Source organism: Adiantum capillus-veneris, chromosome 30, assembly GCF_014529385.1.
Source record: "Adiantum capillus-veneris isolate H3 chromosome 30, ASM1452938v2, whole genome shotgun sequence".
In the NCBI taxonomy this organism is placed as follows: Eukaryota; Viridiplantae; Streptophyta; class Polypodiopsida; order Polypodiales; family Pteridaceae; genus Adiantum; species Adiantum capillus-veneris.
Window position 1 is genome coordinate 52,877,709 of NC_140960.1, and position 72,089 is coordinate 52,949,797.

The 72,089-nt window shown below is 43.5% G+C and overlaps 1 protein-coding gene across 3 annotated transcripts; it reads left to right on the forward strand.

Moving 5' to 3' along the window:
* Positions 1-5,588: 5,588 nt before the first annotated feature.
* Positions 5,589-55,554, forward strand: LOC147417960 (uncharacterized). Of its 3 annotated transcripts, none has more exons than XM_086506681.1 (5): positions 5,589-5,877; positions 6,106-7,244; positions 53,837-54,666; positions 54,755-55,091; positions 55,174-55,554. In XM_086506681.1, exons 2-5 carry the CDS (start codon positions 6,277-6,279, stop codon positions 55,346-55,348), a joined length of 2,310 nt encoding a protein of 769 aa, XP_086362807.1. In that variant the 5' UTR covers positions 5,589-5,877; positions 6,106-6,276; the 3' UTR covers positions 55,349-55,554. The 3 variants fall into 3 exon arrangements, with proteins under 3 accessions (XP_086362807.1, XP_086362808.1, XP_086362809.1); XM_086506682.1 differs by having other exon boundaries at positions 5,589-5,810; XM_086506683.1 differs by having other exon boundaries at positions 5,589-5,732.
* Positions 55,555-72,089: the final 16,535 nt, after the last annotated feature.

Consider the following 72,089-nt stretch of genomic DNA (forward strand, 5'->3'; position numbering starts at 1 on the left):
CTTAGTGCTTGAAGTTTCCATCTTCATTGCACTAGCTAGTATTGAAGGAACTTAAAGGATTGTATTGTAAAATGTCTCTCTTGATGGGAGAAACCATAATACAAAGCCTTTTGGAGGGGGGACCGGCTCCATGAAAATCCGGTCCTCAACTGTTGTCAATAGCTTAATTTCTCTCTCTTTTGAAGTATTGTTCATGCTATCTAACTAGGTGTTATGCTTTTTGTTGCTCTCTCCACCCAAGCACTCTTGTTATTCTCATTAGGAATCTATTCTAATGACATGCTCACTATATTCATGCTATTTTCCGCTATACACAAGTTACTAGGCCATTAAATGTTACATCAGTTAACTAATCCTGAACTTTAGTTTCAGTTTTATCCAACATTAGAGTATCACTCTGAGTATGTAATTGTTCAGGTTGATGATGTTTTGCTGCTCCAACTCCTTCTGCAATTCCTCATTTTGTTGTTTCAGTTCATCATACTGCTTTTGCAATAACAAATTCTCCTCTTTGGCTTCTTCCTCTACGTCAATACTTACTTCCATCTCAGCTGCAACCTCATCCATTGTATTTACTGCAATGTTCATAGCCAACACTTCTTCGACAGTGTTCAATAATGCCTCCCCAACATGCAAATGCTTTGCCTCATTCTCATGTCCATGATTGCAACTGTATCTTCAATTAACTGCTCTTGAACTTCCTGATCTGCATTATCCATTAGTATCACTTCACATTCAATACCTTCTAGTTCAGGTTGGTGATGAACATGTTGTTCCCCCTTATACTTCAACTATATGAAATGATCTTTCCGTTCAGTGAACTTCTTCTGCAACAACATATTTTCTTCCTTAGACTCTTCTTCAGCAAAGGCTTGGTATGGCTTACTAAAACACATTAGCAGGTTCAGGTTCAAGTTCAGGGTCAGGTTCAGGTTTCTCTTTAAAAAGATTCAAGAAAAATTCAAGGTAGGATGCAAACTTTGCAACCATTAGACATTGCCTCTTGAACATATCCAATATCTCTACATGTAGATGAAACACTGGGAGACCTGATTTAGACTCTGTATGCCAAAACAATTGATTATCTTGAAAATTCTGATTCAAGTTACACCAAAATTGACCTGGTTCAAGGCTTAAAAATAACAGGTTGAACTCTTCTTCACACATAAAAAACACCACCAAGATGGCTTGCTCACATCCCCTCTCAAAATCATAATGAAACCCACTTTGTAGCTGCAAATCTCTCGAATCGGTGATATCTCCCTGAAATTGAGAACTTTTGACTTCTGCTCCCTGAGAAACTTCCCTTATGTCATCAAGCACGAAGACATAAAACCAATGAGATATAAGAATATTAACATCATCTCCTCCATTGGCAACATCACATAGAAATGTAGAATCATCTTCAGGAAAACCCACTTCACCATCATCAAGAACTTGCAAATGGCTTGCATAATCATCAGTCAAAACCATGTCCTCAGCATCAACAAAACCATTGCCAACAGGAGTTTGGTATGAATCATCAAGAATATCATCAGGAAACTGAACTTCATTGAAAAAAGGTGGACTTCCAATATCCATGATTGAATTTGTAAAAACACCAACATCATCAATGATCAATGATGACATCATCATTCAAGACACCTTATGTAACATCAAAGTTTGAAGAAGACTCCATATTGTTGATTTGAGTAAGTTAAAGATTCAAATCCTCAATTTGATTAATATTGTCCAAAATAACTTTCTTAAGAGCATCATGAACTTCATAACAGTAAGAAATATGCAAGTCAAATTCAGCTCCAACGTAAGAAATCTCCACCATCAATGATACCTTCTCTTCTTGAAGTTGAATGATTTTGAAAACCGCTTCATTTGTGGCAACCATATTTAAATACCTCTCATTATCCAACTCCAAAGAAAGATTATGGATCATCTCTGCTTGAGAAATAACAAGACTTTGTAGTTCAACAAATTTAGGTACATAACTTCTTTGAAAATTAGTAATCTCATGATCAAGAACCTGTATTGTCAAACTCTGTAATTCAGGGACCTTCGGCATCGAAACTTGCAATTCAGGGACGTGAAATTCAAGATCCTAGTCTTTGCAACCTGAATAACTCATATACACTCATGAAAATTGGCTTTCAGTCTTCAAAACTCCAAAAAAGACTTCTCCATCTACACAAACACCCTCCTGACTGTCACTTGCAGGATAATCCTCATCAAGATACATCAAAAACTGATTCATCACATCATCCTCATCATCAAAACACATTATGTATTCAACTATAGTCATCTCTTTCCGTTCAGTACACTGTAATCTGATCTATTCCTGAATTTCAACCTCTTCAAGATTGATGTCCAAGGCTGTCATCCACAAGTTAATATAATAATCAACTCCATCGTGCATCACACTGACTAAATACCAACACATCCCCACTAACGTCATCTTGGTCAGATAGCAAAGCAACATTTCTCCCCTCATGCATTTGACATACACACACAAAAAGAAACAGCAAAGAGAGCTACCCTCATCACAGAATGTACCTTGTTCCCTTGTTCCATTGATGGGATCGTTACATAGTTGCCTTTCTTGCCCCTTGCTTGAGAAGCCTTGCAGCCTGAATGATTACTCCATGGACATCCTATGTTGCGTCAAGTTGCCCAACATACCCACTCGCTCGTCCCCTCCCTCCCGATTCATCGATGTCTTACCCGCCAATTCAAATACCCTCGAGCCACTCACCCGAAGGGCAATTTCAAAATTCCTCGCCACTCACACTCCACCTCATTACATTTTTTCCAGCGTGGCCCATCTCCCCCACCCGACAGCTCCATGTAGGCCCAACATCCATGTTTATTGTTTATGCCCATGTTTACTTTTTTTGCTTGTGTGGATGGCCGAGATCGCTCTGGAATCCACACCTGACTTCCCATCCATTGATCCCACCGCCTGGGCTTCCTTTAATATACTGTGTCATATAGTGTTGAGGCTCGATGACCCTTGGTTTGTCAACCAACGCCCTCTGTGTGGAGGTCCCCTAATTGTGCATAGTAAAGCTGTCGGCAAGAGTTTCTCCCAGGAGAAGTAGGCGACGTAGGCTATTATGTTGCATTGGTATTATTTAGCCCCATGAGATAGCGTGCCATCCTTTTTGTCACTAAATGGTGTTATTGCAAGGTGCATGTTAAACTCTTCTCCTACCTCAAGACGAGATTGATTGATCAAAGCAATCTCTCTCTCTCTCTCTCTCTCTCTCTCTCTCTCTCTCTCTCTCTCATGGTACCAAATAAGTAGGCCCAACCTTGATGTATATCACCTTGATACCGAAGACCTTTTTGAAAGAGCACACATGCACCATTAGGTAGTTAATTGCACTACCAAGACTCAATTTCATAGCTTCATCGAGATTATGACTCTCTCTCCTCCCTTTAACCACCATTAGGGTAGGAGGTCCAGTAAGGGAGCGTCTAAGAAGACACGATGCGCCTAAACTTTGTGTTGCTCCATTTCAAGTGCAAAGAGGTGCAATTGATAGCCCATCACGAGGCACATGTGCATGAAAAGTTTCGACCCAGACGATAGTGAAGCGACGGAGATTGACACCATTCTCATAACTAAAAAGGGTACTAGTAGAGACACCATGAGGGGGGGATAATGTGTCGATGCAGCAAGTAAGGCTTGAATTGAAGATCGAACGGAGAGAGAGAGAGAGAGAGAGAGAGAGAGAGAGAGAGAGAGAGAGAGAGAGAGAGAGAGAGAGAGAGAGAGAGTTCTAATCGACATGGGGAGAGAGAGAATCACTCCAGGCATCAACGATTTTTATTTTTATTTTTTGTTGTGGTGCACGCTATACAAGTGCCTACTGGGAGTTCTTCTAAAAAATTCATTTACTAGAAAGATGCCCCAGCCATCCCGAAGGCTATTAGTCCTGCCTAAGGCCAAGCAGCGACATCGTGCGGGAGAGACGAAGGAGGCTGAGCCTCTGCTCTTGCGAGCGCTCTTCTGAGGCAACCTCAAGTAAGCCCCAACCCTTACGAGAGAGGATTCTCTCCTCTGTCGCATCTCTATGACAACACACACACACACACACACACACACACACACACACACACACACACACACACACACACACACACACACACACACACACACACACACACACACACACACACACACACACACACAGAGAGAGAGAGAGAGAGAGAGAGAGAGAGAGAGAGAGAGAGAGAGAGAGAGAGAGAGAGAGAGAGAGAGATGAAAAGGGAAAGTAAGCACATGGCCTCCAAGTGACACCCCCCCCCCCCCCCCCCCCCTGCGGCCCCTCCTTTTTCCTTTGGTTTGTAAACCCTTCCTCTTTCCTTCCCAAACTAATACCATCATTTGTGGGTTCAATTTTGAAAGCCTACTCGGTCGAAATTCACAATTCCCATTAATTTCCCTCAAAGATTCTCATTCAATATGTGAATTCGGATGTAAAACTCGACGACTTGTCACTGTCATGCAGGCCCACGTCCCGCGATCGTTGTCTTCTTGCCCCCTTTCCCTTCGTTCGCCATGGCAGCGGGGTCATCTTGCTCTCATCGAGGGCATGGCAGGATTTGGACATGGCCGGACTCTCTCTCTTCTCCCGACTGCTACTCCGTCTATTGCATTCGTGCTCTGCCTCTGCCTTCACACCATCAACTTCAGCAGCTTGGACGCTCAGAGCAACCGCCTAGGATTGCAATGAAATTTGTCTTTCGGTGCTCTCTCTCTCTCTCTCTCTCTCTCTCTCTCCAGTTAACCCCCGCAAGACCTCCATTAAGAGTTGCAAAACGAAAATATCGTTCTTTGTCTCCACCTTTGCTCTCTCTCTCTCTCTCTCTCTCTCTCTCTAAAACTTAAGAGACGTATACTCAGACACCATCTCCCTCTCTCTCTCTTTGCGAGACCATTGCATCTCTGTCTCTGCCTGGCCATCTCCCTACATGACTATAGCCCTGGACTTAACCCTCCAATTAATAGATCCACCTTCCTTACCTGCCCCACTGCAACCCTCTTGTCTGGCAGCCTGGACTATTGCAGCGTGCATGCACCATGGCCATCCCGTGTTGCGACCTTGCACGGAGGGCCTCCCATAAAGCATCACAAGGTACATCGAAAAGAAAAAAAATCTCTCTCTCCTGCGTGTCCTGCCCTTATGGTACCTGCAACGGCACGATCACCACATGATCCTACAACAAAACATTTCCACTATCATGCAGATTCATGCTTTCAGTGTGACGAGCCGCTTCATCCCACAGGCATGAAAATCTCCGTCGTGGTTCTAACACATGCCATGACACATTCTCTCTCTCTCTCTTCCACGTTGCTCCATCTCTATTCTTCTTTTCCCCTCAAAGCGTTTTGCTTGTATTCAACCAAAAAGCAACTAGGGAGATACCATCTAATTAACCCACTTTCGAAAATTGGCAGCCCGTACGGGTACTCGACCTTTTTCTGAGGCCAAACTTATCGAGGAATTATGCCAAAACTTACGAGACCTTGGAAATTAGGGTCCAACGAAGGATTTCGTTTTCGGAAATTTACACTACACTGGTTTACCACCTGTTGTAGTACTATGCCGTCTAACGTTGTTTCTCCCGTCCACTCTAGTAAGCATTTCGGTTGGACTGCCTTTCTGCTTCCAGTCTCTCTGACGCGAAGAGAAAAAGCTCGATCGTCCTTCGAAGCGCCGACGAACTTGCAGGCAGTTCTACACTCTGCTTTACCATAGCCACGACCCTTTACATCGCTTCTTGATCATTCACCTTCTTCCTTTCTGCTTGTAAAGTTCTGCGCCAGTTTCTTCCAATTACGGAATTAGGGTTTGCGATTTTCGTGAATGAAGAAAGGCAATCTATCTAGTCCGCCCTCTTATCAGAACGTGTCCTTTCTCAATATTTTCACGCTGCATTGACATAGTACATCGTGTCAGCACATCATGCATTCGCTTTGGTGTCATCTGTGTGTTTGTTCTAGCTCAACTTTCATTTAGTCTACTGAGTATTGAAGTCTTTTGTGAATTCTTGGTAATCGTTTGCAAGGATAAGGATCCAATTGTCTTGTAATTATCATTTCAGGTGTTGTGCTGGAGACTTTATTGCTCGATCTTTGAGAGCCACATAATCTTCTACGGTTCGAGTTTTTCTCATTAGCTCTGCTTGTTGGCAACTGCTGGAATTGAAAGTTTCTGGCTGCCGATCCACACATGAGACATTTCACTCTTTGACTGTGTTTTGGCGATTTAAACAATGGGGGACCTTGATTTTGCTGGAGAAGGGAGCATCACGATGAGGAACATCAACTCCACCTTGCAGAAAACAGAGGAACGTGTGTCTCCTTGTGAAGGTGAAAAAGATGCACCCAATGACACTCTGGAGAGGGATGCGGCAAGAGGGCTGGATGGAGTTGATGCTACGCATCCTCCAAAAGCGTTTGAAAGGGATTATGAGCTAGAAACCTGTGAAAATTTACGGCATCGGAAGAGAAAGCAAGAGACTATCAGCATACACAGGGCGAGCTCTGAGTGTGCGCCCAACAAGAAACCTCTTTTAACTCAGCAAGACACGAGTGATGTACGACTTCAACAGGATCTAGAAAAAGCAGCAGGGGATTTACTGGCTTGTGCTTGTCCTGAGATTTCAAGGAGCCGTAAGAGGAAACGAGAAACCAACAAGGTACATGAAGTGGGCTTGGACATTAGTCTTCGTACAGACGGCACTCATAGTCTCCAGGCTTTGGGTTTTGACATCAGCGTCAGCTCTTCTGTTGCGGTAGGCATAAAGCATGCATCCTGTAGCATATTGCCTGATAAGGATATAGAGCGTGCTATGGCAGCAAGACTGGCTATTGGTGTGGTCAATAACAACATTAAAAAAAGGGGAGAAAGTGTAGAAAATATGTCTGAGGAGATAAGAGGGACCACAGTGAAAGCTTCCGGGGTGTCCAACAAGGATGTATGTTCAATGTCTACCACAGAGAAACCAGAACGGAAAAAGCTGGGGGCATTGGAAAGGTCTGAACCAGTTTCATTTTCAGATAATTGCAGACAAATGGATGAGCTTGGAGCAGCCATGACTTCTAATAGGCGACAGGGCCTTGCAAGATTGGAAAAGGATTGCATAGAGGATCAAGCAGAGAGTCAAAAGCTGCGGATGGCTGTGACAGCTTTGCATAGTCAGTTTGAGTCTCTTTCTAATCTTGCAGAAAGTGGAAGCAAGTAAGGCGACTTGCTTGAGCTGTTTTTGCATGTTGTTTATTCCCCACTTTGGTTTTGTTTTTTACCTTTGACAATATCGGTCATGCTATAGTCTTTCATATCCCTTAGACCATGATTTTGATGGCGTTGAGACATTTACAAGTTTTCCCAAATACCAGTTAAAATATCTTTTCCGGGGTTGCAAGCAAATCCAGGTTTCGATATGCTTCAGCAGTTTGGATTTGTTTTTGGCACATCTTTTGCTAGTTCAGTAAAACAAGGCAAATGTGTTTCTGCCACCGTGCAAGATCGGGTCAAATAGTGGTAGTCAGGAAGTCAACTACCATCTCACCCATTTGGGAACCCATTCTATAGCAAACAATGTTGCATCAGGCAGTTCATCTCTCACTCCGATGGGTTCTTTTCCTCTAGTACTCCTTGACAAATGATTGGATGATCGGCATTTTGGTGTTGTCCCTTGTTGGATTGCTATCACAAACTAGCGCACAGTCCTTCTTGTAGCACTTGGCTTGTTGACTAGATGTAGGAGAGCTTGGTGATATACATAAGAGATAAAACTTATTCGCCAATTAGTAGTGAACGAAATTTTTTCACCACATAGATCAGTGATAAGCCCTCTCTTTCCGTGGTGGTGTAGTTCTTCTTTGCTTGCTTCATTTGGTGGCTCACATAAGCGGTTTGATGGTGGCACCCTCCATACTTTGCATAGTGCATTTCTTATGAAAGAATTTGCACTCAGCAGATCTCGGTCACAAGCAAGCCAAATGAATGCTTGCGATGTAACATGATGGGTCACCTTGTGAAAGATTGTAAGAGGGTGCCTTGGAGATAGTTTGGCCCTAGAGTGACTAGAGCCTTGACAGGTGGATGGCGGCATATATAGAGGATCCGGTGAGAGCAAGCATGTTAAGAGTTTTAGAGGTCCTCTCCCGGGTTTCTTCGACTAGATCTTTTGAGTGAGGGCTTCTTTGTGGCTGTGCCCGGTCTTGTGAGGCTTTTCTAGGTTCTACTATCTAGGCATGTGGGCCCTGGGGGAGTTTTTTTCAGATTTTACCTGGTCTGCCACTTTTGGCCTCTTTGCTGGGCGCCCTTTTTATTTGCAGTGACCCTCCAGATTCCCACATTGTATGGGTTGTTCAGTTTAGGATGTGGGCCTGACATTTATGTTCGGTTCCTATATAGGGAGAGGGGGCACAAATTGTTGAGAGTTTGCAGATGTAGGGCTTGAGCACTCTGTGTTTGTGTGTCACAAGACGGGCACCACGTGCCAATAGAAAAGAACAGATTGAACAGACTTTGAGCACTTCAATAACAACTGAACTGAGAGAGAGACGACACAATATGGAGTGGCGGAATTTCACCCCAGAGAGTATTGGCCCCAAACCTTGGCGCCCCTTTCGGTATTTCTTTATATTGCATCAACACAGTACAAGCCGGTACTCCAGATTCTGCACCTTCTCCAGGAAGCATGCTAGAGAATGAGCCCTTAGCACATATTTAAATGCCCTTGGCCTATGAAAAGCAGTTTACATGAAAAGCCTTCAAACTAAAAAGCTTCTGGTCCAAAAGCAATGCCAAAAAGCTGCCAGCGTAAATCACGAAATTTCGTACAACTGCCACATCAGCACTATTAGCGTGTTTTGCGGAAATCTGCCACGTCAGCACTGTTAGCATGAAACGTGGAAATCGGTACAGTTTTGCCACGTCATCATGTTAGCGCAATTTCCAGATTTGTGTGTGTGTGGGTCTTGCTTTAGTTTAATCCTTTATGTCACTTGGGGCCCCATCGGACGGGGTCCCCATAAGTTGGTAGGACTTCTTCTTCTGTTACTTGTTCTTCTTAGGGTTTAGGCCCCTCCGCCGGCATCTGCAAGTTGGCTCCATTCTTCAAGGCTTTGACACGTCAGCAGTTTGTGACATCTCCCCTTCTTGAAAGAGAGTAATCGTCCGCGATTACAGCATATCTGCAAAACAACTCAAGTTAGCTTAAAAATTTCCGAGAGACAATCAGTTGGCTCTTTTTGTTAAGGAGTTAGCTTCTCCTTTCAGCTCTTTTGATCAAGGAGTTGGCTTCTCCTTTTGTTCAGATTGGAACTCTTGATATTCCGGCGTAGTAAAATTAGTCAATCACACCCCGATCGCACTGATCTTCCAGGGTGTCTTGATGCACTAATATTACATACCCAAGCAATCTCATCCAATTAGGAATATTCAATGGTTGGCACATCACACTGCAACTCAAATGCTCACATATGCATGTTACAAGACATAGAAACATAAAGTCGTCGATGAACACTCCTCCCGCATAACCTAACAAGGTCCGGGCCAGGAGATATTCAATGACTCCCTCATCACTCCTCCCGCATAACCTAAAAAGGTCCGGGCCGGGAGATATAGAGGCCTTTTACAACCAAACGTCCCCAAACCGCAGCCTGCGTCGTTTGGAGGTGCTGAGAGTAACCACTGCTCAGACTTCTTAATACTCCATCCAGATCCAGGCCAGGAGTCACAAGAACACTTTTCAATCATTCAATACTCCCCCTGCAAATAACCACAGGGGTCCGGGCCATGAGTATGAACAAGCATTCTCAAACATCATTTCTCACTAGTAAAATCACCAATCATTTAAACCACTATTAAAACCAAAGTCAAACAATTCAAATCGGCATCAAGACAAGTTCAAAACAAATACCATCCATTTTAAACAAATTTTCAAACAATACTTTCTAGCTATAAAGAAAAACAAGTAATGGTTCGGTTCGGAACCTTGGAGAGTCGCATCATTCTTGTCGTGCCAAGGCATGCACAAGAGAACGTCGCAATTGCCCAACTTCATGATGTGGAAATCAGCTTTTCCATGATAATCTTGAATAATCATTGGAAGAGCACCAATGAGCGGTACCGCTTTCTGAGTTTGCCCCGTGGCTAGCTCAGCTTCAATTTCTCCACCCTCTACATCATAATCAAAGTGCATCTGCTTTAAGAATTCTGGATAGATGAAGTTCTCTGTAGCTCCGAGGTCAAAGAAAATAAGGGCTTTGAAGCCATTGACTTTGCCATATGCTCGACACAATTCATTTGTACTCTCAAGGCGTTTGCCATAAATATCAGGAACTAGTCCAATAGTGGGTCTAGCTCTCTTAGCAGGAGGTGGCGCTAGGGTTCCGTCGACCGTTGGTGCGTGCGCCGGCTCCTCTGGTCTATCAGTGTGTTTAGGACAACTAGAATGATTATGCCCTGTTTGAAAGCATCGAAAGCATTAGCCTTCTTGTAGTAAGGTGTCTCGTTGTTGAGGCATCAAACGAGGCCTTTGTGGTTGATTTTCACGAGACTCTCGAGAATTTGTTCGTTGTTGCCGAGAGTTGTGGTTAGTGGCCGGAGATTGTTCTGTGGTAAACTCTAGCTTGCATGGTAGAGACTTGCTTGGATAGAAAATATTCCTGTAATGGTGATGGTAGTTCAATGGTGTATCGCTCGCATTGGGCCTTCAAGGGAACAAATCTAAAGGACACCGAAAGGTACACGTCGAGAAACCTTTGGTTATATTCGTCCATGGTTTCGGTGGCAAGCATTTTCAAGTTGCCCCACTCTGCCAAAATCCGTACTTCAAACATAGAAGTCATGTAACTACGTGCAAAAACTGTCTTGAAAGCTTGCCAGGTCCTTGGAGCATGCGGTTGTGTTGCGATTGAACTCCACCATCGCATAGCATTATCTTTAAGAAACCCCGCTGCTCAAGAAATCTTGGATTCTTTTGTATAGTTCCCCAAAGCATAGATGTTGTCGAATTGCTGTAGAAACTGCAATGCTTTCTTGCGATCTTTCACCCTAGAAAAAGTGAAAAATTTGACTGTCGAGCCGCCATCTTTGAAATCTTTGGGTTGGTTAGGTGCATATCCCGGGTATGGATAATAAGGGTATCCATATGGGCTCCAACCATTGTAGCCTGGTGGCAATGGCGGTGGCACTGGATCAGGGTCAGGATCAGGGTCAGATGGTTGCACCATATTTCTGAAAACTCCCCCGATCGGAAAAGATGGCTAAGAAAGTTGCCAGTTGGAAGCTCTCATACTTTCTGATGCCGGAGGAGGAGGTACCACCTGATGTAACAGACTTGGACACTCCAAGTCAAGAATCAACCGCGACAGCACCAAATAACCACTTCAAAACAATTCACAGATCACAATAGATTTGCACTGGCCCGGCGGAGTTCCGTGCCTAGAGATATTGGCCCCAAAGACTGGCGCCCCTTTCGGTATTTCTTTTTATATTAATCAGATCAAAGTACAAGAGAGTGGCTAGGGTTTCACTCTCAGACTCTGTGTCCAGATGCTCTGAGAAGTGAAGCCCTCACCACTTATTTAAAGGTTACAAGGGATTCCTAAAAGCAGAGCCCCAAAAGCTTGAAAACAAAAGCAGATTCTCTCTCTCTCAATGAGAGTTAGTAAAAAGCAAGTTCTCTTTTTCTCTTTCTTTCTCCCAAATCAAAGCGAAAAGCTGAGATTTGCGTCGCTAAAAATTTCCCCAATTTCCCCCTTTTTTTCGTGTAAATAATCCGCCTCCGTGATTTCCAGAAATTAGGGTTTTTGGCAAAAATTAGGGTTTGCAAGAATTTTAGGGTTTCTTGCGAAAATTAGGGTTTTTGCTATCCGCCACGTCATCACTTTGTGACATACCCCCCTCTTGAAAGCATTGTAATCGACCGTGATTACGCCTGCAAAACCGACAAAAGCCATAAACCGTCTTAGCAGACGCTGACTGTTAGTACCTACGTACTAGGAACACACATCTAGCACATGTACAAAATCGACAGTCACATCACACGACATCACAGGACATCACATGACATTCAACATTCATTCGGATCTTAGACCATGATTTATCGGCAATGTAGCTAGCAATCACATCTAGGTCCAATCGGGACCTCATCGATGTCCGATTGACTAACCCCTATTGCAACAATGTCTATTCGAGATCAATCAGACCAAAATGCTGCAGTCATTTCGTCTATCAGTTCCTGCACTCACAAGAAGTCAAGAACAAATCAGTATCATAATCAGGAATTCCATTTCATAAAGTCATCCAGCTGAATACTGTCAGCTCTCAGTATCCCTGAAGCTCAAAGAGACATCAGTGACTTTAGTATCAAAATCGAGGCATCTGTTGACAAAGGAGCGGAGTAACTCCCCTCTTGTGCATCCCACTGCACCAGATCTTCGGCCAAGATGAGTTTCTGGGTTCCGTTTGGAGTAGACTATGCTAAACCAAAACATCGAGGTAAAGTTTCACAATCTGAGGAGTATCTGCTAGGTCCTCCTCCTCCATCCACTTCGCATCAAGTGCAGGATAATTCTTGAACATAACCAAGAACCGCCTTCGGACTTTACCCTTATTCTTCGTATCCTTATGTGCCAAAATCTGTTCAGGAACAAGGATCTCCTCGTTTTCTTCCACTTCAGGTTGCTCATCAGGCTCCCCATCATCAGGCACATCACCTTTAAAAGGTTTCAAGAGATTCACATGAAATTCATTGTGAATCCTCCAAGTATCTGGCAGTTTCAGTCGGAAGGAGACTTCATTTATCTTTTCAGTAATCTGGAAAGGGCCGTAGTATCGCATACTAAGCTTTGGAAAAAGCCTCTCCTTTCCCTTTTTCTTTCGTAGGCGTGCCTTCTCAAAACGTAAGAGCACCCAATCATCCTCCTTCAATTTCATGTCGCGACGATGGCGATCCGCTGCCTTTTTCTGTCGTTCTTGAGACTTCTACAAAGTCTCGCGAACCTTGGCAAAAGCCGTATCCAGATCTCGCGTATATTCATCCGCTTCAAAGATCTTATCGTTCGTGCTCAGGAAGGGTGGAACCTTCGCAGCACCTTCAACAATCTCAAATGGCGCCTTCCCCGTCGACGAGTGTATCGTGTTATTGTAGGCAAATTCCACCAAAGGTAAATATCTTTCCCATTGAGTCTTCTGATCTGAGATATAAGACTTCAATAAATCTAGAACCACTGAATTGGCAATCTTGGATTGCCCGTCAGTCTGCGGGTGGAACGATGACGAGAACTGCAACCGTGTGCCAATGTTCTCCAAAATTGCCTTCCAAAACAAACACGTAAATCTGGAGTCTCTGTCGGAGACAATCGTCTCAGACGTGCCATGTAATCGGAAAATCATCGTGATCTTTCTGTGTTCTCGGGAGATCAAAAATGAAATCCATTGCAATACTTTCCCAGGGGTGGGTGGGTATGGGTAAAGGCTGTAACAATCCCTGTGCCTTATGCCTGTCAAACTTGACCTTCTGGCATACCAAGCAACTGCGCACAAACTCTTCCACATCCTTTTTGAGTCTCGGCCCAAAGAAATATCTCTCTACCCCTTTCATGGTGGTAGCAATGCCGCAGTGACCCGTAAAAGGTGGACAATGGCATTCAGTCATAACCTTTTCCGTCAATGGCTGTGTAACGCACAACATAGTTTTTTTCATCAAGTAGCCTTCCCGAAGGGAGTATCCAGCTACCGTCTCCCCATCCCGTATCCGTGTGAAAATATCTGCAAAATCTGTATCTGTGGCATACTGATCGACCATATCCTCGAAGCTCCTATGATGTATCGCGGAAACAGCCAGAAACAACAGTTTCCGAGACAAAGCATCTGCCACCACATTCTTCTGTCCCTGCACATGGACAATCTGAAAGTGGAACTGTGACAAGATGTTCGCCCACCGCATCTGCTTTTCCGAAAGCTGCTTCTGTGACAAGAAGTAGCGCAAACTCTGATGGTCTGTAAAGACAGTAAAATCCGCTTTGAGTAGGTAATTCCGCCACTGAGTAAGAGCATGGATAGCCACCAAAAGCTCTTTCTCATAAATCTGTGCTGTCATCTCCGGCCTAGAGAACAAACGGCTCTCGTAAGCTATGACATGGCCTTCTTGCATCAAGACCGCACCCAGACTACGACCACAAGCATCACAATATACTTCAAATGACTTCTGCGAGTCCGGCAAGGTCAAAATAGGTCCCGTAGTCAATTTCTCTTTCAATGTTTGAAAGGCAGTCACCTCTGTGGGTCCCCACGAAAAAGGTACTCCTTTCTGTGTCAAGGTATGCAAAGGGGAAGCAACCTCTGCAAACTTTCGTATGAACCGCCTGTAGTACGAACACAATCCCAAGAAGCTTCTAACTTCATGGACATTCCTCAAATCGGGCCAATCACGGATAGTCTCTATCTTGGCCGGGTCCATTTGCACTCCTGCTGCTGCTGACACAATGTGTCCCAAAAAAGTGTATCTCTGGTAGGAAAAATTCACTTTTCTTTTTGCATTAATCACTAACGTGTGATCTCGTAATGCCTGAAAGACTTGAAGCAGATGATCTGTTCTGCCTCATTCTTGGAGAAAACAATGATGTCGTCAAAGAAAGTGCCAACAAATAGCCTGTACTCTCGAAAAATCCTGTCCATCATCCGGTTAAATGTCGCAGGAGCATTGGTTAAGCCAATAGGCATCACCAAAAACTCAAATAACCCAAAAGTCGTCCGAAAAGCAGTCTTGTAGACATCTCCTGGGGCTATCCTGATCTGATGATATCCACTCTTCAAGTCAATCCTGCTAAAGCACGAGGATCCCTGTAACCTGTCAAGTATATCATCGATCCTAGGAATCGGAAATCTGTTCTTGATGGTGATTTTGTTGAGAGCGCTATAATCGATGCACATTCTCCAAGATCTATCTTTCTTCAAAACCAACAACACTGGAGAGCAATACAGTGAAGTACTAGGCTGGACAGGACCCTTTTCTAAGAGGTCTTTCACTGGGTTCATAATCTTTTCATTTTGTACTCAGCTCACATGGAAGTTGGCCGATTCGGTGGCGTGCTTCCAGGTATCAGATCAATGGTTTGATCTTCAGGCCCTCTGAAAAGCAATCGGCATGAGTGTGGAGAAAAATCTTGGCATTCTTTTGATCAGGTCAAAACATATTCAACCTTTATCCATCGTTCAGTTCTCTTCCAAAAGAATGAGTAAGAAACTGAAGTTCATCAAGTACAATCTCTAAGCCCTTCATTTATCAAAGTCGCTTTCTCGGCCCGGTAGTCAACCACGGCGTAGTTCTTGTGGTACCAAGGGATCCTGAGTAGAACGTCACTCGTGTGCCCTGAACACCCCTGTCATTGCAAATGAAGTTTGCCAATGCTCGGTGTAATGGCAACATCCCATCCGGGTGCCAGTCGAACTCCCTCCGCCTGTGGCGTCAGTCTGTCGGGCATGATTCCCAAATCGAGCCGTCGATTCCAAGTGAAAAGAAGTTGACCTTGGCTCCTTCAAAAGAGCTTCCTGATCCTTCACTTTGCCCCAAAAGCGGCAAAGTTTGTACTTTCATTCATTAGATTCGATGTAGGTCCCACGCCATGTGGTACCAGTTTTGCTTTTCTATCTGCCTTTTCTGCCACATTCCTCAGCCGCTCTCGAACTCTCAGACCTGTCATTGTCTTTATCATTCTGTTCTCTCTGTGTCTTATTAGGGCACTTCGCGGAGATATGTCCATGTTCCCCGCATCCAAAGCACTTTCCCTCTCTGATGAAGCGAGCTCTCTCCTCAGGAGTAAGCTTGGGTCGTGCATTTTCTCTGGGTTGCTGTTTTTCTTTCTACTTCATTCCCAGAAGTCTGTTCGGCTCGTTGTGTCATGGCCTCATCTGTGGGGTAGGTCAGACTGCCAGAGTGAATGGCAAAGCCCCGCTTCGCATGACTCATCAACTCCTAAATAGAAGCTGACTTCTGTTCCAAGCAGTGATCTCGGATCTCTGTAGGTAGACCCAAGGTAAACCGCTCAATCTGCTCTCTGAACGAGATCTTCTTGAATGAAGAGGCGGGTAGAAAAGAGCTCCAGAATCTTTCACAATAAGCATTGATTGTATCTTTCTTGGTCATCCGAAGATGGTTCCAAGCAGCTCGTACATCTCGTTCATATTCTTGCGTCAACCAAGAAGAAATAAAAAGCTTCTTAAATTTCAGCCATTTAACTGGCGCACTCTTGTTAAAAGAAGCGTGGACCACCAAGTACGAGCATTCCCCTTAAAATAAGAGGCAGCTCTCCGAATCTTGGAGTGCTCTGAATAGCGTCCTCCCGCGAAAGCGATGTCAAACTGCTGTATAAAAGACAAAGCCTTCGAAGCATCAGAGTATCCCGAAAAAGTATCAAACTTAAGTGCTTGGCCACCTTTCTTAAACTCTCGGACTTTCTTGCTTTTATCTTCGAGAAAGTCATACTGGTTGGCTTTGTAAAAATTCTTCTTGTTCGCATAAAAGTTTCCGTTGTCAGAGTCTGAATTGTCCGTAGACAAGTCCTCTGTAGAAGTGTCACTCACTGGGCGAGACTTAGACTTCCTTGCCTTTTTCTTGCCCTTTCCGAAGCGTTGTTTCTTGCTTCGCTTTTTGCTTTTTCTGTCTTCTTTGCTCGAGTTTGAAGTTCTAGAAGAACTGTCAGAAGAAGAAGAAGAAGAAGAACTGGGTAGGCCTTCAAACTTGACGCGCTTCTTCAGTTTCTTTGCCTTGTCAAATGTCGACCGACGACCCAAATATCCCGGGAAGTCAGTGCCTTTCTTTTGCTTTTTGCCGTGCTTTTTGCCTTTCTTTGCACGTCGAAAAGCTGAGCAATCCATGCATCAATCACGTTCTCCAGTTCCTTCTCCGTATATTTCTTGGAGGCAGAAGATTTCTTGAGAGCGGGTTTCGAGAGTGGTGTTGTGGTTCTTTGCCACTCCATCTGTACCTCTTCCAAAGAGGTCTGGTTCATATATTTTGCCATCTTTGGGTCCTTGGCAAAATTGAGCATCATCTTTGTTGCATCGTCGATCAATTGACGACGCTCCATCTCTTGGTGCTCCGCCTGAGTAGCCCGAGGCGGGCCATACTCTCTGTCTGAATCTTCGTTGTGGTCCCAGCTCGCATCTCCAGATGCAGAGGGAGTCGATTGATCATTGCCTGAAGCTATAGGTGCCGTGGAAAAATAAATAAATTCGGGGATCGGATTTCCCGTAGAAGAGAAATCGGCCGTGCTCTGATACCACTGTAACAGGCTTGGACACTCCAAGTCAAGAATCAACCGCGACAGCACCAAATAACCACTTCAAAACAATTCACAGATCACAATAGATTTGCACTGGCCCGGCGGAGTTCCGTGCCTAGAGATATTGGCCCCAAAGTCTGGCGCCCCTTTCGGTATTTCTTTTTATATTAATCAGATCAAAGTACAAGAGAGTGGCTAGGGTTTCACTCTCAGACTTTGCGTCCAGATGCTCTGAGAAGTGAAGCCCTCACCACTTATTTAAAGGTTACAAGGGATGCCCAAAAGCAGAGCCCCAAAAGCTTGAAAGCAAAAGCAGATTCTCTCTCTCTCTCAATGAGAGTCAGTAAAAAGCAAGTTCTCTTTTTCTCTTTCTTTCTCCCAAATCAAAGCGAAAAGCTGAGATTTGCGTCACTTTTTTTTTTGTGTAAATAATCCGCCTCCGCGATTTCCGGAAATTAGGGTTTTTGGTAGAAATTAGGGTTTTGCAGGAATTTTAGGGTTTCTTGCGGAAATTAGGGTTTCTGCTATCCGCCACGTCATCACTTTGTGACACCTGAGGCATCAGAGGGGGTAACATGTAGTTCAAAAATTGTTGAAAACTTTGCAGCATCGGAAGATTTTGTTGAGGATGCCGCGAAAGAACGTCGTGTAGTTCGTTGAGCAGAAAATGCAAATATTCTACTGAATCCAAGTCTTGGGTTCCTTATGGCTTATGCCCTGTAAGACAGAGCGATGAAGATAGGAGCGCTCCATGCGCGATGAAGTAAGGGTGGGAGTGCCTATTAAGTACGGGGTCAGGACCCGAAGATACTTCAAGTAAAATTCCAATAACTCTGTCTGCTCTTATGTAGGACCGGTATGCTTTCAGAAAAGCATACGCTTGATGCTATGATATTACTATCACAAGATGGGCACCACGTGCCAATAGAAAAGAACAAACTGAAGAGACTTTGAGCACTTCAATAACAAGTGAACTGAGAGAGAGAGAGACGACTTGCGACACGGAGTGGCGGAATTCCACCCCAGAGAGTATTGGCCCCACACTTTGGCGCCCCTTTCGGTATTTCTTTATATTGCATCAACACAATACAAGCCGGTACTCCAGACTCTGCACCTTCTTCAGGAAGCATGCTAGAGAATGAGCCCTTGGCACATATTTAAAGGCCCTTGGCCTATGAAAGCAGTTTACATGAAAAGCCTTCAAACTCAAAAGCTTATGGTCCAAAAGCAATGCCAAAAAGCTGTCAGTGTAAATCACGGAATCTCGTACAACAGCCATGTTAGTACTGTCAACGCGTTTTGCGGAAATCTGACACGTTAGCACTGTTAGCGTGAAACGCGAAAATCGGTACAGTTTTGCCACGTCATCATGTCAACGCAATTTCCAGATGTGTGTGTGTGGGTCCTACTTTATTTTTAATCTTTTATGTCACTTGGGGCCCCATTAGACGGGGTCCCCATAAGTTGGTAGGACTTCTTCTTCTGTTACTTGTTCTTCTTAGGGTTTAGGCCCCTCGGCCGGCATTTGCAAGTTGGCTCCATTCTTCAAGGCTTTGACACGTCAGCAGTTTGTGACTCTCTCTCTCTCTCTCTCTCTCGTCAAGGTGGAACCATGCGTGTTGTACGGTACATGGAAGTACGTACTGTACGTCTGTATGTATGGGTAAATTTTTAATGTACGCAAAAATACGTGGCATTGGTAAATAAGGGTAGAAATCCCAGAAATAACTGTTAGTTTCAGAGATAAAGCTACAGAATTTGTCAATTGGATGTTTCACAACTTTGAATATGTTTAAACTCTATACACAACAGCTAGAGACTCATGAATCACATACTTGACGTGTGATATGCGCCAAAGAGCATTGAACTTTTACCTGTGTACCTTAAATAATAAATAGGCTTAAAGACTCGCTTTTAAACTTCTATCATGACATCAAAAGATCAAGACAATTATGAGTTAACTTTTAAGACAACTTGACAGTCACAAGACAATGAAAAATAGGGCATACAAGTAACAATAGCAAATACACAACAGACTAATGTGAAATGTCAAGTCTAGTATCTGAGAGTCTCAATTGACAATAGCTATGAGGCTATGAGCTGTCGACTACAAGTCACAAATCACAAATGTAAAATCAAGAGTCAAGGTAGCTCCTCATAGAGCATCAGCATACATAAATTAAAAATAACTAGTTGGCTGTTGCCAACTAAAATGTCTAGATGGTGACCTCAAAACTCATCATCAGAGGCAGAGGACGAGGAAGCTGAAGAAGGCATGTCCCCGTCTGTCAAGACATTGCCCTCCTCATGGGTTTTGTGGGATTCGTGGGCAAATTTGGGAGAAAATAGGGATCGCTTGGCCAATTTGCTACCTTCTGCGGCCAAAAAGGCCCCAAAAAAGAAGGAAAGGGGGGGGGGGGGGGGGGACGTATGGATGATTCCGTACGTACAGTATACGTTATGTACGATACGCACATACGGTACGGATCTGTACGTACGTATTGGTCCAAACCTTGTCTCTCGTGCATGTTCCCTTGTTACTACACTTGCGTTGCACTTTGACATGGTATCAAAGCTTAGGCCTGATGACACCTAGTGGATATGGAGCATGAGGAGGGGCTGCTTTTTTGTCGCCGACAGCTTCCTTGGACCAACGTTTTTGCTTCAAGAAGGGGCTGATTGGTGTGTGCTACAATCTTATTGCGAAGAACCTTTGTTTACCTGTGTTTTTCAAAGGTAGTCGACTGAGGAGTCTTCAACGTGGAGTTGGACGAGATCTGGGCTACGTTTTGAAAACTTGAATGTGATTTGAGTGCATCAGTTCATGCCTAGTACGTTTGTAGATTTTAGCTAGCCGGTTGGAGACTTTGGTGCGGTAGAGGGGCTGATTATGACCGATTTTAGCTGGGAAGTGGACCATCACTCCGGTTAGGTAGACCAAGTCAGTTCATCTCCCTCAAATGTACGTGATAGGAACGCAGACATGTTGGGAGTATAAACGATGCTCAAGAGATCTTGAACCACTTGGAGAGAGTTTATGATAGGATGACACTTAGAAAGAGAGCTCACATAGCGGTACTGTTATGGAACTGGGACCCTCAACAGTTGAAGTCCATGAAGGGTCACATTGAGAAGATGTAGGAGATGCAACATATTATTCTTCAAGCAGGGAAGTTGATCTCTTTGGTAGATATTGCTATAATCTTGATGGTGCGTTTGACTCCGGAGTACAATTCTTGCTATTCGCCCTTGATTACTTCGAGGACCACTAATTTGACATGGGAGGTGTCACATATGTGATGATGTGGCATTTCAGCTGAAGAGGACTTGTTTTAAGCGCCCAAAAGGGGCCGTATCAAGTCGTACAAATTTGTAACCTCAAAATATGATGATGTGGCACCTATACAGATATCTTGGAATTTGTGGCAGATTTTCGGGAAATCCTGGATTTTAAGAAAATTGCCCTAAAGGCGCCAGCTTTTCAGATTTGATGCTTTTTGGCCTTGGATCTTAAAATATGAGCCTTGGGGGACCCTCTGTGGAAATCTACAATGTGCAGATTGCAGAGGAGGTGCTCCTTGGCTGTTGTAACTTGTACTTTGTGAACCATCAATGAGAAAGAAATACCAAAGGGGCACCAGTTTTTGGGGCCAATTTATGTATCGACAACGGAAGGGATTGATGGTGAATGCTTTAGATGAGTGCTCAATGCCTGCTCAAAGTTCCTTTTACTTTCATGAGAGAGAGATCCTTTTACTTCATGTGAGAGATGTGCAATAGACAAGAGAGAGAAGCAGACGAACACCGGATGGGGTCCCAAACCCCCTCCTAAGACCCCCCCCTTTGTATTGCTAGAGAGGTATTTGCTTTAGATTGCACAAATGCTGATGCAATGGTCCTAGATGCTTTTTTGATCTTGCGGTAGATGTTGGATCTGGGAGGCTAAGGACTGAAATCTGAAAATGCTAGGGTTGATCTGGCTTGGATCTACATATTGATGACAAGGCTATGGGTGAAATCTGCAATCAATGATGAGGGATGGTGTCACAAAGTGATGACGTGGCTATGGACAACAAAAACCCTAATTTTTACCAGAAACCCTAAAATTCTTGCAAACCCTAATTTTTGCAAAAATCCTAATTTTCGGAAATCGTGGAGGCGAATTTTTATATATTTTTATATTTTTTATAAAATGAGCGATGCAAATCCTAGCTTTTTGTTACACAAGGATTTTGGATGAGAGAGTTGAATTGCTTTATTTTAACTCTCATTGAGAGAGAGAGAGAATTTGCCTTTGCTTTCAAGCTTTTGGGGCTCTGCTTTTGGGCATCCCTTGTAACCTTTAAATTAGTGGTGAGGGCCTCACTTCTCAGAGCATCTGGATGCAGAGTCTGAGAATGAAACCCGAGCCACTCTCTTGTACTTTGAACTGATTAATACAAAAAGAAATACCGAAAGGGGCGCCAGTCTTTGGGGCCAATATCTCTAGGCACGGAACTTCGCCGGGCCAGTGCAAATCTATTGTGATCTGTGAATTGTTTTGAAGTGGTTATTTGGTGTTGTCGCGATTGATTCTTGACTTGGAGTGTCCAAGTCTGTTACAGTGGTATCAGAGCACGGCCGATTTCTCTTCTACGAGAAATTCGATCCCAATTTATTTTTTTTCCGTGGCACCTATGGCTTCACGCAAGGATCAGTCGACTCCCTCTGCATCCGGAGATGCGGGCTGGGATCACAACGAAGATTCCGGCTGAGAGTATGGCCCGCCTCGGCCTACTTAGGCGGAGAGACAAGAGATGGAGCGTCGTCAATTGATTGGTGATGCAACAAAGATGATGCTCAATTTTGCGAAGGACCCAAAATTTGCAAAAATATATGAGCGAGACTTCTTTTCAGGAAGTGCATGAGCAGTGGCAGAAAACCACTACACCACCCCCGAAATCGGCTCTCAAGAAACCTTCTGAACACAAGAAATATTCAGAGAAGGAATTAGAAGAGGTGGTTGATGCACGGATTGCTCAGCTTTTTGACGCGCAAAAGAAAGCTAAAAAGCACGGCAAAAAGCAGAAGAAAAGCACTAACTTCCCAGGTTATTTGGGTCGTCAGTCGACATTTGACAAGGCAAAGAAACAGAAGAAGCGTGTTCGATTTGAAGGAGTACCCAATTCTTCTTCTTCTTCTTCTTCTTCTTCCGACAGTTCTTCTAGCTGTTCAAATTCGAGCAAAGAAGACAGAAAAGGTAAAAAGCGAAGCAAGAAACAAAGCTTCGAAAAGGGCAAGAAAAAGGCAAAGAAGGCTAAATCTCACCCAGAGACTGACAATTCTACTGAGGACTCGTCTATAGACAGCTCAGATTCCGATGACGGAAACTTTTATGCGAACAAGAAGAATTTTTACGAAGCCAACCAGTATGACTTTCTCGAAGATAAAAGCAAGAAAGTCCGAGAGTTTAAGGAAGGTGGCCACTCGATCAAGTTTGATACTTTTTCAGGATACTTAGATGCTTCGAAGGCTTTGTCTTTTATAGAGCAGTTTGATATCGCTTTCGCGGGAGGACGCTATTCAGAGCACTCCAAGATTCGGAGAGTCGCCTCTTACTTAAAGGGGAATGCTCGTACTTGGTGGTCCACGCTTCTCTTAAACAAGATTGCGCCAGTTGAATGGCTGAAATTTAAGAAGCTTTTTATTTCTTCTTGGTTGACGCAAGAGTATGAACCTGATAGCTGGAAGCACGTCATCGAACCGGCCACCTTACCGTGTGAGCCGAGTACAGACTGAAAAGATTATGAAAGACCTCTTGGAAAAGGGTCTTGTCAAGCCTAGTACTTCACCGTATTGCTCTCCACTGTTGTTGGATTTGAAGAAGGACGGATCTTGGAGAATGTGCATCGATTATAGAGCTCTCAACAAAATCATCATCAAGAACAGATTTCCGATTCCTAGGATCGACGAAATACTCGACAGGTTACACGGATCCTCGTGCTTTAGCAGGATTGATCTGAAGAGTGGATATCATCAGATCCGAATCGCGACGGGAGACGTCTACAAGACAGCCTTTCGGACTACTTGTTGGGTTATTTGAGTTTTTGGTGATGCCTTTTGGCTTAACCAATGCTCCTGCGACATTTAATCGGATGATGGACGGGATTTTTCGAGAGTACATGCTATTTCTTGGCACTTTCTTTGATGATATCATTGTTTTCTCCAAGAATGAGGCAGAACACAGAGATCATATGCTTCAGAGATACACTTTTTGGGACACTTTGTCTCAGCAGCAGGAGTGCAAGTAGATTCGGCCAAGATAGAGACTATACGTGATTGGCCCGATTTGAAGAATGTCCATGAAGTTGGAAGCTTCTTGGAACTGTGTTCATACTAGAGGCGGTTCATACGAAAGTTTGCAGAGGTTGCTTCCCCTTTGCATATCTTGATACAGAAATGAGTCCCTTTCTCGTGGGGATCCACAGAGGCGACTGCCTTGTAGACATTGAACAAGAAATTGTCTACAGGACCAGATTTGACTTTGCCGGACTTGCAAAAGTCATTTGAAGTATTTTGTGATGCTTGTGGTCGTAGTCTGGGTGTGGTCTTGATGCAAGAAGGCCATGTCATTGCTTACGAGAACCGATTGTTCTCTAGGTTGGAGATGACAGCACAGATTTATGAGAAAGAGCTTTTGGCAGTGATCCATGCTCTTACTCAGTGGCGACATTACCTACTCGGAGCGGATTTTACGGTCTTTACAGACCATCAGAGTTTGCGCTACTTCTTGTCACAGAAGCAGCTTTTGGAAAAGCAGATGCGGTGGGCGAACATCTTGTCACAGTTTCACTTCCAGATTGTCCATGTGCAAGGACAGAAGAATGTAGTGGCAAATGCTTTGTCTTGGAAGTCGTTGGTTCTGGCTATTTCCGCGATACATCATAGGAGCTTCGAGGATATGGTCGATCAATATGCCACAGATACAGATTTTGCAGATATTTTCACACGGATACGGGATGGGGAGACAGTAGCTGGATACTCCCTTCGGGAAGGCTACTTAATGAGAAAGACTATGTTGTGCGTTACACAGCCGTTGAGGGAAAAGGTTATGACTGAATACCACTGTCCACCTTTTACGAGTCACCGCGGCATTGCTATCACCATGAAGGGGGTAGAGAGATACTTCTTTTCGCCGAGACTCAAAAAGGATGTGGAAGAGTTTGTGCGCATTTGCTTATTATGCCAGAAGGTCAATTTTGATGACAGGCATAAGGCACAGGGATTGTTAAAGCCTTTACCCATACCCACCCGCCCTAGGGAAAATATTGAAATGGATTTCATTTTTGATCTCCCGAGAACACAGAATGATCACGATGATTTTCCGATTACATGGCACGTCTGAGACGATTGTCTCCGACAGAGACCCCAGATTTATGAGTTTGTTTTGGAAGGCAACTTGGGAGAACATTGGCACGCGGTTGCAGTTCTCGTCATCGTTCCACTTGCAGACTGACGGGCAATCTGAGATTGCCAATTCAGTGGTTTTAGATTTATTGAAGTCTTGTATCTCGGATCAAAAGACTCAATGGGAAAAGAACTTACCTTTGGTGGAATTTGCCTACAATAACACGATACACTCTTCGACGGGGAAGACGCCATTTGAGATTGTTGAAAGTGTTGCGAAGGTTCCATCCTTCCTGAGCTCGAAAGGTTAGATACTTGAAGCGGATGAATATTCGCGAGATTTGGATATGGCTAGGCAGCGGATTGCCATCGTCGCGACTTGAAACTGAAGGAGGATGATTGGGTGCTCTTACGTTTTGAGAAGGCACTCCTACGAAAGAAAAAGGGAAAGGAGAGGCTTTTTCCAAAGCTTAGTATGCGATACTACGGACCTTTCCAGATAACTGAAAAGATAAATGATGTCTCCTTTCAATTGAAACTGCCAGATACTTGGAGGATTCACAATGCATTCCATGTGAGTCTCTTGAAACCTTTTAAAGGTGATGTGCCTGATGATGGGGAGACTGATGAGCAACCCGAAGTGGAAGAAAATGAGGAGATCCTTGTTCGTGAACACATTTTGTCACATAAGGATACGAAGACTAAAGGTAAAGTCCGAAGGCGGTTCTTGGTTAAGTTCAAGAACTTTCCTGCATTTGATGCGAAGTGGATGGAGGAGGAGGACCTAGCAGATACTCCTCGGATTGTGAAACTTTACCTCGATGTTTTGGTTTAGCATAGTCTACTCTAAACGGAACCCAGAAATTTAGCTTGGCTGAAGATCTGGTGCAGTGGGATGCACAAGAGGGGAGTTACTCCGCTCCTTTGTCAACAAATGCCTTGATTTTGATACTAAAGTCACTGATGTCTCTTTGAGCTTCAGGGATATTGAGAGCTGACAGTATTCTGCTGGATGACTTTATGAAATGGAATTCTTGATAATGATACTGATTTGTTCTTGACTTCTTTTGAGTGCAAGAACTGATAGACGAAATGACTGCAACATTTTGGTTTGATTGATCTCGAATAGACATGGTTGCAATAGGGGTTAGTCAATCGGACATCGATGAGATCCCGATTGGACCTAGATGTGATTGCTAGCTACATTGCCGATAAATCATGGTCTAAGATCCGAATGAATGTTGAATGTCATGTGATGTCTAGTGATGTCCTGTGATGTCGTGTGATGTGACTGTCGATTTTGTACATGTGCTAGATGTGTGTTCCTAGTACGTAGGTACTAACAGTCAGTGTCCGCTAAGACGATTTATGGCTTTTGTCGGTTTTGTTGGAGTAATCGCGGTCGATTACAATGCTTTCAAGAGGGGGGTATGTCACAAAGTGATGACGTGGCTACGGACAACAGAAACCCTAATTTCTGCTAGAAACCCTAAAATTCTTGCAAACCCTAATTTTTGCCAGAAACCTTAATTTCCGGAAATGACGGAGGCATTTAAAAAAAATTAAAAAATGAGCGATGCAAATCCTAGCTTTTTTCTACGCAAGGATTTTGGATGAGAGAAATAGTTGAATTGCTTTATTTTAACTCTCATTAAGAGAGAGAGAGAATTTGCTTTTGCTTTCAAGCTTTTGGGGCTCTGTTTTTGGGCATGCCTTGTAACCTTTAAATTAGTGGTGAGGGCCTCACTTCTTAGAGCATCTGGACGTAGAGTCTGGGAGTGAAACCCGAGCCACTCTCTTGTACTTTGAATTGATTAATACAAAAAGAAATACCGAAAGGGGTGCCAGTCTTTGGGGCCAATATCTTTAGGCACGGAACTCCGTCGGGCCATTTCAAATCTATTGTGATCGGTGAATTGTTTTGAAGTGGTTATTTGGTGCTGTCGCGATTGATTCTTGACTTGGAGTGTCCAAGTCTGTTACAGATGGCTGAAAAATGAAAACACTGGGCCGATCTGCTCTTGCGGGAAAGATATGCAAGTGTTAGTGGTGCTGGTGTAAAAACAATGAAGGGCTGAACTGAAGATGCAAAAACGTCAAGGTCTTGATGGTAGAAATGCGAGGGGATGCTTGTGTTGCTGGTATTTGTACGGTATCTCTGCTTAGAGAGGAGACCCCTAGGGTCTCCTACATAGCTAATAAAGCTCGAGTTGAGCAATGTTAGATTGAGCCCCTACGACTGTATAAATTGATGCTAATATGTTTGTCAGGTGCAGCGAAATTGAAATGGTGGAGATCTAGGTCTTACACTTCCACAAATCCTTTTCTTTCTTTCCTTGCGTAAGTGATTCCTTTTTGCTTGAATGATGGTTCCTTTTACTTTTCCCTGAAGAGAGGGAATGAGAGAGAGTGGTAGAGATGTGTAGAGGAAGAGAGGAGAATAATGACACCCGATGGGGTCCCAACCAACCCTCTCAAGGGCCCCCACACGGTTGCCGAAGTGGTATTTGCTTTTGATTGCATAATGGGATGTACACTGTCACAAACTGATGACATGGCATGCCTAATTGATAAAGCGTTCCAACTTTTGGGCACCCTCTCGACGGGGCACCAAGGGATACCAACGAAAATAATAAGACCAAAGCGACCGGCTATACGGATATTTCTGCAAAACGCGCTGAATCTGTTGACGTGGCTATCCATACGATTTTCCGCAAAACGCACTGCTGAGGTGACGTGGCAGGCAGTATGGATTTCAGCATTTTGCGTTGGTTGCTTTTGGAGAGGCCTAATGTTTTTGAGTTCAAGGCTTTTCATGTACTGCTTTTCACCAGGCCAAGGGCCTTTCAATTAGTCCTTTGGGTCTTCGCTGGCTCATTGTGTGTTGACGAGCTGGTGAGCAGAGACGACCCAAGGGCACCTGTACTTTGTTCAATTATTAATACAAAAAGAAATACCGAAAGGGGCGCCAATCTTTGGGGCCAATCTCTCTGGGCATGGAACTACGCAAGGTTGTGTCGGCTCAATTGAACTGTGACTTAAATTGTGAAGTGTTTAAACTTTAAAGTGAATCTCTCTCTCTCGTGTCGCAATAGATTCCAACTTGGAGTATCCAAGTTTGTTATAGTGGTATCAGAGCTCAATCGATTTCTCTTCTATCGGGAGATCCAATCCCTTTTCTCGGGACACACATGGATTCAAGCAAGAATCAAACGACTCCTCTTGCCACCTCAGGAATGGGAGCCAGTGCAAAGAATTTGAGTGGATTAGCAGATCACGAGCACGGGCCACCTCAGCCTACGTAGTATCAGCTTATGGAGATGCAACGTCAACAACAAGTTGATGAGTGCGCAAAGTAGATGCTCCAGTTTGCAAAGGATCCATAGTATGCCAAATTTTGGACCCGACACCCGATTGACCAAGTGCACACACATTGGCAAAGTGCCATTGATTCACCCATAAAACTAGCCCTCAAGAAACCTCCTACCCCAAGGATGTTTATTGAAACAATCAAATAAGCGCAACAAGGGGACTGACTAGCCTGGTTATTTGGGCCGTCAATCTTCTTTTGCAAGTGAACGAAAGCAGAAGAAGCATGTACGCTTTGAAGGACTACCCAGTTCTTCCTCTCCTGACAGTTTGGATAGCCCTTCCTCTTAGAACTTAGCAAATTTGCCCTACCCAGTTTCCCAACAAAGTCACTTATTGATAATAAGTGAAAAATAGATAAAATAGGGAAAATGGGTTCTGTGCATTGTAAAATGCTCATGATGGGTACTGGCTGTCATGCTGTGTGCAACCAGAGGATATGCAATTACTGCCTGGATATGCACGACAGGCTCACAAAGGTGCCAGAACACTTCCTAAGCTGACCTGAACCCTGGACCTGAAGTAGCTTGTCCACATGCACACAGGGTTAGATATGCACGTGACAACCCCTCCTTTTCAAAGTGAGTTACTGGTACCGAACTGTATGGCGTCAAGGCAGATCGCCAACAACGTAGAGAATCTTGGGAAGGACTCTTTGTCGGCCCACTCTGATGCGTGGTGAAAGATTTACAATGCGTTTCATGTGAGTCTTTTTGAAACCCTTCAAGGGGTGAGGTGCCAGTTGATGAGGAGCTTGATGAGCAACCCGAAGTGGAAGAGATCGAAGAGATACCCGTTCGAGAACAGATTCTGGCACATAAAGAAAGAAAAGTGAAAGGTAAAGTGATTCGACAGTTCTTAGTGAACATTGGATGCGAAGTGGATGGAGGAGGAGGACATAGCAGATACTCCTCAGATTTTGGAACTTTATCTTGAGGCTTTTGGGTTAGCTGCGTCTAGTGAAAAGATCCCGCGGATCAACAGGGTTGAATCTGGTGCAGACGGGAATGCACAAGAGGAGAGTCACTCCGCTCCTTTGTCATAGATTACCTGGATGGAATAGAGTCACTGGTTTCCCTATGGATTTCAGGGATACCGTTGTGCTGGCAGTATTCTGTTGTATGGCTTTATGAATATTGATGTATACTCTCTTATGTGATTTTGTTTGAGTGCAGGAATGAAAGACGAAATGACTGCAAAATTTTGGTCTTGAGAATCTATATTCATGATCGCAATAAGAATTAGCTAATCCGACATCAGTGAGGTCCGGGATGGATCTAGATGCGATTGCTAAATACGTTGCCAGGAAGCATGGTCTTAATTTTGGAATCAATTTTTATGTGATTGATCTAATGTGAATGTGCATTGACTGTGTCGTCTTTGTGGAAGTGCTAGATGTGTGTGGTCTAGTGCGTGGGTACTTAGAGTTGGTGTCTACTAAATTGGTTTACGGCCTCTGTCTGTTTTGTAGGCGTAATCAAGGGCAATTACCATTCTTTCAAGAGGGGGGGGTATGTCTAATCTGATGACGTCGCATGCCTAACTGATAAAGTGTTCCAACTTATGGGCACCTTGCCGACGGGCTCGAAGGGACACTAGGGAAAATAAAAAGACCAAAGCGACTGGCATGCAATACTGCCAAGTGCAAACTTTACTGACTCGAATGGTGAATGTTGCTGTAGTAACTCCTCAAGATGAGGCACCTCCGGGGCTGATTTGATACATCCTTGGATCCTTCTCAATGTGGGATCGCGGATGGCCATCAAGGGGTAGATTTGGGGCTGAATTGCGCTCCCAATGTAAGAGGAATGAAGGGTTGAAAACGCAGATTGCTGATTATGGACAACAATGGAGCACTCGATGACGGCGAGGGTATGGCCGAGGGGAGGCTCATTGGGCTGCCGAAGTATCGGGTTGCGGCTGTGAGGGCTAGCGAATTAGGTTCCAAGATCAATCAACTTGGACTCATAAACACGCTCTTGAGCAGTTGCTAAGCCATCACAAGCTCACAACAAGAGAGATTTAATGCAAAATGGAATGGGTTTGTTTATTCATGAAATGAGCTTTAAGTAGCTCTACAACCTTGCACGAGTACATGAAGGATTATTCCACCTTTTCCCTCCTAGACTCATCCTCTAAGACTCTAGGACAAAGCTCACACCTTAGAATCCTCCCCTTGAGGTTTGGACTAGGAAGAAACTGAAGAAACTGAAGAACATCTCCAATTTAGGAGACCATATCCAATCCAGAAGACAAATTATCTTCAATCCAAGAGATACTCAACACATAGTTACAGGGGACGGAGGGGACGGGGCCTAGGGACGCCTAACGGCCGTAACCGGGCCGGGGATAGAGGGGAACGGCAGGGAACGATCGGAAATTCATCCGAGTGGCGGGGTCGCAGGCTGTTGTTCGGATCGGGGACGGCCAAGAACGGGCAGAAATTTGAAACTTGAAAAAAATGACCGTTTTTAATAGACGCTTGCAGCCAACATCTAGTTTTTTTTTTGGGGGGGGGGGGGGGGGGGGGGCCTTTGTCCCTTGGGAGGCTATAAAAGCACCCTTGGGCCTCATCTTCTCTCAAGTTCAATGAAGGCTCTCCTCTACCGTCTACTATCTAGACTCTACGCCGTCTACGGTCTACCTACGGGTGCTCAAGGCTCAAGCTCTACGCTTGAGTCTCTCTACCCACTCTCTCCCTCTTCTACCCTCTCAACTTTGAAGCTCTCCTCTACTCTCTCCACACAAGCTCTCCTCTTAGCTCTACTCTCGCTCCACCATCATGTCATCTCAAGTCGTCTCTTCTCGAAGGAAGTCTACCGTGCAAACATGGTCGTGGTGGGATGAAGTCAACTCTACCACGCATCCATCGATGTTTTATTAGCACATTTGTGCCTATATGACTCGTGATCTTTGGCCTATCTAGTGTAAATTTGTGGTCAAAGTGATGCTCTATGTGTGTGGCATGTGTGTAGGTAAAAAAATGCCAAAAAAATCCTTTTTTTTTTTCCGTTCCGACCCCGGTCCCCGTTTCGTGACTTTTGCCATCCTGTTCCAGTCCCCATCCCCGTTCCCGACTCGACCCGCCGTCCCATGTAACTATGACTCAACACCTCCCCTCAAACAGATGTACAAGACTGAGACCAAGCTAGTCCAAGCTATCTTCAAACAAATACAACTAAAGGGGAAAGGCCAAAACAAAAAACTAGAGAATGTCGTCGTAGACTAGAAGGCTATTGCCGCCTTCTTCTTTTGCAAAATAGACTTTAGGCCTTGGATTTCTGTTGGTGCTGCCTTTGTCCTTTTTGAAACACTTGGAAGGAAGGTGACCCTTCTTCCCGCAAATGCTGCAAGTCTTCGATGCTAGACAGTCCTTTGCTATGTGTCCTCCTTTGCCACACTTGAAAGAAGTTTTGTTACTAGAGCTAACTGCAAAAGCTCCTCCCCTTGAAGTAACATTCCTCCCTTGCTTCTTCTCCTTGGACATTAATAAGTTTACATCTTGGAAATTTGGTGTTAGATCCTTCTCCTCAATGATGGTCATTATCTGGTGAAAGCTAGGTGGTAAGGCTGCTAGAAGAACTGCAATTTTGTCCTCCTCTGGTAGTGCAGTGTTTACATAAGCTAGTTGTGTGGCCATGCTTTTGAGGCGATTGACTAAGCTTGCAATATCTTCGTTATGTTCCATTTTAATTTGTATAGATCCTTCTTTAAGCTCACTTTGCTCTTCTTTTTCCTAGCTCCAAAGTTCTTTTCTAGTGCTTCTGTAACCGGCTTGTACTTTCAAAAAGGGCGGTAGACTTTAGACTTAAACCTTATTTGCTTTCACCCATTTAATTTGTCGCCCACTTTACCTGTACTTTCAAGATACAACAAAGGGGAGATGGATACAGGCTGCTAGATTGCACCTGTTTGAGTAGACCGACACCATTGGCCCCTAACTTAGGCGCCCCTTTCGGTATTTCTTTATTGTTTAAAAGAGGGAATAAACGCTGTGGTTCCCTACAAGCTGCCCCGCACAAGCTTGGCTGATTTCAACTGTTCCGGCCCGATTTCGGCAGCATAATTGTACTAGGACCCTTCACAGTCAGTATTCCCACGCATTGACTGACTTTCCCGACGCATACGGGCACTTTGCAAAACCTGGCGAGAATCTGCAGCAGCTGAATTCTCTGTTTTCAGCCCCGAAAATGCGCTAGATCACTTGTACAGCGGTCCCCTCGCGTCCTCGAACCTCCCGGGGGTATTAGGGACCGTTTAGGGCCAAAACCCTAAACCTGCAAAAATACACAGCAGGCTGTAATTTACTGTTTCGGGCTCCGTTTCGCGTGCCGGTCGCATCCGTAGCAAGTCCTCGAGCTCCTGCACCTGTAGGGCTACTTGCCCTTTGAATTGGACGAGATTTCTGGCGTGAAACCTCTCCGAATTCACCTGTACCTGTGGGGGATTAGCCGCTAGCTAATCAAGTACCTGTGCAAGAGGCTCTTGCCTCGGCAATCGCGCATGAACCCACACAACTGTACATTGGTCAATTGAAAAGCCCACTAGAGGGGCATCACATACTGCCATAGGGGAGAGAGAGGGCAGTGCGTAGTGTGCAGGGCATCACCCCTGGCACCGCACTGTACATAGGAGGGAAAGCAAGCACTCCATAGCTCTTAACCTGTGACAGACTTGCAAAATGAGCCTCCCAGCTGAAAATCACGTTTTTGCCTTCTCTATAAGCAGTAAACTGGCCTCAGAGTGCCAAGTGTCACTCATTTGTGCATTTTCCCGCTTTAGACCCTCGGGTATAAAAATATCTCAAGTGCAGCCTCTGTTGACTTGGCCCATGTCAAACTGCACGTAATGACGCGAAGACATTTTCAAGTCCCAAAATAGCAGTTCCCTAAATTTTAGGAGATGCTGCCATTGTATCTTTCTAGGTCATCCGACCCTCTTTGTACACTGCAGCCACACCCAGAATTGAAATGTAGCCTCTGTAGCAAAGGATTCCACTTTGGCTAGTCAATGACCCCACTTTGGCTAACCATAGTCTTTGTCCAACCTTAGTGCTCTCTTGCCCTCAGGCCTGGACTCCCTCTAGACAGTTCCACACTAGCTATGCAATACAGGGCAGTTAGATTTCCCGAGGGGTGCTTCCAAAAAGTGTAAGTAAATAAATAATAAGAAAGAAATCAACAAAAAGGATAGATAGTAGTCACACGCTGGTGACATACCCCCCTTTTGAATTCTCAAACGTCCTCGTTTGCATCTATGTCGTACATGCTCACAATCAACACTGATGTATTCAACACCTGTCGACATATGTACGACACATACATGCTCATTGTCAACCCTGGTGTATTCAACACCTCGTCGACACATGTATTGCCTGCGTGTGAACCCTGTCCCAATGACATAGTGGTAGCTTCGCACTCTGCCATTGCTTTGAGTCACTAACTTTTCAATGAGAAAATGATAGCCACACATTTTGCCACTGTCTTATAGTACACGTTGGGCCCAGTAACACTTTCGAGCATACCCAAACCGACAGTTTAAGAATGCAGTTACACATGTACCCTTTAATAGAAGCAATTACTGTATCCTTGACAAACTGAGAAGAAATACTCACTTCTATAGCACTAACCATACTTTTGGACATTCCATAAGAGCAATTGCCAAACTGACAATCTGTACAGCTCTTAACATTCATGTAACATGTATTTGATTTGAGCTCACTTTAAATACCATGTACATCATTTCTTTCAGAAGCCATTGTCACACTGACAATCCATGTAGCTTTGAAAGTCAAGGAGTCAAGGTAGGTTGCAAATCGAAGGCTTCAAGGTAAAGTGATAACACAGTTGGTAACTGTGCAAGTTCACCTTCTTCCATCCACTCAGCATCCATTGGTGGATATTTTCTGAACTTTACCAAGTAACGCCTAGCAACCTTGCCTTTCACTTTTCTTTCCTTATGTGCCAAAATCTCTTCGGGGACCAAGATCTCGTCAAGTTCCTCGACTTCTGGCTGATCTTCAACTGGCATATCTTCTGGCACATCACCCACATAGGGTCTGAGAAGACTCACATGGAACACATTGTGAATCTTCCAACTGTCAGGCAATTTCAGCCTATATGCAACATCACTGATTATGTCGCACACTTGAGAAGGCCCATAGTAACGCATGCTGAGCTTTGGAAACAGTCTTTCCTTGCCCTTCATCTTCTTTAACCTTGCCTTTTCAAAGCGTAGAAGCACCCAATCACCAAGTGAAAATACCACTTCACGACGGTGACGATCAGCTGCTTTCTTTTGCTTTGCCTGAGTCTTTTCTAAGGCCACTTTGACCTTCTTGTACATTTCATCCGTGTCTTGAACATACTTATCTGCTTCAAATATCTTGTCCTTTGTATGCAGTATGGGAGGAACTTTCTTGCCACCTTCAACTATCTCAAAAGGTGCCTCGCCAGTTGATGAATGCACTGTATTATTGTATGCATACTCCACCAATGGCAAATATTGCTCCCACTTTCCTTTATGCTCTGACACATAGCACTTCAGCAGATCTAGGACAGTAGAATTTGCCTCTTCTGACTGCCCATCTGTTTGAGGATGAAATGACGAAGAGAATTTGAGCGTGGTGCCCATATTCTCAAACAAGCCTCTCTAGAACAAACTTGTCATGCGTGGATCACGGTCGCTAACAATCGACTGTGGCATGCCATGATACTTGAAAATATTGCTCATAAACAAGCGTGCTATCTGATCTGGCTTTATCTTCTTCCTGACAGGAATAAAATGAGCCTGTTTGCTGAATCTGCAAATGATGGTCCAAATACCATCATTTCCTGTCTGCGTTCTCGGAAGATCAAAGATAAAATCCATAGCAATACTTTCCCATGGTTTATCTGGAATAGGTAGTGGTTGCAATAACCCTGGTGCCTTTTGCCTGTCAAACTTGACCTTCTGACAAATTAGGCATTCTCGCACAAAGGCATCCACATCTCTTCTCAATGTAGGCCAGTAGAAGAATGTCTCAACCGCTTTAACAGTAGCATCGATACCACAATGCCCTACATATGGTGGGACATGACTCTCTTCTATAACTTTGCATCGCAATGGCTTTGTGACACACAATCTGCCATGCATCATCATGAACCCATCTTTGAGAAGATAGTGTTCATGACGTTGTCCATCCATTAGTTGCTCGAAGACCTTCATCATTTGCATACTGTTCTCTCATATCATCAAGTTCATGATGATAAGGAATTGACACAGCTGAAATTTGTGGCTTCCTTGACAAGGCATCAGCCACAACGTTCTTCTTGCCTTCCACATGCACAATCTGAAAATGGAACATGGACAACAAGATATTTGCCCATCGCATATGCTTCTCAGATAACTTTGTCTGTGTCAAGAAGTATCGCAAGGTCTGATGGTTTGTTTGGACAACGAAATCTGCACCTAGCAGGTAGTGTTTCCAACTTAAGAGCGCATGAATCACAGCCAGTAACTCTTTCTCATAGACCTGCATGGTCATCTCTGGCCCTTGCAAAATTCTGCTCTCATAGGCTACTACCCTGCCATCTTGCATTAGCACTGCACCAATGCTACTACCACAGGCGTTACACTGGACCACAAATGACTTCCTAATATCTGGCAACACAATGACCGGATCTGAAGTCATCTTTTCCTTTAAGAGATTAAAAGCTGAAATCTCTTTCTGTGTCCATCTAAGTCGCCTTCTTTTGAAGAGCATGTAAAGGTGAAGCAATCTAAGCGAAATTTCGGATAAACCTTTTGTAATAGGAGCATAGTCCCAAGAAGCTTCGGACATCATGCACCGTCTTCAAATCTGGCCATGACTTGATCGCTTCAACTTTTGCAGGATCCATTCTGACACCATCCTTTGAGACAATGTGTCCCAGAAAGTGGATCTCTTCCAGAAAAAATTCACTTTTCTTTGCATTGATGAGCAACCTATGACTGCGTAGCTCTTCGAACACAATGGCCAAGTGATGCCTATGCTCCTCTTCATTCTTTGAATAGACTATCATGTCATCAAAGAATGTACCAACAAACTGCTGGTGTGGACGGAAAATTCTGTCCATCATCCTATTGAACGTAGCAGGAGCATTTGTGAGACCAAAGGGCATCACTAAAAATTCGTAAAGGCCAAACGTCGTTCTAAAAGCAGTCTTGTGTACATCCTCTGATCTAATGCGGATCTGATGGTACCCACTCTTTAGATCTATCCTGCTAAACATAGCTGCTCCATCTAATTTGTCTAGAATATCATCAATTCTAGGTATAGGGAACCTATTCTTGATGGTATTCTTGTTCAGTGCACGGTAGTCGATGCACATACGCCATGAGCCATCCTTTTTCTGCACCAACAACACTGGAGAACAGAATGGATATGAACTGGGCTGAATCAGCCCCTTTTCTAACAGCTCCTGTACTTGGCCCATTATCTCTTTCTGCTGAGCCGCACTAACCCTGTACGGAGGCTTATTTGGTGGGCTACTGCCTGGCACCAAATCTATCGCATGGTCCTCGGGTCTCTCTGGCGGTAATTGAGACGGTAATGAATCGGAAAAACAGTCACTATACTGTTGTAAAAACATTGACCTTTCTTTATCTAGCATAGATCCTTTATCTAGCATAGATAAATTTGATTCATCACAATCTGACGCTTCATGTGCAAAAACCAAGTACGCAGAAAGATGCTTTTTCATTACAGAAGTAATAGCAGAAGCTGATACAGTGGGAATAGACTCCCCTTTAAGCTTTACATCCAGAATGTGAGTCTTTCCTCTGCTCTGTACAATGATCTTTTTGTTGTAGGCATCCATGATTCCCTGTACACGAAACAACCAAGGAATACCTAACAACACATCGCATCCGTCCAGTGGCATGATGTAAAATTCTTCAGCGTCTACATAGGACTGGATATGTAGGCGCAACTTTCCAATGATGGGTGTCACAGCCTCTGTATGGCCAGGACATGCCAAACCTGCCTCTGCTGTATACCCCATCTCTTCAGGTCTGATTCCCAATTTTTAAGCCAATTTTGGGGAAATGAAGTTGGCTTTGGCACCTGGATCAAAGAAGATAAGCACTATTTGATCCCTGACCTTTCCCCATGCTTTGCAAAGCTCACTTGCAACTGAATTTGGCTTGTCGCCCACCATATCTGGCACTAGACCAACCATGGGCTTCTTTCCTTTCCTGTCCTCCTTGTCTTCAGAATCAGTTGGCCTTTTCTTTGTAGGACAATTGTAAGCAATGTGGCCAGGCTGCTCACAGATGAAGCATTTGTTCTTTGACCTCAGGACCTTCTTTTTCTCTTCTGACTTGCGAGGAAAACGTCTTTTCCATTTCTTCGCTGGCCCCTTTTCTGATTCAGCCGTAGCTTTGTCTTTCCTTGCGTTGGCTGGCTCCTGGAGTCACTTTCGGAGCCTCCTTGGGAACATACTTCTTTGCTGAATTTTTCTTGGCTGATCCTTCCTTGACGCCAGTATTGAATTCACAATCTTCTCCCTTGAGCAAACCATTGCCAGTGTTTGCTACCTCGATGAGCTGCGTCAAAGTAGTGACTTTGGTCTTCGTGCTTTCTCAATCCTTTGGGTAGGCCACAACAGTATTTTTCAATCTGTTCTGTCAATGGCACAAACCTATAGGAAGTTACCGGAAGTAGAGCTTTCCAAAACTTCCGATTGTAATCATCCAAATTCTTGCAAGTAACAGCATGAAGCTGGTGCCATTCTGTCATGACATCTGCTTCAAAGTCATCAAATAACCATGCTGCTGCAAAAATCTGCTTGAAGTAAATCCATGTGGACGGAGCTTGCTCTTGAAGCAATAAAGTTATCCACCATTGTCCCGCATTCCCTGTCAAGAAAGTGGCTGCCTTGCGGACCTTTGAAGCCTCTGTAAAGTTTCCCCCCTGCATAGGCCTTGTCAAACTGCTGGAGGAATGAGAGAGCCTTCTTCCTGTCATCAAACCCTGTAAAGGTCGTGAAAGTCACACCTTTGTCACCTTCTTTGTATGGAGTTGGTCTCTCTAGCGGCGTTAAGTTGTCATATGGAAGTGACTGAAACATGGGAACACTGTTAGTGTTCATTTGTGTTCCCTGACCGCAATTAAGTTGACCTGGAAATGCCATATTTGGCTGCTGATTTGTAATTCCAGCCATACCAAAATTTACCGGTGGCATCCCAAATTGGCCCTGAGTGCTTTGAAACCCTGGTAGCATGCCCGTGACACCATACATGGGGTTAGGCATCATCGTTTGAGCACCCCCGAACACTGTTCTTGGCGTGTAAAACTGATTTCCAGGTGCATGACCAGCCATGCTTTGGAATACCGATCCACCTCCAAAATAGCCAGGGTGTATTGAAGGTGGTGGGAAGACTTGTTGCATAGCTTGTAGGGCCCATTAGAACTAGCTATAGGCTACTGAAAGGTGGCGGGCTGAACTGGTACAGCTTGAAAGACTGGCATCTCAGCCACTTGTTCTTGCACCTTAGGCACAGGTTGTGGAGACTGCATGTTCTCCGTCAAGTGTACAGGTGTTTCCATTGACTGTGTAGTATGAATCACCTGTGCTCGAGCCTTAATAGGCTTTTGAATATGATCCAGTGACCCAACTTGCTGAGACGGAAGAGGAGGTTGCAAAAAGGCCAAAAACCTCAGGTTCTGCATTACTTGTGTGAACATAGCCACAACAGTAGCCAACTGGGTCCTGAATATATCATCATCCGTTTGTGGTGGTCTTGAAGACTCACCCACTTCATGTGTCTGTTGACCCTGTGAAGAGGAAACCTCTTCAGTCACATCATCTGGTCTGTCAGCCATAATTGCAATTCCCTGTGTCTGGTCTATGATCCCCTGTGTCTTCAAGCCCAACCTGACCAAGGCTCACTTCTATGGGAAAAAGTAATTTAATCCCGGGGATGGAACCATGTAACCGGCCTGTTCAATCCAAAAAGGGCGGTAGGCTTTAGACTCAAACCTTATTTGCTTTCACCCATTTAATTTGTCGCCCACTTTACCTGTACTTTCAAGACACAACATAGGGGAGAGGGATACAGGCTGCTAGATTGCACCTGTATGAGTAGACCGACACCAGATTGGCCCCTAACTTAGGCCCCTTTCGGTATTTCTTTATTGTTTAAAAGAGGGAATAAACGTTGTGGTTCCCTACAAGCTGCCCCGCACAAACATGGCTGAATTTCAACTGTTCCGGCCCGATTTCGGCAGCATAATTGTACTAGGACCCTTCACAGTTAGTATTCCCATGCATTGATTGACTTTCCCGACGCATACAGGCACTTTGCAAAACCTAGCGAGAATGTGCAGCAGCTGAATTCTCTGTTTTCAGCCCCGAAAATGGGCCAGATCACCTGTACAGCGGTCCCCTCGCGTCCCCAAACCTCCTGGGGTAATTAGGGACCGTTTAGGGCCAAAACCCTAAATCTGCAAAAATACACAGCAGGCTGTAATTTTCTGTTTCGGGCTCCGTTTCGCGTGCCGGTCGCATCCGTAGCAAGTCCTCGAGCTCCCGCACCTGTAGGGCTACTTGCCCTTTGAATCGGACGAGATTTCTGGCGTGAAACCTCTCTGAATTCACCTGTACCTGCGGGGGATTAGCCGCTAGCTAATCCAGTACCTGTGCAAGAGGCTCTTGCCTCGGCAATCGCGCATGAACCCACACAACTGTACATTGGTCAATTGAAAAGCCCACTAGAGGGGCATCACATACTGCCATAGGGGAGAGAGAGGGCAGTGCGTAGCGTGCAGGGCATCACTCCTGGCACCGCACTGTACATAGGAGGGAAAGCAAGCACTCCATAGCTCTTAACCTGTGACATACTTACAAAATGAGCCTCCCAGCTGAAAATCACGTTTTTGCCTTCTCTATAAGTAGTAAACTGGCCTCAGAGTGCCAAGTGTCACTCATTTGTGCATTTTCCCGCTTTAGACCCTCGGGTCTAAAAATATCTCACCTGCAGCCTCTGTTGACTTGGCCACAGAGTAACAAAATGATCCCCATGTCAAACTGCACGTAATGACGCGAAGACATTTTCAGGTCCCAAAATAGCAGTTCCCTAAATTTTAGGAGATGCTGCCATTGTATCTTTCTAGGTCATCCGACCCTCTTTGGACACTGCAGCCACACCCAGAATTGAAATGTAGCCTCTGTAGCAAAGGATTCCACTTTGGCTAGTCAATGACCCCACTTTGGCTAACCATAGTCTTTGTCCAACCTTAGTGCTCTCTTGCCCTCAGGCCTTGACTCCCTCTGGACAGTTCCACACTAGCTATGCAATACAGGGCAGTTAGATTTCCCGAGGGGTGCTTCCAAAAAGTGAAAGTAAATAAATAATAAGAAAGAAATCAACAAAAAGGATAGATAGTAGTCACACGCTGGTGACAGCTTCCAGGGTAGTTGATGAGGTTTCACAATCATTAGTAAAGTGTACATAATTGTCATGCAGTGCAGTGATTATGATTCCTAATGCATAGTCGTCCTTGGCTTGATTTTGTGCGCTCATAGCTCGTGTTTGTATGTATGTCCATCAATGGATGACGGATCAGTGATCGTTGGCTTGACTACTCCCCACAAATGTTTTTTCATTAAGTAGCCTTTCAACTTGGTTTGCCAAGTGTGAAAGCCCTTGTTAAATTTCCTAAGCCCTTTCTCTTCCATTGCGCTAATAGAGGAGTCTTAGCTTAGGAGACTCTCCCAGCCGGTGTCTACCTCTTTACACAAGCATGACTAAAAGGTCATCCCCGTAAATGTAGATAATGATATTCATTGCAAATGGTGCTTGGTTGCAAAAAAAAAAGAGAGTTTAATTGCAGGAGAGAGAGAGAGAGAGAGAGAGAGAGAGAGAGAGAGAGAGAGAGAGAGAGAGAGAGAGAGAGAGAGAATTTCCTTGAACTTTGTGAAGCTCCTCTTCATCGGAGTGAAGCTCTTCTTCACAAAGAGGTAGTGCCCTCTGCTTTGATGAAGTCGTTGATGCTCAAGAGATCCGAAGAAGATTCTACTATGAATTGTTGGAATTAGGGTTGCAGAGAAACACACAGCTTGGAGAAGACAAAGGAAGCTCAAGGCACACAATAGAGAGTGTGTAACTTAGTGTGCAATGGAAAGATAGATAGCCCTAGAGTGATGGGCGTATATACAATGCTCGGGGGAAAAAGCCTCCTAAAGAGGGAAAAAATGCCCCCGCGGTCCTAGTGTGTTCACACACATCACTACCACATGTATATGGTAACAAATCCCCCCTGGAGTGATGCGGTGAACGAGAGCTGGCACATGAGTAAAGGGAAGTGCCATGCCCTGAGGACAGGATCAATCCACAAAGGGGAGTAAGCCCAAAGCTTTGCGGAAAGCTTCAAGCTTCTCACGAGACAATGCCTTTGTGAAAAGATCTGCAAGGTTGTCCTGTGTTGGCACATAAGCCAAGTTGATCTCTCCTGCTGAGAGCCTTTCCCTGACATAGTGGTAATGCACCTCAATGTGCTTTGTGCGAGCATGAAAAACTGGGTTCCTCGCAACTGCCAATGCGCTCTGACTGTCAGTGTAGATAGTGTTGGCAGTGTCCTGTCCAACACCCAAATCAGCCATAAGGCGTCTGACCCATACACACTCAACCGTAGCTGTGAAGGCTGCCCTGTACTCAGCCTCACAACTCGAAGTGGCCACAGTAGGTTGCTTCTTGCTCAACCGATATACATGAACTGCCAAGCATGAAACAAAAACCACTTGTGGACACTCGCGTGTCAAAACAACCAGCCCAATCTGAGTGCGAAAAAGCTTGTAAGTCTGGCGGCAATGATCCCCCCTTGGGATAAAACAAGCCAAGATGTAAAGTGCCACTAAGGTAGCGGAAAATCCTCTTGACAGCCTGCCAATGCTTAGACCCTGGGCTATGCATAAATCTGCTGACCTGTGAGACTGTAAACTGAATATCCGGCCTCGTGTTGCATACATAAATGAGGCAGCCAACAGCAGTTTGATAAAGAGTGACATCAGCAGGATCGCCAGCATCATGTAGACTTAACTTCAAACCTGTTTCCATGGGAGTGGCAATAGGTTTGCAATCCTCAAGTCCAAACTTACATAGCAATGTCTCTATGTAACTTTTTTGACACAAGGCAATACCACCATCACACTGCTTAAACTGTATACCCAAGTAATGATGCAACAGCCCCAAATCTTTCATCTTGAAAGTAGCATTCAAATCAGCCTTAAATTCAGCAATACGTCTCTCATTTGGTCTAGTGATCAGCAAATCATCAACATAAAGAACTACAATGAGAAGTACATCACCCTCACACTTTACATACAATGTGCTTTCTGCTGGACTGTTACGAAAGGCTTGTTTGACCAAATGAGTGTCAGCTTTCTCATACCAAGCACGAGGAGATTGCTTCAACCCATACAAAGCCTTCTTACATCTGCACACTTTGTCCTCTTGTCCTCTTATGACGAAACCGCGAGGCTGCGTTACATAAACTTCCTCAAATATGTCACCATTCAAGAAAGCAGTAACAATGTCTGATTGATGTACATCCCAACCAAAATGAGCTGCCAATGCACATAGAAAACGCACAGTAGTCATACGACAAGTGGGAGCAAAAGTCTCTTCATAATCTATGCCTTTTTGCTGTGCATAACCCTTTGCAACAAGTCGAGTCTTATGGCGATCGATCTCACCATCCGGCTTGCGTTTCAACTTGTAAACCCACTTCGTACCAATGGCCTTTTTGCCAGGAGGCAAATCACATAAAGTCCATGTGTCATTCTCTATAAGTGCATCATATTCTGATTGCATGGCAGCCATCCAATTTTCTGAATTCTGTGCTTCATCAAAAGACAGAGGCTCCTCAACATCATGTAAACTAGACACAGCCAAAGCATAACAATCTGATGCATAAGATGCATGGCGAGAGCCTGAACGAGTACGACTAGACAAAGGTGCATCCAATTTACTGTCACGCAAAGTGTGCACCAGCCATTTTGGCATACCTCTAGCCTGCTCATTTTCAGCCCTTTCCTCATCAAGTACATCATGTACATCTGCATCAGTAATAGGCTGTTCTAAAACATTTTCAGAAACCCCCATAGGCTGTACATTTGCCTCATTGGAACTTACATTCGTATTTCCACCACTGAAAAGAGGCACAAAGTGTCATAAATGTCCCGTGAGCTTACATTACTGTCTCTAGTACATGACAGCAAGGGCTGAACAGAATCTTCCACAAACACTATATCCCGAGAAACCAGAATACGTTTTGTTTGCGGATGATACAACCTGTAACCTTTGCTTCAGCACTATAACCAACAAAAAATACATTTGACAGCCTTATCATCCAATTTTCTGTGCTGCACTTGTGGCACCAAAGCATATGCCAAACAACCAAAAACACGCATGTGCTCAATAGAACGCTTTCTATCATGCCATGCTTCATATGGAGTAATAGACTGCAAAGCTTTCGTAGGACACCTGTTAAGTACATAAGTGGCACACATGATGGCCTCAAGTCAAAAAGAATGCGGTAAAGCTTGACTTTTGACCATATATTGTGTCATTTCCATCAGTGACCTGTTTTTCCTCTCAGCAACACAATTTTGTTGAGGCGTACAAGGCACTGTACATTGGTGTTTTATCCCACGACTAGCCAGAAATGCATTAAATTTATGAGACATATACTCCTCCCCTCGATCGGAACGGAGGGTGCCAATAGTACATTTGGAGACATTTTCAGCCATAGCCAAAAATTGTTTGAAGCACATGAAAACTTTGGACTTCGCTTTAAGCGGAAATACCCATGCATGCCTGGAGTAGTCATCAATGAAAGTCACGAAGTACAAGTAATTGCCCAAGGACGGAGTTTGCATGGGCCCACAAACATCAGTATGCACAAGCTGCAGCTTGCATGTGGCCCGAACTGAACCATCCTTTGGAAACTTAGAACGCTGCATCTTACCCAAAATACAGCCTTCACAAACATGTTTGACAGGTGCTTCAAGATGTGGCAAAGAAGCAACCATATCAGATTTCTGCAAACGTAGCAAACTGGCAAAATTCAGATGACCAAAACGTGCATGCCAAAGTTTTGCATCTGCAATAGCCCTTGAATCTGCAACAACATTTGCAAAATTTTGTCCACACTTGTCATACAAAGTGAGCTTATACAGCCCATGGCACAAAAGCCCAGATGCAACAATTCATCACCAAAACCGAGATCATGAAGTGTACATGTGTCATCCACAAATTTGACTACAAGTCCAAGTCTAGCAAGTGCGGATACAGACAAGAGATTCTTCTTGATCCCAGGTACATAAAGTGCATCAACAAGTGTGAAGGAATTGCCATTAGCAGCAGTGAGCACTATCTTTCCAACTCCCTGAACTGGATAAGAGGCGTTGTTGGCACAAGTGACTGAATTCCCATGAGGGACTGACTCGAGAGAGGTAAACAATTCACGATGTGAGGTAATGTGCTTTGTAGCACCACTGTCGAAATACCACACATGTGAATCTGCAGCAACTGATAAGCATTCGAAATGGACAGCAGGATTGTAAGTGCACTCTGCGCTAAATGCCCATTCTGCATCAACATCAGCAACACAGTCTCCTTTCACAGAAGACTCAACAATGGCTGCATTTGTAGTGGAACAAGCATTTGCAGTGGAACCACCCTCTTTCTTCTTAGCCTCTTTGGCCTTCAACTTAGGACACGACTTGATCAAGTGATCATTGGCTTTACAATAATGGCAACGCATCTTCTTTTTGCCCTTATCACCAGAATTGTCAGACGAAGTACTACCAGCAGAAGCATTAGGAACAGAATTTTTGCCACTCGCAGCAGAACCATAAGAAGTGGCTGCATTACTGTTACCACCCTTTCTTTGAGAAGCAATAAAAACCTGTTCAATTGCACGCTGCCTAGTCCTGTTTGTTCTAGAAAGTGACTCTTGCAACAGCAATGTGCATAATGCATCAAACTTGACAACTTCAGGATTTCCTTGGGTCATCAGTCACCAAGTACTAGCAAAAGTCCGGTAGGAATCTGGTAAGGCATCAAGAACAGTCTGCACAAGGGAACTGTCTGAAATGACTTCACTTGCAGAAATAAGTTGCTCATTGATATCCTTGACACTAGCAAGGAAAGTGTCCATATCATCTTCCTCATGCATAATCTTCGACTCCAGCTCTTTATGCAGCAAAGCAATTTTAGCCTCATTGCGGCTTGCATAAAGACCTGCTAGAATATCCCAAGCCTGTTTTGCAGATTTTGCTGAACGGATGTGAGGAACAATGGTGCGCTTCACAGACAACGCAATCAATGCATCAGCTTGTGCATCCTTAACATCCCAACGAGCTTGTTCTGCCGTAGGCAAAACAACTCTAACAGCTGCAATCCTTGCAGCAAGACCTGCAACATCCTCAACATCGCCTACATCCTCAGAACCAGGACGTACATCAATGCCCTGCACAATGTTCTAGACACCCTTTGACACAAGAACATGTTGCATCATATAAGCCCACATAGAGTAGTTGTCCCCATCCAACCTGTCCTCTGCAGCAAACATCTTGAATACATCTGTGTTGTTGTTGTCAGCCATGGTAAATGCTGCACCTGATGTGAAAACTGCCCGAAAATAGGAGAAACGGAGCTGGAACAACTTGTGCTATATAGCACAAACCGAAGAAGACTATAAGGCACCTGTTATGTAGAAAAGGGCACCGACAGAAATTCTGCACAAAATGACGAAATAGCCTGTGCAGTACTGCCTGTAGTGCCCGAAAATATTTGTCGACGTGTGAATGCTCACCAAAGCTCACTGAAATCGGAGAAAGTGAGCAGGCGTGTGCTGGAGTAGCTGGCGACTAAGCCCGGGAGGACGTGACCTGCTCTGATACCAATTGTTGGAATTAGGGTTGCAGAGAAACACACATAGCTTGGAGAAGACGAAGGAAGCTCAAGGCACACAATAGAGAGTGTGTAACTTAGTGTGCAATGGAAAGATAGATAGCCCTAGAGTGATGGACGTATATACAATGCTCGAGGGAAAAAACCTCCTAAAGAGGGAAAAAATGCCCCGGCGGTCCTAGTGTGTTCACACACATCACTACCACATGTATATGGTAACATGAATGCTTGCTGAAAAAGCTCAATGACTTGCCTTTGAATTCCTTGCTGAAGCCTTGGGAAGCTTTGAATGAATGCCTGTCGAAATACTTGATCTCCAGGCCCTTTTGAACTCGGCAGGTATGGTAGGCCGAAAATATGTAGCAGGAGAGAATGCTCCCCAAGCAATGCCTGTGCCTTGGAGTGATGGTGCTGCGGGAATTGGGGCCTTGGGAGAAGCACCTCTTAGGAGGTTGGGAGCTAGGCCACCACGCGGGAAGGGGGGGACTCCTTGAGGCGGACCTGATTCGAGTTTTAAAAACAGTTTGGCGCCTAGGCGAAGTCTGTGATCGGACGGGATATAGTGCCGTTCGCGGTCGGTCGCCGGTGTGTAGGCAAACAAAGGTGCTGGACGGAGTGTGAGCAGACCCGCCGGTCAGTGGCGGACCCGCCCGTCCCTTGCAATGAGATTTATCTCCGTTTTGAAATCCGTCGGGCGACCTTGTGTATGGATGCCTTTTTTGAGGGTTGACCTGCTAAAAAAGGGCAATCCCACCACGATTTTCTCAAGAAAAAAAGGTGGTGGTGGAAAATAAAATGACGAGCATTAAATGCACAAGAAAATCTACCCCCCCCCCCCCCCCTCCCCAACCCACACACACACACACACACACACAATTGCTTTAGCTATTGTACTGCAGGTCTGGAAAAACAGAAGCTAACGATGCGCTAATCAATTGAGCAATTAAATGCACATATGAGACCCGATTGGAGCAAATGAATATTTGTCGGATAGCTCTTGTCAATGGCTTGTCACACACTAGCCAATGGTGGCTTCAATGAGAGTAATAATGTCGTAAAGAAAGCTGAAAATGAACACAAAAGCGGGTACTAATCTTCTGCCTATCAAGCCAACCTAGCAATGGAGGGTAGTGGCCTCTTAGGTGTGCCAAGGACATGCCCACACATAGCTAGATTAGGGTTTAATTAGCGAGAGGTGCAACTAGTTATGTAAATGCCAATGGACCGTAACGATAATTAAGAAATGCTAATCAATCTAATGGAGATGCTAATCACTAGCACACTAATGCATAACGACAAACCTAGCTAGCATAACCTAGAGCTCTGATACCACTTGGTGGGAATGGGATCGGGCTCGCTAGGGTGGATGTAAGACAAACGTCGTACACACAACTGAGTGTGTTTTGGCTAGATTATAACTCAAGCGAATTGGGTTCCAAGATCAATTAACTTGGACTCATAAACACGATCTTGAGTAGTTGCTAAGCCATCACAAGCACCATAAACAAGAGAGATGTAATGCAAAATGGAATGGGTTTGTTTATTCATGAAATGAGCTTTAAGTAGCTCTACAGCCTTGCACGAGTACGTGGGATAATTCTAACTTTTCCCTCCTTGACTCATACTCTAGGACTCTAGGACAAAGCTCACACCTTCCAACACTTGGAGATCTTGCACACTTTCGGCGATGGAAGGGCTGAAAACTGAAAACGTTGGCTGATCTACCTCTTTGGCTAGGCTGGATCTGCAAAACGCTTGCCAATCATTGCAAAAAGGTTTGCGCTGGGCTGATTTTTGCAAAACGCCAAGTCTCTTGCAAAAACGTTGGACTCTACTGCTAGTGCTATGTGCTTGTTAGGGCAAACTGTCCACCAATCCAACAAATTAAATTATTAAATGATTTAATTTATAAGTTTTTGGCCGGGGCTAAGTTTCAGGTGAAATTGTGGCACATCTATTGATCTAGGAATCCGATCAACGTGGGGAATGGCTCGTTGGATTTTTTAACCTAAAACTATATGCATGTCATGTTCGATGCCCACCGTAGTGTAATAACATTTGTCAAAACGCGTGTACAAACCATTTATGCAAGAGGGTTCCAAAACTGGAAAATTGGCTCTAGAAGTCGATGAAGCATGTCCACGTGGCACATAGCCATGTGCACGTGACAATATAAGAGATAGTTCGTATGCAGTTATTAACTAGGCTTGGTACTAATGGTGTTGTATGGGAACACTTCCAAGTGCCTACGCCCAGCTGACATTGGTTGTGCTCATGTGCAATCAGAGGGTATGCAGCTACTTTAAAGTGCCTGGACATGCACGTCATGCATACATGCTCACAAGGGTGCTAGAACATGTCCTAGAGGCTAGGTTGTCCTAAACCTTAGAAATAGGAGTTACAGCTTGTTCACATGCACATGGGATTATGTCACGATTGTGACTATGTTGCAGTATTACATCTACTCCTAGTTGCAGATACGCAAAGGAGAACCCCTACGCTTGGATGGTTGCGACCCTTCGCCCAAAAGACATGCCTCTTTGCCAAAACCAACACTCCTTCGCTCTACGGTTGCGACTCTTCATCCAATGGTTGCAACTCTTCGTCCAATGGTTGCGACTCTTCATACCACAACTGAAGCGATAAATATTCCGGATACTCCCGAATCTGAAGTCATCATAATTTAGATTCCCCGACTCCAGAGCCCGAACCCGTTTCCGAACATAGTCTCTGCTCTCGGAGTACCCGTCTCAGCATCTGTTCTCGAAGCAGAACCTGTACTTGAGAGTTCTCTTTGAAGCGTAACCATGCCAAATTCTCAGGATGGAGGTGGTCAATCTGACGATGCCCTTGCTCTTATCAAGGAACAAATGGCCACACTCTCGACAAGTCTCGCATCACTACACACTCGCTTGGATCAGATGCAAATGCAAAACAATTCTCGGAGTCGTCATATGACTTCTTGGTCTACACATGCTGATTCAACACCTTCTTCCGAAGCTTCAGTGGACGAACAAAACGAATGAGATCCAACTGAAGAGGTAGACAATCGTGAACTTCAATTGCTTTATAAATTTTTTTATTGCCGCACAGAAGAAGAAGCTTGATGTTAATTGCCGGAACCGTATAATGGCCGCCGCGAAAAGCGCATGCTGGACCAATGGCTGTTCAAAATGGAGGTCTACTTATCAAACAAAGACTTGGCCGAGAGTAAAAAAGTTGCACTTGCTAGTTCTCTGCTCAAGGACACAACATTTCTTTGGTGGCAACGAGGGGTTGCTGATGGTAAACACACACCTTCTTGGGACAAATTTCGGCGTGCTATTCGCAAGGCGTTCGGACCTGCCAATGCGGATTTTCATGTCCGGTCCTCTCTTCGCCGCCTGAGCCAAACAGGTTCCTTGGCCGCGTACATCACAGAGTTCCAAAGGCTAACTCTGGAGATAGAGACCCTTAGTCATAGTTACATGGGACGGCGGGTCGGGGACGGGACGAGGATGGGACGGCAAAAAGTCAAGAAATGTGGACGGGGTTCGGAACGACAAAAAAAGAAGAAGAGTTTTTTTGGCATATTTTGACCTACATACATGCCACACACATAGAGCATCACTTTGACCACAAATTTACACTAAATAGACCAAAGAACATGGGTCATATAGACGCAATGGTGCTAATAAAACATCGAGAAATGAGGACCCAAAGGGTGGCTTTTATAGCCATTGGGGTGCTTCAAAGTTCAAACATATGGCTATTGGAGAGGAACTAGCCACTAGAAATGATCAGTTTTTCAAATTTTAAAAAAATTCCCTGCCGTCCCCTGCCTGCGTTCCCACTTGGCAGGCCATTTGCTGTCCATCTCCACCCGTCCCGGAACCGGGCGTCCCCCGTCCCTAGGCTCCATCCCCTGTAACTATGCCCTTAGTCCCTTTGATAAACTTCACAGCTTTATCGACGGACTCGAACCCAACCTGAAGGACGATGTGCACAAATACAACCCTACCACCTTGGATTTTGCAATTGCCTATGTGGAGTGTCTTGGTGATAATTGGCGCCCTACACGGAATTTTCTCCCTGGTGACAGATCTTCACATAGCACTCGCTTTTCACAGCGCGATCGTAGAGAAAGCTATAGCCAAGTCAACAGCAACAATCTCAGTTCAGACAACAAGCAACGACACCTTATTCAACCTCAAGGTTCTATTCTCAAGATCGACAATCTCAAAGCAGATCTTCTTCAAATGTTCCTCCACTTGATCGATGTAAAGGACATGATTTTTCTCAAGATCGGCATTCCAATCTTCAGCAAGACTCTTCCTCAAATGTATCTTTGACTTCAAAGAAGGATGGTTTATGTACAATTTGCGGTGGTGACCATAGATGGTATCATTGTCCAAAGAGACCAAATCCATCTAATTTGAAAAGGAATTCCAACGCGGAAACATCATTGAATTCTGAACAACCAAATTCTGCTCAAGATAAAGGAAAATCTTTGGTCAATACAGTTCATGTCTCAGAGGATAGGACTTTTCTTATGAAGCATGCTCAAGAGCCTCTCTCAAAGCAAGTTTTGAGCCTTCTTGGAACTCTCAATGGTTGCTCCATCAATATTTTGGTGGATAGCGGAGGCTCGAATAATTTCGTCAGCACTCAGATAGTTCAACAGCTGGACTTACCAACTCAGAAGACATCTCACTTATATGGTGTGGAGTTAGCAGATGAATCAATTTTAACTTGTGATGAGACAGCTCGACAATTGTGGTTCGGTATTCAAAATTATATAGATCAACAGTCATGTCTCTATCTTATTACGACATGATTCTTGGTCAGTACTGGTTATTCCAATATGATCCTGCTATTAGCTTTCGAGGACATACTATCAACTTGTTCAAAGATAGACGAGAATTGATTTTACATGGGCTTATTATGCGGAACGAGTGATCAAGCCTCTCGTGTACTAGTCAAACAGCATGATACAATGGATTATGAAACGAATATGATTTCCGATGCGGATGCAGAAGTTATTATTGATGAAATTTTTACTTCATTAATTTCTCCTGAATCAATTGATGAAGACAAAGATGATTTCAAGCAAGAAGTTTTTCTAAGTGATACTTCGTTATCAGACAAAGATAAAGACATAGTTGCAGATTCTGAGTCAGAAGATTATTATGCTTTCTTTGATTCTTTGTTGGATGATGATATGTCAATTACAAGTCATGAAATGACAGTTTCTGAAGACGATTCTGAAGAATCTTGGGATTCATTATTGGAAGATGATTACAGTCTCAAGCCAAAATCCTCTCCAGTGATTCACAAAGTTGAAATTACCCCATCTGAAGAGTGCCTTGAGAAGATTTCCTCTTCACCAAATATTTTGCAGGTATTAGAAGATTTTGAACCAGAAATCTTACATCGCATGAAGGATTTTGAAGATCAATCCCTTGTTGTAGTCAACCTGATTATGCTAGATTCCTATAAAAAGTCTTGGAACAATGCAATGACATGGGATTTAGCAGTCAAAGCAAAGAGGTTTCGCAAGAAGCAAAAGTTCAAAACAAAGGTTGCAGATAACTCAAAGATTGAAGGTTTTTGGAGATTCAATGCTTTTTCAAAGTTCTATCAACATATGTTGCAGTATTACATCTACTCCTAGTTACAGATATGCAAAGTGCCATGCCAAGGAGAACCCCTACGCTTGGATGGTTGTGACCCTTTGCCCAAAAGACATGCCTCTTCGCCAAGTGCCACGCTCCTTCGATGATTGGTCACACCCCTTCGCTCTACGGTTGCGACTCTTTGTCCAATGGTTGCAAGTCTTCACCGAAAGGATGCGTCTTTATGTCTAAAGTTGCGTCTATTCACCATGAGACGTGTCTTTTCATTTGTGTCTCTTCGTCTCCTATATAAGGAGCCTATTGTACTCAGTTTTCAACAATTCATTCAATGAATCAAACACACATTCAATGTCTTGTCTCAGTTTGATCTTAAGTATGAAATTTTTAAGTCTTAATTATAGGATTAGCACCACTAATCCTCACAGATTAGATGTGGAGGTGTCAGAGCAAGGTCTCCTCTCTTTCTCTATAAAGGACGGTGACCTTGGGAAGATACGGGCCTTTCGGTATTTCTTTATTATTGCTTCACAAAGGTACAACTCTTGAGGGTCCAACTCTCTCTGAGTCTGGGCTGAGATGCTCTCCGGAGAGTGGCTCTCTGGGCACTTATAAACTTACAAGGGATGCCCAAAAGCAGAGCCCCAAAAGCATCAGATTCGAAAGCACTTTGCAATGGGAGGGCACCACGTGCCAATGAAAAAGAACAGACCGAACAAGCACTTCAAAACATTTGAACTAAACTGAAATGAGAAACACGACACACAAGACACAAAGTGGTGGAGTTCCACTCAAAGAGACCATTGGCCCCAAACCTTGGCGCCCCTTTCGGTATTCCTTTATATTGCTTCGACACGTTACAACTTGGGCGGCTCTCCTATGCACCTTCCACGAGGTAGGATGCCAGAGAGTGAGCCCTTAGCACATATTTAAAGGCCCCTTTGCCATGAAAAGCAGTCTACATGAGAAGCACCAAGTCATTTGATCTCCAAAATCTAGCGCTAAAAGCAGCCAGTGCAAAATACGAAAATCTGTACACCTACCACGTCAACAGCCTGTCAACACAATTTACGGGCATCCGTACAGTCTGCCACATCATCAACCAACGCAATTTGCGGAGCGTCCGTACAACAACCACGTAACTAGTTTTTACGTAGGATATTCTATGTGTGTGGGTGCTTTTATGTTTAGGCCCCGTCGGATGGGGTACCATATGTTGGTAAAACTTTAATAACTGGGCCACTTTGCGAGGAGCTGTAAGTTGGTGAGAACTTCTTCAAAAAAGAAGAGTGGGACTGGTTTTTTCAAAAAGAGCACGAGTGAGTCCCAGATTATGCGAACATGTATTGGTTTACTCTTTCCAAGGTGGCTCCATTCCTGAACCGTTCTGATGAAGAAGTTGGAAGGACTTTTACCTGAACTTCGTAGAAGCATGAAGATGTATCTGCAAGATACTTTGCAGCAGATGGTGGAGTCAGCAATGCAAGCTGAAGGATTCTTCAAACTATTGAGTCCCCCAATCACTGCTTAACACGTATGACGTTGAGAGCATATCTGCACTTCTGTTGAGCATCTTTAGTGTACAATTTGGCTTTGACACTTGGAGTGTAGTCTTGGCTCATGCACCTTGGGAGAGCATTTTGTTTTATGAGGGTTCTAACACTGATAGAGTCTTCATGCTGACAGCAGGTAAGTATCATCTCGATACACTTTTCTTTGACGTTGGTGCGGATCAGATCTGTTTTTGACTTTTAGTAAAGGTCAGATATAGTGGTAGTACACTCCACGGTCCACCTCACTTCATATGTCACATGAGCCACCTTGATGTATAGCTTGATTGTGGCCTAGCCCTTCTTTTTTTCTATGGCCGATTATTGTTCACGAGCATGATATGATCTGGATGTTTCTGATCATTTTTCTAAGAAAGCATATTTCATTCCTTGTAAGAAAACATTAACTACACATCAAGCTGCACTTTTGTTTCTCACGTTTGCGTTTCCACATCATGGTTTGCCAAAGGTAATGATTTCAGAGAGAGATTCCAAGTTTTGCAATTCTTTTTGGACCATTTTATTTGAAAATCATGCTACTACACTGATTTTTACAAATATGACATCCCCCCCCAAACAACACACACCCACCCACCCACCCACAGAGAGAGAGAGAGAGAGAGAGAGAGAGAGAGAGAGAGAGAGAGAGAGAGAGGTTGTTGCTTGACCAGGGACTGTGGACATTGCCGGTTGATCAAAGAGGAACTGAGTAAATTGTTGTCCAACTATTGTGATACATTTACTGGTCAGGTGTTTCCCAGAAAAGCTGCAACACCTATGCAGGGATTATCTTCAGAGGATGGATTGATGTGCAGTTCACCAGTAGGCAGTTGCACAATTGAAAGAACATTACTGGAAAAAGAAACTTGCAAAGAGCATTTTTCTTCTGAAAAACTTGAGGGAAATTTGGTTTCTAATTCACTGATAGAGAGGGATGTTTGCTCCCCGAAAGATGAAGAGCCTGATCTACCTGCCATTGCGAATGGGCACAATGATGTTCAGGAAGGCAGTGACGCCGAGTGTCATTTGTGTATTGAACTGGGGTCATCACAGTCAGAGGATCCAGATGCAGAAACAAATAGGGATGGGTCCGTGGAGAGGGAGGTACCCCTTGAAACAGAGGGGGTATGCAACTCAGAGGGACTGCAGACACGCCTTGAAGAAAACCAGGATTGTTTGGGTAACATGTCGAGCCATGGAGAGGTTACTTCAGAAATTGAAAAACATACTAACAACTCCCATGATGTGGAGGATGATAGAAAAGGCGAGGAATTGTCTGCTAAAAGTAGCAAAGAGGAAGATTGCTGGAATTCTGCACTAACCAGGGAAAGTGGTAATTCATGTGTTGGTGTGATTGATGATCAGGCAGAGAAGGACGGGTACATTGATCTCAAATGCGGTTGCACAAGTCAGAAATACGGTGACACAATGGGTATTCTTAGGCTTTATCAAAATGGGAAGCTAGAGATACAATGTCAATGCAGTATGGGGTGTATTAAAGGTAAAGTTGTCCCTTTTCAGGCGTAGCGTTTTCCGTAACTTTTTAGACGATCAAAGCGTATTATGGAGAATTTTTTTTTTGGGTGCAGGAAAGCCAATGTCACCTGCCAGTTTTGAGAGGCATAGTGGGCGGGGAGCTTCAAAAAAGTGGAGGGACAGCATATGGATTGTTTTAGGTGATCAAAAAGTTCAGTTTTCAAAGGTGAAAGGTCTGGATGCCTTTGTTCGCAGATATAAGGAGTCTGGTCGGACCACTGGGCGCCAACCAGCTCTGCCCAAGCAATCAATTCACCGCGATGAGTTTTTACAGTGCAAGAAATGTTTGAAAAGGCGCCGCTTTCGAAGGAAAACCAAAGAGGAGTGCCAGCTGTTTCATGAAGCTTCCATGAACCCAGAGTGGGAATGCTCGAACTATCCATTTGAGAGGTGGAGTCCTATACCAGCATTTTGTTTTTGTCAATGAAGTTTTGTTTGGAGTTTTCTGAAGGGTTGATGTGGGTTTGTGCAGTTTTAGTTCATGCCAGGATGAGGAAGAGAGAGAGGCCCGGCAGGCTAATCGGGGTTGCGTACGGTCACGGACCTGCCCAGGGTGCATTGATTGTGTCTGCTTGGGGTGCTTCACTTGCAGGTTTGAAGATTGTGAATGCAGATTGTGTACAGAATACATAGCCAACAACAAATGAAGCCGAGTTATTTGTATAACATCTTCTGAGAATCATCACTCAAACATAGGGCTCATCCTTCCATTTTCATGAGTCTATTCTTAAACAGAGCACTAGGGAATTTTTATAACTTCTTTGTATATTGCTCAACAAGATCAGCCAATTAGGCACACATATATATACATCAGTTTTGCAATAAATAGTAACTCATCTAGGAGCTGTAAGCTGATGGGCTCTAGAGTTAGGACCACAGCTGCCTTTCTTCAGTTTAGATTAGTATGTCATGGAGCAAGTGTCTGCGTCTGAGGGAACTTATTATGCACAGATTCTTTGCTAGTCTTAATGGTCTTTTTTCTAGTAATAACGGTGTATCTTTATTCAAGATGAGGTTTACTTGGACTGTTCATTTGCCTTGTACTTGTCATGGTGGTTGATTTTCTCCTTGTTTGGAAAGCTCATCTTGGCATGTTTATATAGCTGGTATTTGCAGGGATTCTCAATTTAGCTCTTTCAAGTTTGTCATTTAGATGGTGTATTCTCGTCATTGACATTGGGATGGTTATACTTTATAGTTGCTCCGATTATGTTTGTGGTTTAGATGTTTCTCTCATGTAGTTCAGATGTTTTCTCATTTGAGTCTTGAAACTCAGAGCCGAGACTCCGTCGCTTTCTGATGAATGAAAAAGAACAGCTATTAAAGAAAGTATCTGAATTCCCAGCAACAATTAACCTTTACAGTCGGTCCATCCCAATCGTGCAAAATTTAATTGTCTAGGCTTGCGAATTTCCAAACTCACCATGTGAGTGCTCTCTTAGCTGTCCAAGAAATGCCAATGTGCACTTCATCCTAATAACCACGAGTGCATGATAATCAGAAGGGCTCTTGGTTTCTTTTATTTGCAAAAGCACACTCCTTGCTGTGTTTTCTTTTTGTTGTGCTTTAAATTGTGCATGTTTTGCGTTCCACCGATTGTTGAATTGAATTCATGAGCTTGTAGGTGCACGTCGGTGTTTTGAAGCTTTTTACAATTCAGAAGCCAAAATACAAGCTCATCGATGAATCTTTTTCTTCACTTTCCATATAGTGATTCCTCCTTTGACTGTGTGTTTTGTGTATCTTGTAAGTGCTTTAGCTGGATTGACCTTGTGCAATAGGAAATAGGTTACAATTAGTCGGCTGAAATGCAAAACTGTAGTGGAACTGATGGGATGATGCGATGGCTGATCTGTTATGAGTGCACATGGGCCTTGAATATAACCTTACCTTACGGCATGTAATCAATACTCCATAGACTCAAAGAAGTGCTATTTGAGCTTGAAGGGGATTAAATCCTTTTAGTTGTTTAGTGTTAATCTCTATCATTCTCTCTCTTAGTGAAACTAGCAAAGCTTGGGCATGCTCTTGGGAATGCTAATGAGCCACTACCCTTCTTGGTTATCTTGCTAGTGATTAGAAGAGTTTAGTTTTTGGATTAGTGCATGGAAGCCCCATTAATCCTCCTTAACTCTACTAGCATTTGTAGGTTGTAGGCAAATCTCCAATTCGACACAATTAATTGAACTAACCATTGGGTCAATTTGGATCCTCCGATGTTCAATAATTGTTGCTTGTAAGGTTTCATCAATTCAAGACCACCTGTTATCAATTTGTGTGAAATTGTGTTCTTTTCCCCGCCAATTTTGCTTTCCTTTTAATCCATTATCGAAGTGCTTAATTGGTGTATCAGAAGTGTATGTTTGAAGTATCTGATGTTAGGTTTGTATCATGCCATATCTCATTTCCTTAGGACAACATTAAGAGCTTCATGGAAGAGTACCAATCTATTTTTAAAGCACTGTGTGTGATGGCTATGTAAATCTCAGCATAAGAAGCCTCTTTTGGAAGGCCCAACACAAGAAACCCAAGAAGGGATACTTGATAGCCCATCTGTAGTAAATTCCTTGTATTGAGAAGAGGTCATTTGTTGAAGGAGCCATTTTGGATGGGCAACGTGGACGGAGTTTCGATTGAGCTTACTCATTAGGCAGCCACACAAAGACATCCCTCTTTTAAACTTGGTTGAGTGCCTGAATGCAAACTTCATCAAGTCCATTTCACCACATTGGTTGGATCCATAAGTTGTGGCTCAGTGGAGACCTTAATTCAGAAAAAGCCCTTAGGCCAACCAAATGTGGGATCGCCCCTCCCCTTGTTGCAAATCTTGTATATAGGACTGGCCTCTTGAGACAAATAGTAATGGTAGTCCTCTTTGTATATAAAGCACTAGTAACCATTAGATTTAGAAGTACAGTGGACGGCTCAGATTATCACACATAGCAGCGCCTGAATGCTTTATTTAACACACGTTGGATTATTAGGCCCGTGTCACAGTGGGATGGGCACCCATTCTTTTTGCAGAGTGGCCACCCTCGCTGGTGTCACACTAGGCAAAGTACCAAAAAAAAATGCATGTAAGTTCGACCAACCCACCTTGGCCAATTGGTAGGGTGTCCGTGTTCCACGTTGATCGTCAGTGTTCAAATCCAGTCTCACATATGCCACAATTTTTGGTAGATGGCCTCCCAAGTAGAATGTTGGCTGGGGTGGGAAGACCGCCCCTCTGACAACCCCACACTTTTCAAAGACCCAATGACAGCCAGCCATTTCAGCATGGCCATCGTCCCCTCGCCCAGTGTGACACATGCCTTATTTGAGAGCATCATGTGTTGCACACAACAACACGAAGCTTTTAACAGCCGCATTGACAGCTAGCTCCATCAACAGGTAGCTGCATTATATTTTGACAGCACCCTCGAATAACATTTTTCCATGCCAGATGCTTTATTGCTGAAAGCATGGCACTGAGCTTCCTGAGAACCTCGTCAAAAGTTTTCTCACTAGCATTCATGCTTTTCTCCCCCCTAAAAGCAAGACTGTCAAAACTTGAGTTGTTCAATATTTACCAAGGTAGGGTTTCATGTGCCATGGATCATGACTGCTTTGTGTAGCTTGCGGGTTTTCGTGGGATTGTGCATGTGTCACAAATTGCCACATGTATGATTGCTAATACATGAGCAATATATACATGATCGAGGTATGAAAGGCGAAGAGACCATGACAGAGATGATGAACATAAAAGGGATTGTAGCCACAGGGAAGTTTATCGAAGGACTCACAAAGAGCATGATGATCCTAGGGATAGATACAATGGATGTACTGGTAGTGACGACAATCATGAACACGGGGATCGTAATAGAAAGGTCGAGACGATAGAAACCCCAGCTCTTCAAAAGGGCATAAACCACAAAAACGTAAGCTTCTCAATGTTTACGAGGTAGGGTTTCACGTGTCATGGATCGTGGCTGCTTTCGGCAGCTTGCGAGCTTCCGTGATTGAAAGGAAGGATTGTGCATGTGTCGCAACTTGGTACACGTATGATTGTCGTATGATTGCTGACGAGAAAAAGATGTTGTAAGAGAGGATGAAGAGGTGAGGGATGTGGATCAAAAGACAAGGCAAGATCTTCTATCTGTGAAAAAAGCTCTTTGGATGAGGAATCTAATTCCTCTAGTATAAGTCGGAGGCTTCAACATGGCTTCCTAGGATTGTCATCATAGAGGAGGATGAAAATGACTCGTCTAAGCGACCAATGAAGAGAATGAGTTCACCCGGGAGATGGGACAAATGTATAACACTTTGACTATCACAATATAACTCTGGCATATCTACTTTGATTCCCAAGTCTGCTACCAATCTACCAAGCAAAATAGCTTCTTTGCATGCCTCATTTGCTGCAACATACTCAACTTTTGTAGTAGGATGCGTAATACAACTCTTGTAATCGAGATCGCCATGATATGGCACCTCCAGCCAATGTAAAGACATAGCTTGATGTAGATCTCCTCTTATCCAAGTCTCCTGCATAATCTGAGTCAGTGTATCCTCTGACACTCAAATCCTGACTACCATAGCATATGCGCATACTCTTTGTATGTTTTAAGTATCTCATGATACCTTTCACTGCCTCCCAATGTTTCTTGCCGGGATTTAACATATATCTGCTAACCACTCCCACTACAAATGCAATATCCGGATGTGTAGCAATCATTGCATACATCAAACTCCCATATGCAGACGCATACGACACCGTATCCATTTCAACCTTTTCCACCTCAAACTGTGGGCAATCTTTGTTGGTTAGTTTCACATATGACGGCAATGGTGTCATCAATGCCTTTGGGATTAAAGCCCAAGTGGCCTCTTATACGGATATGGCCGCCCGTCTAACTTGCTTATCATTAACTCTTTGTATATACTCACTTATACTTTTGTGGATAATAAGTTTTGGGAGATAACCCTTCAAGAATTCTCTGCGTACTGTGTAAGCTCTCTGTCTTGTATCTGTGTGTGTGTGTGTGTGCGAGAGAGAGAGAGAGAGAGAGAGAGAGAGAGAGAGAGAGAGAGAGAGAGAGAGAGAGAGAGTCGATCTACGCTCCGCTCCGCGACTTCAATTGGTATCAGAGTAAGGTTCAGTGCGTCTTTGCATAATCGCGCGCGCACTTTTCAAGCAGATTTTGGATCCGGAGCTTGGAAATTCACACTTGGCGTTCCGAGAGTGTTTCCAGTAGGTGACCTGTGGGTTTTACCCTCCTTTCGAAGCCGTTTATGCCCTCAGAATTTCGTTCTGAGCACTATATCAGAAGATAGGTTTCAGCCACAAAGAAACCCCATCTTGTGTAGATTGGCAAGCAGGAGGTGGTCGGCATCAATATCGGCATCGACATACATCATTAGTCTTCAAAGCATCATCTATAGACCAGGTACACATATATATCATCAGATATATATATTGCAGTCTGCATTGCTACTTCTTGTGCTTGCCAGGTTTCAGGGGAGGTGTGGCCATACGACGGCTTGACACCACTCGCATGTATTGCAGATTGATGTACTATGATTGTGGGTCTGCTAGTTGTGAGTCACGCTAGCAGACAGACCGCCGCAGTGGTCATATGACAGTGATTGGTCTATTGTAGGATGTATGCTAGTTCTGGGCAGTGTGCTGAGCCATCTGAGAGGGTCGTGTGTGAGGTTTTTTGAAGCCAAGCACTGAGGGTTGGGTTACCCAGTGTGAGGTGGATTAGGTTGCTGGAGTTCCCCTCTACACGCATCCTCTTCGGCGACTTTTATCCCATAGGATGTATGACTTTGTGTAGACACTGGATTGCATCTTTTGCGTCAGGCCGTTGAGGCATTGTTCAGGGTTCAATTTTGAGACAAATACAGGTTCTGTGATCGCCCAGACAGGAGACAGTGTATGTTTACAAGATAGCATATTACAGAAATTTCTAGATTTGTCATTGGTTAGCTGTTTATGGTTGTCTTTGAGCTATCTTTTGGTTTCCAGAGCTCACTTTACAGGGGAGACTCTGTCAAATTTTTTCAAATACTGACAGTTCTTGAGGAGAGGTGTTCAGCTTGTTGTTTACGGCTTGTTTATTGTGTACAGAGGTCAGTTTACAGAGGAAGCTCTGCCGGATTTTTCCCAGGAGTAAACAGTTTGGCAGACATGGCATCTTCTCAAAGTGAGACTCTTTATAACATAAAGAAGCTGGATGGCACAAACTTTCCATTTTGGAAGAAGCAGATTTGGCATGCTTTGGTGCAGAAAAAACAAGTGAAACCAGTGAAGCTCAAAGGGGAGAGACCAGAAGGTATGGCTGAAGATGAGTGGGAAGAGCTTGACGAGTTAGCTTGTTCCACAATCATGCTGACACTGGCAAAAGATGTTTACTTCAACGTAGCAGAAGAGACTACAGCGTATGGCGAATGGAAAAAGCTATGTGGTATGTACGAGAAACAAAGTGCTACTTCTCAGATTTACTGGCTCAAGAAATTGGTGGATTTGAAGATGAAGGAAGGGACAGCCATGTCAAATCATAGATTATGTCAGACTTGGCAATGAGCAGGTTTGTGACATACTTGGAGTGGGAGATGTGCAGTTGAAGTTTCAGAATGGCTCTTCTTTATGGCTCAAGAATGTCAGACATGTTCCAACAATCCGAAAGAGCTTGATCAGTACAGGAAAGTTGGATGATGCGGGTTATGTGACAATTTTTGGGAACAGCGCTTGGAAGATCTCCAAAGGTTCGATGACTGTAGCACATCGCAGCAAGTCAGGAACTCTGTACACTTTACATGTTTCAGAGGTTAAAAACCATGTAATTAATGTGATTGAGCAGCCAAGTGTGTCACTGTGGCATCGTAGACTGGGACATATGTCAAAAAGGGGAATGGAAATACTTTCTCATTATGGTTATTTGCTTGGCTTTTCATTTCAAGATTTCGAGTTTTGTGAGCATTGTGTTTATGGTAAGCAAACACAGGAACCGCACAGATCAAAGAGGAATCGTAGGGATGAACAGTTAGCTCTTGTGCACAGTGATCTATGCGGACCAATGCCTAGTTTGTCACTAGGGAGAGCAGCGTACTTTTGTACATTCATAGATGACTATTCTTGCAAAGTATGGGTTTACTTCTTGAAGCACAAGAATGAGGTGCTCAAGATCTTTAAGACATTCTTGCAGCTTGTGGAGAATCAGAGTGGTCAGAAGCTGAAGTGCTTGAGAACTGACAATGTGGAGAGTACGTTTCCAAAGCTTTTCAAGACTTTTGTGAAGCAAAAGGGATAAAGCGGGAACTTACTGCACCATACAATCCTTCACAAATGGAGTTGCAGAACGTATAAATAGGACCATACAAGAGAAGGTCAGAAGCATGTTGTCAAATGCTGAGTTGCCTGATGGATTTTGGGCGGAAGTAGTGGCTACAATAGTCCATTTGATCATCAACAGGTCTCCTAGTAGGGTTCTGGATAAGAGTGAAGTGGCCGAGATGCTATGGACAGGCAAGGCACCTTCGTATAACCATCTCAGAGTCTTTGGTTGTGAAGCTTATAGCCATATTCCTAAGGAGTTCATGAATAAGTTAGAACCAAAGAGCAAGAAGTGTATATTTCTTGGCTACGGAGAATCGGGTGAGATGGGTTACCGGCTTTGGGATCCTAAGTCCAGAAAAGTTATTCGTAGCAATGATGTGCATTTCAATGAAGCCAAGTTTCACGCTAAGCCAGAGAAGACAGAAAAAATAAGAAGAGTTGTCTTCAGGGAAGATGGACCTAGTGCTAGCACATCAAGACAGCATGGTCAGGCTCAGGAACAGCCTATAGTGGCTCAAGAGGCTGAATCAGTTGTGATGAGACGTTCTGAGCGTGTCTCCAAACCACCTGATCGTTATGTGCCACCTTTAAATTATGTCATGCTCACGGATTGCGGAGAACCATCTTGTTACAAGGAGGCATTACAATTGGTTGACTCGAAGAAATGGCAGTTGGCCATGCAATCAGAGATGACGGCTCTGCATAAGAATCAAACGTAGGATTTGGTTCAATTGCCAGAGGGCAAGAAAGCTCTACCTTGTAAGTGGGTTTACAAGTATAAGCTTACTCCTCATGATGGACATCCAAAATACAAAGCATGGTTGGTTGCTAAGGGTTTTAAGCAAGAACACGGAATAGATTTTGATGAAGTCTTTTCACCAGTTGTCAAGATGACAACATTGAGAAGTGTACTTGCTTTGGTTGCCAAACATGATCTGCATTTACATCAGATGGATGTGAAAACGACATTTCTTCATGGAGATTTGCATGAGGAGGTTTATATGCAGCAGCCAGAAGGGTATGTTGAGAAAGGCAAAGAGAAATTGGTATGTCGTTTGAGAAAGAGTCTCTATGACAAAGAGAAGTTTCACCAATTTATGCTTTCTCAAGGATACGAGAGAAGTGAGACAGATCATTGCCTGTATACTCGACAAGTTAAGAATGGTATCTTGATAATCCTCATCTTGTATGTGGATGACATGTTACTTGCTGGTCAAAAAATGGCAGATGTTTTAGCTCTTAAGTAAAAAATGGCAAAGGTTTTTGACATGAAAGACATGGGTGAGGCAAGTCATATACTAGGTATGCGTATCCAACGAGATAGGTCAAAGAAGATGCTTTACTTATCTCAGGAAGAGTATATTGACAAGGTGTTGCAACGTTTCCATATGGATAGGGGAAAGGCATTGATGACACCATTGCCATCATATGTGAAACTAAGCAACCAAGATTGCCCACAGTCTGAGGTGGAAAAGGTTGAAATGGATACAGTGCCTTATGCATGTGGGAGTTTGATGTATGCAATGATTGCTACACGTCCGAATATTGCATTTGCAGTGGGAGTGGTTAGCAGATATATGTCAAATCCCGGCAAGAAACATTGGGAGGCAGTGAAAGGTATCATGAGATACTTAAAACATACAAAGAGTATGCGTATATGCTATGGTAGTCACGATTTGAGTGTCAGAGGATACACTAACTCAGATTATGCAGGAGACTTGGATAAGAGGAGATCTACATCAGGCTATGTCTTTACATTGGCTGGAGGTGCCATATCATGGCGATCTCAATTACAAGATTGTATTACACAGTCTACTGTATGTTGCAGCAAATGAGGCATGCAAAGAAGCTATTTGGCTTGGTAGATTGGTAGCAGACATGGGAATCAAAGTAGATATGACAGAGTTATATTGTGATAGTCAAAGTGCTATACAATTGGCAAAGAATCCAGTGTTCCATTTGAAGACTAAGCATATTGATGTGAAATATCACTTCATTAGGGAAGTACTTGAAGACAAGCAGATACAACTGCTGAAGATCCACACCAAGGACAATCCTGCTGATCTACTCACAAAGGGACTTCCAGGAGAGGGCTTTGTGCATTGTCGTGAGTTATTGGGCATTGGATAGATGGCAACCATGTAAATCTTTGTACATTTATGTTCATAGATTTAGAATTACTTAAAGTGCCACATTGGACTTTAAGTGGGAGGTTGTTGGGATTAAAGCCCAAGTGACCTCTTATACGGATATGACCGCCCGCCCGTCTAACTCGCTTAGCACTAACTCTTTGTATATACTCACTTATAATTTTGTGGATAATAAGTTTTGGGAGATAATCCTTCAAGAATTCTCTTTGTACTGTGTAAGCTCTCTGTTTGTGTATCTGTGTGTGTGTGTGTGTGTGTGTGTGTGTGTGTGTGTGTGTGTGTGTGTGTGTGTGTGTGTGTGTGAGTCGATCTACGCTCCGCTCTGCGACTTCAACAAATGCATCTAGTTAATTCTTTATAAAAGACTGCTATGGAGTATCATATGTTGTGTACAAGCACTACATAACCTCCTTTTCAAATCTTGAACGTGACAAAAAAAATAATAATCATGCGATGATTGCTCAAGCAGAAAACTTCTACAAAACATCTTTGACATGCATATTGTATATCTTGTGTGTTCATTCTCTATTCCAATTGATGCACGTAAAAGACTATTTTAGTTAGATCGCTTCATTCTAGCTTTTTACTTCTATTGCACAATTTTTTTAATTTTTTTGCGTTTGATCATTTTAAAACAAAAATACTTTGTTTTTGCAACAAAATTATTGAGTTACCATTTCAGACTATTTTAAACTTGTAAATGATTCACTTGGTCCCAAAAAAATTTAAAGTCTAAATTTTGCAAATTTTATTTAATAATGTTTTAGATAATCTTTTTTTTTTTGAACAAAATTGTTAACATACTAATATAAAGCATTAATCTTAGCTTTTTTGCACTAATGTGTCATTAAATTGTGTATTAGATTACAATCTTTTTTTTAAAGTGTTGTTTTATAAAAATATAACAATAAAGGAATGTTTGAAGTAATTTTCACAACATGCCTATTTAATGTGATTGGAATTAGCATTGTAGGGACACACACATAACTTGGAGAAGATGGCAAAGCTCAAGGCTCACAACAGAGAGTATATTGCTTACCGCACAATGGAAAAATAAGTTAGCCCTAGAATGATGGGTGTATATACAATGTACGAGGGAAAAATTTAGCCCACGAGCTACAACTTTTGTTTGTATCACCTTTTTAAATTCGGAGAGCAAGTGACCTTTAAAAATTCAGCGAAACCGACTGTCTTTTCCCAGTGCACAAAGTCCTTGTGGGGTCCTTCTTTGGATGATTCTTTTGAATGCCTCCAAGAGTGAGCCCTCCATAGTGCATGCATGCATGCCACATACCCTTGACCTTATTTGGTAGGTCTATAATTGAAGGTATTGTTGAGATCACCTCTAAACACTCCTCAAGGCTCTCGTGCTGCTGAATTGGGGTTGGGGGCAACCACAAGCACAACACAACAACCAACCCACAGCCAAACCCAAACAAGATAGGGGCACCACCTAGTTAGAGAGTGAACTAGGACGCAAAAGAGGAGAATCCCTTAGCAATACAAGCGAGAAGGAAGGGTACACTATCACTAATTTAAATGCTATAAATACGCACACCAAACACACACACACACACACACACACACACACACACACACACAAAAAAAACACACACACACACAAAAAAGAGAGAGATCTTTGTGTAAGAATTTAGCTTCAATTTTAATGATTGACGTGGGTGTATGAACAACTTGGAGGAGAGTCAAGAGACACGATTAAGTTTGATGATGTTGCAATCTACACATTATCTTAGGGTTATGGGAGACCTCTCACCATACAACCCTCTTATAATGTTTTCCCAAGCAACAAAAACAAACACAAGAGCTCTTGAGTCACATACAAGCAGATACTACGAAAGAATCTCAAAATGAAAACGCGTCACCTTAAACCAAACGAGATGAGGTTGTCAAGCGTGAATTGGAGAGACTCAAGAGAGTTTTGACCCGCGATTTGCACCCAACTTATTGATTAAATTGATGCGCAAGAGTAGGTACAACTTTGATTGGAAGTTATGAATCACTCACTCCCTTGCAATGTTACAACTAGCTCAAAGAAGCTTTCCTATACACCACATGTAATGGTGCATAGAGATCTTACTCTCACTCCCTAAAACTAAGATGGTGAATGGCACGCTCAAAGTAGTGAGCAATAGTGTAGGGATCCTGCCATTTACAAAGGGAGAAGGGCTCTATTTATAGGTGAGGAGAGCCCTAATTAGGATTATACCTAATCAACATTTTCACAGAAAACCATGTTTATGAATTTTTTTACATGTTCTTATGAGAGTGGGAATCTTTTGTCTCTTGAGTCACATGGATGTGGGCTCAAGAGGAGAGAATTATTGAGGTGAAATAAAGAAGATTCTATAGAGGTGAGTGATTTTTTGTGTGAGGTTGCCTACTCCACGGTAGAGTAGAGTGGGTGCTATTTACATAAAAAAGGGTTAGCAGTTAGTGTTAGTAGTTTGAAGTTAGTAGGATGGGATAAAATTACATGGCGTTTGCACTCAAAGTGCATTATATGATTTATACAATGATAAAAAGTAATAGAAGGATGAGAATATACACAATTTGGTGGAAACCACAAGATGTAAATGAAATTTTCCACCTTCTCCTCCAGTGAATGAAGCGGTTGTAGAACTTTGTCGGTGGAGTTCTTGTGACCATGGGGAAGTTGAATTCTCCATGATCAAACTTCTCCTTTTGCAGGGCTTGAGCTTGGTTATTTGCTGATTTTTTCTCTTTTTATGAAAGGATGAAGAGGTTATGGTAATATGAATTTGATTCTAGAGAGAGAAATTGAGCTATATGTGTGTAGAGATGATAATCTTTTGAGCTATGGAGTAAGGAGAGATGGAAATGGTGAAGAAGATGAATTAAGCCATGAAAGTTGTAGGTTTGAGTGAGGGATGGAGAGGAATGAGTGTATGTGTGTGGAAGTGGGAAAGGAGGTGAGAGAAGACTATGGGTTACTTTGTGAGAAAAGTGGGCAGACTGGGGTCCACTCAAAAAATCCTATCTCACCACTGGTAGCTCCAAAAATCATGAAAAAATTTGAGGTGATTATTCAGATCTTCGGCTCCATTTTCTCTGTTGATTAATTCTTCAAATGCTGAGCGGAGATAGGTGCCAAAATTCTCACCAAAAAGCTTGTTTTTTATGCCTGCAAAAGTCTTTTAGTGGCCCCCTCCTTTGTTGAATTTGTACAATGTATCCAAGAGTCAGCCCCTTCTTTGTCATATCATAATACAAAGCATCCAAGTTGCCCTTTACACATGCATGGAGGAGGATTATTGGTGAATAAAGCAATATATACATGGTGGGACTAGTGTATGGACTATTCATGGATTTTAGCTCAATGAGCACATGGTGTTAGAATAATGAGTAAAAATAATTATAAAAAAATGGAGGAATTATGGATATGGAAAGATATTGGAATCATATGATATGGTCCCTCTTTGTATTATTTTGGGTGAAAGAGAAAAAGGTATGCAAGTAAATGAAAATAATATAATAAACATGACTAAGAAAGTAGAAATCAATTTTTTTCTTTTCACGAGGGTGAGGGTGAAAATGTGGGGGTGATTTGTATAAAAGAAAAATATGAGGTTAGAGTATGTACACATTGACAAAAAATACACTCGCATACATAAGTTTAATAAAACACACACCTAGGTATAAATATTTAAATAAAATATCAAAATAATTATAAAATCCCTATATTTAAGCCATATATATAATGAAATATTTACACACAAAGGCCATAATATACCACTTTTTAATTATTTTTTTATTTTTTTTGGCTCAACTAGCCCAGTGACTAGCTAATTGAGAGGTTTTAAAGAAAATATGGGGAAAGTCCCCTAACTCACACACGCCTATGTACAGTGAAATGGTAGGGATAGCCACAGTGTTTGGATGATTTTGGTAGGGTGGATTAACTCACTATGGCAATTACGGAGAGCCGAAAAACGGCTATCATTAGCCCTCCCCTAGGATGATGGTCATGTACCATCATAGAGCATCTTTTCCAAAGAGAGTGCTTCAGAGTCCTTGACGAGATCTTCATTGTTTGGCCCCTCAGAATTTTGGCTGGAGTTACACTCATGCTTCATGTAACAATACTTACATGAGACAGCTGCCCTTTGACAGATCTTTGGTAGATCCTTTGGTAGAAGGCGACTCAAATAGGGCTTCAAGCGATAACCAGTTACCTTCCTAGAGTGCTCTTTCCCATTCAAGTCCATAAGTTGATACTAACTTGATTGAAAGCCTTCTTAACTATGTATGGCCCCTGCCATCTAGTTTCAAATTTGGCATCAAAACGATTATCGAGTCAATTGTCATACCTTAGCACAAGATCTCCTTCATCGATGCCTTTGTCCTTTAGTTTCTTGTCAAGCTTCTCCTTTGCCTACGTAGCTTTTCTCTTGTAGCACTCGTATGCTGCTTCTCTTTTCCACTCAAGCTCAGCTAAGGTAAGAAGTCGATCCATCCATGCTTCTTGATCATCTTGTGCTGCTTTGCCATGAAGTCACATTGTTGGAATGTTAAGCTCAATTGGTTGTAAAGTTTCTTGACCATAGACCAGGTGAAATGGTGTAAACTCCGTGGCTTCCCTATATGTGGTTCGATACGCCCACAAGGCACCATCCAAGAAGTCATCCCACAACTTTTTCTTGTTTCTCACCATCTTTCTAATGATGCCTTCAATGACACCATTAGCTTTTTCTACCAGACCATTTGACTGGGGATAGTAGGGTGTACTGTGACGATGTAAAATGTGAAGTTCTTCACAGACTTCTGTGAGCAAGTCCTTTCTAAACCCTGGACCATTATCAAAAACAATTTCCAAAGGTGTGCCAAATCTACAACAAATGTGAGTGTTGACAAATTTGCTCACTATCCTCTCATTTACCTTTGCCACACTTTGTGCTTCCACCCACCTAGTCATATAGTCTATAGCCACTAGAATGTAGAGTTTACCATTTTTTGTCCTAGGCAGAGGACAAAAAATGCCCCACTTTTCATATAGTCTATAGCCACTAGAATGTAGAGTTTACCATTTTTTGTCCTAGGCAGAGGACCCATAGCATCAATGCCCCACTTTTCAAAGGGTCCATTTGCAAGCACAATTTGCCTTGGACCATAAACCAATCTTCTATTCCCATTTACCTGACAATTGTGACAGCTTTTACCCCAATGTTGGACATCCACATGCAAACTTGGCCAAAAACATACCCCGCAAGCAAAATCTTCTTCACAGTTAACTCTTGGGCAAAATGACCACCACATGCCTCTTCATGCAAACCTTTTAGAATGGCTGGAATTTCCTTGATAGTTGGTACTCTTCTGCACACTTGATCCTTTCCTCTTTGGTACAGGGATCCTTCTAGGAAGAGATACACACTTGCCTTCTTCATGAGTCTCCTCTTCTGAGCCTTCGTGAAGTCTTGTGGAAACTCACCCTCCAAAATGTAGCCAATAATGGGAGTCAATGACTCCAATTCCTGGTATCTTGGTTGCTTCACAGCAGTTGCCACCATGATCACCGACACTTCTTTCTCAACACATGTAACTGCTTGTTGTGCAAGTAAATCGGCATCTTCATTTTGTTTCCTAGGAATATGATATAGTTTCACTTCTTCAAACTGATTAAACATCCTACGAATGGCATGAACTTTTGTCCTTAAGCTTTCATTCTTGCATGCCCAAATGCCTAAAATCTGTTTCACAATGAGAAGTGCATCTCCCTTTACCATGAGACGTTCTATACCTTGGCCAATGCATATCTTTAAACCATGAAGTAGTGTGTCGTATTCTGCTTCATTGTTGCTAGTTGAACCTTGTAGATTGACCTTCTCTTTCTTGACCACCTCTCCACTTGGGTTGAGCAACACTAGCCCTCCCCCTGCTTTTCCTGTGGCTCGTAAAAAAGCTCCATCAAAGAACAAGGTAAAAGCATTAGGAATACTTTTTGGTGGTGGCAATGGTAGGGTCTTTACTTGAGGCACCTTAATTTCCTTCTCATGTACCCTATAAGTGAGAATCCTTGCCAATTGTGCACACACACTATCTTCTACCTTGAAAGAGTATTGGAACTCTTGCAACTCCATAATCCACTTTGAGATCCTAGTACTAAGATTTATTTGAGATGACACCCAAGGGAACAAATTTTTTGCAGTGAGAATTAGAAAAGGTTTTGGTAGCAGGTAGGATCTAAATGTTCTCACCGCAAACATGAGAGAAAGCATCATGAGTTCTGCTTCTGTGTAGCCTCTCTCCAAGGCATTCATGACCCTACTAGCAAAGTAGATGGGTCGCATCCTGGTACTGTGGGGATCTTGTTGTAGCAACACAGCACCAATTGTTTCCCTTCCAACAGTAGAGCTAACAAAGAATGTGTACTCCCAACAAGGAGGCATGAGTGTTGGTAGCTCTGACAAAATGACTTTAATGTTACAAAAGTACTCTTCAAGCTCATCAGACCATGCAAATTCTACTTGTTGTGTCAACTTTTGCAAAGGATGAAGCAACTCTGAAGCTAAGTGAATAAAGCGTGACATATACTTCACCTTTTGAATGAATGAGATGACCTCTTTGAGACTCTTGGGTGATGGGAGCTCAATAAGAGCCTTTGCCTTTGAAGGATCCACCTCAATGCCTTTATAGGAAACCTTGTGACCAAGCAAGATCACTTCATCCTCACCTATGTGACACTTGTCGGGGTTGAGTTGACCTCCCATGTTGTAGAGCTTCTTTAAACCTTCTTCTACCCTTTGTAGATGTAATGATTTTGAGCTATAAATGAAAAAATCATCAATAAAAACCCTAATGGACTTTCCAAAGAATTCTTGAAACACCATGTTCATGAAGCGTTGGAAAGTTGTAGGAGCATTTGTCAGACCAAATGGCATGACTCTAAAAGCATAACAACCCCAAGGAGTGATGAAGGTTGTTTTCAACTGATCTTCCAATGCGATAGCTAATTGAAAGTAACCCGAGTAGCCATCACACACAGTGTACTTCTCATGACCAGCTACCTCATTTAGTATCTCATCCTGAAATGGGAGGGGAAAGTGATCTCTTTTTGTTGCCTCATTGAGTGGACGATAATCCACACACACCCTCCACTTGCTGTTCTTCTTGGGAGTGACAACAACGGGAGAGACCCACTCTGAATTCTCCACTAGATAAATGAAACCTGCTGCTAGAAGCTTTCTTACCTCCTTGAGTAAAGCCTGCTCCTTGATGACTCCTAGCCTTCGTAGGTTCTGAGCCTTAGGTGTGGCCTCTGGCTTCAACTCAATTTTGTGTTGAACAGCATCTACTCCATGCACATCGGTGTAGTCTTTAGCAAAAAGCCTAGGAAATTTCCTTAACACACCTTTGATCTCCTCTCTTTCATCTTTTGTAAGTGTTGTAGATAACATACCTTCTAGCATTCTTTCATCTTCCACTTTTTGGTTTTCTTGGGAACCTACCTCTTCCAAACTTGGGCAAGAGGTCTCCTGGTTGTTTGGCTTAAACCTTACCCCCATGACTTCGATGGAAGACTCCTCTTTAGTAATGCTGCTGCTACTTTCTCCTTCTGAAGTGCTATCGATCCAGCCTTCCTCCGTCTCACTTTGAGATGATTCTTCATGGAGCTCCTCTTGGCGTTGCTCCTTCATGTCAAAGACAACCTTCTTATGATTTTCATTCCTGCAAATTAGCTTTCCACTCTCCCAATCCTGGAAAGCTCGCATTTTCATTAGCCATGGTCTTCCTAGGATAAATGGGTAACCATTTCCTTTGGTAGACATGACATAGAAATCCACTGCCTTCTTAATGCCAAAGGCCTCCACAAAAACATTTTTACACATGCCTACGCACCTAGCCTTGCTATTGTTTGCCATCTTGATTTTAATTTCAGGT

Coding starts and splice junctions, on each gene's coding strand:
- LOC147417960 (XM_086506681.1), top strand. CDS start 6,277: ATGGGGGACCTTGATTTTGCTGGAGAAGGGAGCATCACGATGAGGAAC. Junction 54,667..54,754: donor CAGTATGGGGTGTATTAAAG/GTAAAGTTGTCC, acceptor TTTTGGGTGCAG/GAAAGCCAATGTCACCTGCC. Junction 55,092..55,173: donor TCGAACTATCCATTTGAGAG/GTGGAGTCCTAT, acceptor GGGTTTGTGCAG/TTTTAGTTCATGCCAGGATG.